Source organism: Euphorbia lathyris, chromosome 10, assembly GCF_963576675.1.
Source record: "Euphorbia lathyris chromosome 10, ddEupLath1.1, whole genome shotgun sequence".
NCBI lineage: Eukaryota > Viridiplantae > Streptophyta > Magnoliopsida > Malpighiales > Euphorbiaceae > Euphorbia > Euphorbia lathyris.
The window spans coordinates 35,750,943-35,823,031 of NC_088919.1; the positions used below are offsets into that span (position 1 = coordinate 35,750,943).

General features: G+C 36.3%; 1 protein-coding gene and 2 long non-coding RNA genes across 19 annotated transcripts in view; 2 read left to right on the plus strand and 1 right to left on the minus strand.

Annotated features, from left to right (window-relative positions):
• The window catches only part of LOC136209323 (uncharacterized), a 4,879-nt gene extending 1,971 nt beyond the window's left edge, over positions 1-2,908 (plus strand). For 7 of the 9 annotated variants that reach the window (XR_010677466.1, XR_010677472.1, XR_010677473.1 and 4 more), the window contains 4 exons: positions 29-582; positions 699-808; positions 2,216-2,298; positions 2,652-2,908. This is a non-coding gene — a long non-coding RNA (uncharacterized lncRNA). Of the gene's footprint in view, positions 1-28; positions 605-698; positions 809-2,215; positions 2,299-2,651 lie in introns of all 9 variants that reach the window. The other 2 variants (XR_010677470.1, XR_010677468.1) reach the window with 2 other exon arrangements.
• A 27,387-nt stretch (positions 2,909-30,295) lies between these two features.
• On the plus strand, positions 30,296-35,174 carry LOC136209330 (uncharacterized). Of its 9 annotated transcripts, none has more exons than XR_010677491.1 (7): positions 30,298-30,514; positions 30,714-30,912; positions 31,117-31,383; positions 32,295-32,848; positions 32,965-33,074; positions 34,482-34,564; positions 34,918-35,174. It is a non-coding gene; the product is annotated as an uncharacterized lncRNA (long non-coding RNA). The 9 variants fall into 9 exon arrangements; XR_010677492.1 differs by having other exon boundaries at positions 31,131-31,383; XR_010677489.1 differs by having other exon boundaries at positions 30,296-30,514; positions 30,714-31,383; positions 32,295-32,870.
• A 32,324-nt stretch (positions 35,175-67,498) lies between these two features.
• Positions 67,499-72,089, minus strand: part of LOC136208569 (serine/threonine-protein kinase Nek6-like) — a 5,605-nt gene continuing 1,014 nt past the window's right edge. The window contains exons 3-13 of the mRNA XM_065999564.1: positions 70,853-70,918; positions 70,698-70,744; positions 70,227-70,272; positions 70,046-70,126; positions 69,923-69,965; positions 69,786-69,835; positions 69,431-69,512; positions 69,299-69,348; positions 69,091-69,164; positions 68,915-68,966; positions 67,499-68,839 (exon numbers count right to left, since the gene is read on the minus strand). Of these exons, the coding sequence (XP_065855636.1) occupies positions 67,679-68,839; positions 68,915-68,966; positions 69,091-69,164; positions 69,299-69,348; positions 69,431-69,512; positions 69,786-69,835; positions 69,923-69,965; positions 70,046-70,126; positions 70,227-70,272; positions 70,698-70,744; positions 70,853-70,918 (1,752 nt within the window). The 3' untranslated portion in view covers positions 67,499-67,678. The remainder of the gene's footprint in view (positions 68,840-68,914; positions 68,967-69,090; positions 69,165-69,298; positions 69,349-69,430; positions 69,513-69,785; positions 69,836-69,922; positions 69,966-70,045; positions 70,127-70,226; positions 70,273-70,697; positions 70,745-70,852; positions 70,919-72,089) is intronic.

Sequence of the window (72,089 nt, forward strand, 5' to 3'; positions counted from 1 at the left end):
CTTAATCTAACCTCTAATATGATTGTAGCTCTCAGCTACAAATAGAATAGAGACATGGATGCGTTTTTGAGGATTGGACTGAAGGGACCATTTATTTCCCTCCCACATACAAGTACTCTAACAACTCAGACTGATATGCTGGGGATGACAGGCTCCCAAAGGGAAAGCGAAGAACACCAGCCTGGTAAATTACCTTTTCTTATTATTTTTAACTTCAAAAAGATAATGGCAATTTTCTTGCAGTGTATAAAGCCATTCGGTTGCTCTTGTTTGTGGTGCTATGTTATAGTAGAATGTGTAATTTTTTAACTGACAAAAGTAACCAGTCAAGACACATACATGCAAGTGCAATTGCATATTATGATATGGAAGAGGCCTCAACCAATTTATAATGTATTCATGGCTGAGAGGTTGAGTCCATTAATTGAAACCGTATTAGAAGAAGCATGAGTCATCCTAGAATTGAGGTGGCAGAGATTGTTCCTCGCACACTTGGATACACATGGCTAAATTTCTTCTAAGAAATGGAAGTTTTCGTCATGTGCCAGCCATTGTATGCTCTAGAGAATTGAAACATGATAGGTAATTTTGCACTATACCATAGGTAAAATCTATAACAAGTTGCATTGTGTTGACATAAAATCAACAACTTGTTAGTTTCTAACATATGTGATCCTGTTTTTATGTTCTGTGTGCAGAATCTACTCAAGTACATCCTTCACTACGTGGTACAGGGTGCAATTGCTCGAATTTCAATTCATGATTTGCGTTGTTTGAGTGTTTTCACTCCTCACTCTCCTAAAGCGGGGTAAGTTATATGGAATTTCTATAATCTTATCAATTTTCTGAAATTCATGTGGGTTTCGCTCGAACCTATTGATCTTATGGATTTCATGGTTTTATTTGTGTGTTTATTACAAACTGATGAGAATTAATGCTTTCATGTGGTTAGCAATCAGTATCAGGAGTGTTAGAAATTTGATTGATTTCCTAGAGTTCAAATTTTACTGTTAATTAGAAGTGTTAGACCATGTGTACATACAATGAATTTTACTATTGATTAGCAAATATGATGCACAATGAAGAAATTGAACAAGAGAATAAAGTTTATGTGTATTTATTATTAATTTTAAACATAACTTAGCTAACATTAGTAGGCATATTTATTGGTGATAACAAAAAAAATTATTTCTCTTGACATCTCCTAGAGAAAGATAATTGGATAAGGGAAAGCATTTATAGACAAATTTGTCATTTTGATTCATGTAATAATTTGATTATTAGACAAAACTACCTAAGTCATGGAAACTCCAATAATCCTGATGGATTATTCTAACATATTGATATATTGAAACTCTAATGAAACTAAGAAACTTTGGTTTCTCTTGCCATTGTCATGGTTTCTTGAGTGTTTTCGGTGAATCATTGAATCATTAATTTGTTATTTGTCTAATAATGTGCCTTGTGATTTTCTCGGCATTCAAATAGTGGTCAGATTGAGCCATATTCTTGTGATATTGTATCTCTTACTAGATCATTAATTACAGTTTTGGCTCTACCATTTTGAACGTGTAACATTTATTTTCTCAATATGCACATTGGATATATTGTTATCGAAATATGCCTTACGATTAACATTGCAGAATTTGAATTAAGTGTAAGCAACCATAAACTGAAATATTCTTAATTAATAATTCAAATGTAGCTTTTGCTTTCTTGCTTCCTGCTTAATTTTCTTTTCTTTTTTCTGCTTTTTTGCCATTATCTTCATCTTTGTCTCCGGTATTGTTAGTTGGCATGATTTGAGATGCAAGTGAGAATGAACATGCTTGAGAAAAATAAACCTCAATCTCTGTCTGATCTTTGTTTTTGGATATTTCAATTACGCCCGACCCATATAATTAAGTCAAATTTAGTACCGTGTCTTTTCCGGCAGCCCATGGGATTTGTATTTGCACGATACAAAAATGAATTAAATTGCTTGATAGACTCCTTTTACAAATACTTCATTTCACTTGCTTTTTGTTCAATAATTTCTATCTTGTTCTCCTTCTCTTTCTCATTTCCATTTTTTACATAGGACTTCACTTGATTACGTAACACAGGTTTTGGCCGTTCTTTCTCTTTTATTTTATTATGATTGCAGTAATATCAGCTACTTGTTTCTTTTCTTTTCCAGCATTTTAATTCCTTGTTTGGCTCCACATTTGTACAGTTGATATCCTCTCAATCATTGGTGATTCCACTTGCCTTGTTGTTGTTACTTTCTACCATTGGATGAGGCCCTATCCATTATAGGTATGTATGTAGTACATATTTGTTATTTTTTTTTTTTTCTTTCCAAAATGCATACATCTATTTATTTATTCTGCTCAAGTTGGAACATTTGCAATGCAATGTATGAATATATGATAACTAGTAGTTGTGGATAGGAAATTACAGATTTGAGTTCAGAATTTTAGAAATCACTGGATTAGTAAGATTTACTCCTATTTGTCAAAATTTTATGGATGTATGGCTCTTTATTGCCCATAGTTTTCCATTCATTTTTTATTTGTATTGATTATTATTTTTTTCCATTTTGTATTATGAGTCATGTCGAAATGTTGTTGGGTAAAATCTAATTAGTTATGTTGAATGGTAATATGCAGGTCGACGTTCATGTCCGTGAATATTTTAAGGGATGCATGGAGTTTTTTTATTGGTAAATAGCATCTCGGGCTTACTAATTATTTTAATTATGTTAAATTCTATAGTTTCTGCCGCTCTTATTCGTGTGCATGGTAAAATCAAGAAACATATATTTTTTTGTTGGATATTTTGCTTTGGATTTTTTTCACTAGGAATTTTTTGTTGGATGATAAAATGATTGATATTTATTTAATAATTATTTATTTTTGACTAAGAATGATTCAAATTTCGGATTTTATTTATTTTCTATTCTTTTGTTTATTGATTTTATTGTAGCTCTCTTCAATTCAAAAAGTTCATATAATAATAATAAAAGAGATTAAAAATTAATTAAAAAATTATTAATATTTAATCTAGTTTGCCATGATTATGTTCGTGGCTAATAAGGTTTCTAGTTACGAGTGTTCTATTTTTGTCACGTTATGCTCGTAGCTATGTAAGGTTTCTAGCCATGAGTGTTCTATTTTTGCCACAGTTATGCTCGTGGCAAAGTGGGGTTGATTGCCACGGGCTACTATGTCTTGCCACATGTATTTTACTCTTGCCACGATTTTACTCGTGGCAAAAGGATATGATTAGCCACGGTTTTTCTCGTGGCATAAAAACCAATTTATGCCACGACCATTATTTTTCCGTGGCAACTACCTAGCCACGATCACTTGTGCTACGGAAGAATTTTCGTGGCTAAATAGTGTAGCCATGGAAATACTATACTTGTGCCACGATTCTAACCGTGGCACAAGTGATGATTTGTTGTAGTGATCTCAAGAGTTGTTCTATCCTTACTTACCTCAGAAGAGAACAAACCCCCATTTTTTCCAACCTCTTCAGTCAATTGAACATCCTTCTGAACTATATGACTAACCTCATTCAACACACCCTCCCTTCGTCGTTTTTTCTGTTATATAATCTCCAACTCCTCTTCCTCATTCATATCTATGTTCACATCACATGTAGCCCCTCTAGAAAAAACCTTAGCCCCTATTAGAATTTGATTACTCAAATCCCCTGATCTTACAGTAAATGTTGGTCTATTCAGGATAGTTGTACCCTTCTCAACTGGCTGTTGTGGTTGTATTACAACATGTTGTTGACTCACAACCATACTTCTATCACTTTCAGATTGTGAGGATTCAATAATTCCACTTCCCCCAACATTCCACAGCCACTTCGATCCACCATAGTTACTTCCCCTTAAAGGTGCTCTCAACCAACCCCCCCCCCCCCCCCCCCCACTCCATTCTCCCACTACTCCCGAAAACTCACATAAACACCCTCCGTCTGAGATTTTTTTGATTCATTTACATCTTTTAAGAGGTTTTTGCACATCCAAAAGTACTCGAATACGCATATAGTTCCGTCGCCCTCCAAAATTATTATGCGGATCATATTCAATAAATGTTCCCATAAAATTTCCCAACATCTTCCCTGCTATCTCAGACATTAAACCAGGAGGAATATCCCATACCTGAATCCAAAAAGGAGCATGATGCAATTCGATCTCTGATGCCTCAAAACCATTCGGCCATTCATCCCAATACTAGTAAGTGATTATCAAACGACCAAGGGCCACTGGCAACCACCTTATCCCTATCCACAACATGAAAAAATTCGAAACAGAACAGATTGGTTTCAATTTCCGTAATCGATACCCCCCTTCCTGGACGCCATAGGTCAGCAAGTTTATTTCTCATTACAATAAAGTTGATCGACTTCGTTGTAGTGAATCTTCCAATCATACAGAGTTGGCTTCGCACAGCAACATTCGAAGAAATTTCATCCAAAAAATTGATCTCGTCTTTCTCATCATCCACGATAGCCAAATCCTTCAGTATTCGCTCTATCGTAACAGTACCACCTGAACGAAAAACACAACAATACCACAAAAAACAACCACAAAACACCCTAATCGGACAACCGCAGGGACAATCGGTGACCAACTCTTACCCCGAAGAGAACTCTAACCCCTTACAGCAGAGAGAGAAACCCCTAAAGTCTAGTAAGACTTCATCATCTTCAGTTAATCATAGGAAGACATACCTTGAGACAACGTCCATAGATCGGGGCAAGGAGGGCCTCTCAACGACGGCAAGACTCAGGCGGCGGCAACCCTCTACGGTGATCACACCTTAATTTTATGAAGTTTTTATTTGTTTAAACATCAATATTCATAACTATGTTACCATTACTAATGAATTTCAATAGACTCTTTATGATGTAGATTGAAGTCAGTGAAGGTTTTAATCGTAAACCAACAAAGATTACAAACTTCTCTAGCTTAACTAGAAAGTTGAGTAAACCCACAAGGATGAACCTTGGTGCTCCAATGGAAGCTTTCAATATCAATATTATCAAAGTTACAAATCCTTACAAAACGAGAGGCTTAAATACCCCCCCAAACATATGAAAAAGTACTAAAAGCCCTTGAGTAGGGTTTCCTAGTAAAGCATAACAATAGGGGTAAAATGGGGACTCTAGGGAATAATGGTAGTTCAGTAATAAAAGGACAATGGCAAAGTAGTAATTAACATAAGTGAAATGGTCCCCCTTTTCATGTTGAGAACTTGGAGGGGAAGCAATCTCCAGCGTGGTACGCCCCGTGTACCTGGGCTTACGCCCCACGTGTATGAGTCCCTGAGCTTGGGGACGCTCGTTGATGCTCCTTACGTGTGGCGTCTTTCGGACTGCGCCCCGCGCAGTTCGACTCCTGGGCTTGAGCCTCCGTAGGGTAAGGTATACGCGTGGCGCCTTTGGGGTCACGCTCCACGTAGTTAGGCTCTTGAACTTGATGGTCATATGGAGTGGGCTCTTCGCGTGGCGTCCGAGGCGTACGCCCCGCGTACTTGTCTTCCTGAGGTGACTCTCGCTCGAAACTGCTACCCGCGCCTCACATGCTTTTAGGCATGCCCCACGTATCTGTTTTAGCGTTGTTGCTCTTGTTGGCCTCCATTGGTTCCTCTCGTGCCTCATGTTTAATACCCGGGTTCGTCTTCATGTTTGAGGACAAGATGCCCTCATCATTCTTCCCTTCTTTGAAAGAGTCGGACTCGGTCTTGGATTCCGGGGTTGGTAGCGCCCCGTCCGGCTTCCACAAGCTCAAATCCTGCACATTAAAAGAAGGAGACATCTTCCCAAGCCAATTGGGGAGGGTTAGTTGGTAAGCATTTGCACTCTTTTTCTTCGTGATCCGGTAGGGGCAATACTTCCTCGGTCTCAACTTGCTACTTGGGGCGTGCATGAGCCGCTCTTTGCCTAGGTACACCATCACCTCATCTCCAACCTCAAACTGCGTATCTCTCCGATGCTCGTCCACCTTGGCCTTAACTTTGCTATTTTTCTTCTCAATGCTATGTCGGACTTCTTGGTGCATTCTATGATAGTCGTTGGCCAAGTTGTGGGCAGCTATACTCTTCATCTCCCCCTTTGGAATCTCTCCCAAATCAAGTAAGTGGGGTGCTTTGGTGTACACGATCTCAAAAGGTGACCTCCCGGTGGTAGAACTCATGACGGAGTTGTAAGCGAATTCGACTTGGGCGAGCACATAATCCCACATCTTGGGCTTGTCTCGGCATTTACTTCTTAATAGATTTCCCAAAGTCCGGTTCACCGCCTCAATTTGTCCATCTATTTGGGGATGAGCCGTGGTACTAAACTTCAAGGTATTCCCGAGGATGGCCCAAAGAGTCCACCAAAAATGGCTAACGAACTTGGTGTCCCTATCCGACACTGTACTCTTTGGAACCCCATGTAGTTTCACCACCTCTCGGAAGAACAGCTTGGCAATGGCGGTGGCGTCATTCATTTTTCTATACGGAATAAAATGAGCCATTTTTGAGAATCGGTCCACCACTACGAAAATAGAGTCCATCAATCGTTGTGTCCTCGGTAGCCCCAACACAAAGTCCATGGAGAGATCCTCCCAAATGGTTTCGGGTATCAGGAGATGCATGCATAGTCCGACATTAGTGGCATGCCCCTTGGATGTTTGACACGTCTCACATCGCTCCATGATGTATGCCACGTCTCTCCTCATCCTAGGCCAAAAATATAAGTAGCAGTGGGTGCCTAGGAACTATGGAAACACAGGAATGAAAAGGTATGGAGCCAAGACAGGGGCAGCGCTAGAGGCGTAATGCTGCAGATACGAAATGAGCTGAGGGAGTGGAAACTTGCGAAAGAAGCCCGGATCGTACAGCGGCAGCAGCTCGCAACAGCTGCTCCGATTAAGTGGCTTCATCCGGTTGAAGGCTCACTAGCCTGTAACGTTGATGCAGGTACATTTGAGGAGGCATGATATAGTTCTATTGGTTTTATCGTCCGCGATGCTACGGGGAGGTGTATCTATGCATTCCATGGAGCTCTAGCATGATATAGTTCTATTGGTTTTATCCTGTCATGGCCGAAGCATTAGCATTGAAGGAAGTGCTCTCATGGATCAAAGGAAGCCAACTCAGGAATATAGACATTCGCACAGATTGTCTTTCCATCGTTCAAGCACTTCAGAGTCAACAATTTCACAATTCTTACTTATCAGATATTCTTTCAGTTATTTTTTCTTTATTACAAGAGGTAGGTTCAATTACAATCTCTGTTGTTAAACGCTCAGCAAACATAGCGGCCCATAGTTTAGCTCGGGCGGTTGTGTCGGAGTCTGTGCGTGGGGAGTGGGGATATCCACCTCCCTTCCTTACCGATGTTCTTTTGACCGATTCGGCCCATTAATTTAATTGATTCATTCTTTCAAAAAAAAAAAAAAACGAACAATTATGTATATATATTATATACTAATTTGGAGTATATTAATATGTGAGGTATAATTCTTCAAAAAAAAAAAAACAGAGGTATAATCACGTGATTGAATGAGTCTTTTTTTTTAATAAAAACAATTAAATTCAATTGATTCAAAGTTTTAGCTGGCCTTCTATCAAAAAATAGTAATAATAAAAGTTTTAGTTGGCCTACAAGTTATGCATTTCCTCAATTAAGTTTATCCCACATCGGAAAGTAGGAGCCAAATAAATGGAAAGTACTCCTATAAATACAGTTTCAAGACAATCAGATACAATTACCTCAAAGCAAGCGGTGGGAAGCTGTTTGTACTGTGGGTATAAAAGTATATTTGTTGAACCGGGGTCACACCGGTTACCGGTTGAACTATCGGTTTTTGGTCTGATTCTGGTTTTATTTGGTTTGTTGCAAATGCAACAAATTAGTTGAACTCGTACTGGAGTTTTGGCCGGTATTCGATTGAATCGGTTGAACCGGCTGGTCCGGTCTGAATTTTATAACATCGTCTATAACTTAAATCTTCTTCCGCATTCCATCACTCCACATATCGTGATTTTTAATTCCCCTATATTAGCACGTTCCATTCCCCATATAACTTAATTTCTATTTCCCTGTGAATTAAATTAGTTAGAATTGGTGGGATTTGTAAAATTCAAATTTAACCCTCAATTCTTCTAATTCGTATAATTAAACCCCATTTATCGCATTTTTATCCCTATTTATTATTTATTATTGCAATCACTTCAGTATATATAACCAATCTTGGTTCTTATAAAAATATAAAAAGGTTGATTTAAAGATATTATCTCGGGTCTAATAAAATTAAATAATGATTTTAAAATGTTATACCGAAAAATACACAAATACGTAGATGTATAAAAAAAGCGTAATCCAAATTAACAAACATATGTAGTTAAAATTGTAAAACAAATAAAATGGAAGTTTGACAACAAAATAGTAATTAACTATATATTATCATTGTTATCTGGAACAATGGGGATTATTATCATTCTTATTAGTTTGATTATATTTTGTTATTATTATTTATAAAATATATTTAATAACTTTGTCCAATCATCGTAGAACTAAACAATATCAATGGAATTAAATTATGTTTTCAAATGGAACAAAAAAAAAAGAAATAAATAATCATTCTCATTCTGATTCCATCCCATTTCAATTCAGTTTCCAATTCTCAATCCGAAGTTTGTACCATACACTCCTTAAATATTAAATGTTCAATCGAAAAGAAAAATAATCTCCTTAAATATTAAATGTTCAATCGAAAAGAAAAATAATTAATAACAAGAAGTAAGGAAAACATGATACCTTTCCCTATTGAATTTTGCATCAAAAATTAAAGGTTTATAGAAACTTCTTTTTCCACATTTATCTATTATTTAGTCCTTGAAGCACTCTTTTTAATTTCAATGGTAACAAAGGCCCGCTATTAATTTAAAGCATCATTTATTGGTTTAAAATAGGGTTAAGGTGTAAAAATACTTCTAACATTTTGGATCAGGAGCAATTTTACCACAACGTTTAAAATGATGCAATTTTATCCCTAACGTAGGAAGTGAAGAGCAATTTTACCCCCAACGTTGATAAATTGGGTCAATTTGAGAAATAATTCATCAAACTGTTTTCTCGGTCATAAATCTTGTCATCTACACTTCACACGTGCGTCACTTTATCAGTAACAAATCACAAACATATATTGGCATGTGAAAAAAATAATAAATAAAAAATATACTGTCTTTTATACGAATTAGGCAAAAAAAATTCAAAAAATGCACCGATTTTTTTTTCGTAGGAAAGGGAAAGAAAAAACAACAAAAACCCAACAACTAACCCGGGATTAGCCTAGGAAAGCTAACCCCCACCCAATCATCAGACAGGATCGAACAAATATTAATCTCCAATTCTATTATTAAATTACAAAAAAAATGAAATCCTTTTTTAGAACGAATTGATATGCAATTGGTGTAAAATAAGAAACAAAAATATATGTATTTTATAATAGTGTCTGGAATTGACCCATATTATCAATGTTAGGGGTAAAATTGCTCTTGGCTATAAACGTTAGGGGTAAAATAGTACCATTTTAGACATTAGGGGTAAAATTGCTCATGACCAAAACGTTATATGTATTTTTGCACCTTAACTCTTTAAAATATATTGTTTCTATTATTCTAAATTTATGATAATGGATGTGAAATAAAATCATAGAAAAAAAAAGTAAATGGAAAAATAAATTGGTGATAGTGATGAAATAAAAGATATTAATTAATATCATTCCAGTCAACTCTTAGCAAAAAATACTTAAAACAAATACCACAGTACTAAGTTTTTTTTTATTAATGATATTATTTTAAGGTTGAACCTATTTTTTCTTCTTTCCTTTTAAATATTTTTGCAGTTCGGCAGCTTTTTGAGTGGCCTCCATTGCCTTCCTTTGAGCACCTTTTCTCTCTAGGTCTCTCTTTTTCTGCATAAATGAAATTCCAATGTAAATTTACTTTAGAATAAAACCAACACACAATAACTAAACACAAACACAACATAGAATTTAGGATGGTATAATATTAAATTAATTTATAGTATTTGAGTTTCAATCCAATCCAACCCACTATTATGGGTTGGTTATTAAAACCAACACAACCTAGTAAATACTCAATTAAAATAAGTAGAATTGGGTTGCTTTTCAATTCAAATATTTCTATGTTTTTTCCTTCTTTAGTTTTCAATTTGAAAATAATTTTATTATAAAATATTATTTTAATTGACGTAATAAATTAAGAAAAAATTAGAAAAAAAAATCTTGTAATTTAGGTCTCGTTTCTTATCTGACCAAACTAACCCATGTGATAAACATGTTGGGTACCGAGTTAGTCAGCCCATGTAATAAATAATAGACTTGTTTAATCAATTTAACAATTTGTGAAAAAAATTAAAAAGGGAAAAAAAAGAGAAGTACTGAAAATGAAAGAAAAACGTGAAAAATGGTAAATACATAAAAAAAAATGAAACAACAAGTGAAAAATGAAAAGAATGTGAAAAACAGATTAAAAGATAAAACAGAAAAAGGTGAAATATGTGAAAAAGTGAAAAAGTGAAAGAACGAGATAAATATGAAAATTGAGAAAACTTGAAAATGGAAAAGTGAAAAATGAAAAAAAAAATAAAAAATAAAAAATGTGAAAAAAGACGTGTTCCTATTTTTCTTGTAGTCCTATTTTTTTATTTTTGCAGTTCACGTTTTCCTTTTTTTATTTTTTAAATTTTCCTCATTTTTATATAATCTTAGAATTATAAGATTTCTTGATGTAATGTCCATAATCAAATCCGCTCACCTGGCAAATTTCTCGATGAAATGACCCTTGAGTCACAAATAGATTCATTGAATTATTGCAGATATTGCACTTATAAGAACCCTCTTCACTTTGTTTTTTTTTTACCATTATTTTTTGTCATTTTTGCTGAGTGATTTTGGAAGAATGACTTCTAGCTAGTTTTTTCTTAATATATAATGAATGACAACCTTATATTTATCCTAAAAATGAATTTTAATTACTTGTAACGGTTTGTGACAAAAGTCAAATATACACATGTAAGGAAATTGATTATAAGGTTTACCTATTAATATGAAATTCAAATTCAAATTTGAATTTGAATGTATTGCTTTTTAAGTCAAATTTGAAGCAGTAAGAAAAGTGATTATAAGATTTACCAATTAATATGAAATTCAAATTCAAATTTGAATGTATTGTTTTTCTTTTTGTTGGAGTTATTCTATGGTTACTTTGTTTAAAATAGTGTGACCGTTTTTTTTATCTTAAATAACCAATAGTAATATAATATGTATCAAATCAAAATAATGATAATAAATGTAACTCCTGCACCATAATTACAATTTCATTTATCTATAGTCACCATTCTATTCTTAAATCTCCAATTCTCGATGCCATAACATCAAACCTATATTGTTATCATTGATTTCATTCAACAGTACCAACGAAATCATCCAAAGTCTTAGCTAGTTTATTCTTTATTTATCTATAGTTACCATTCTATTCTTAAATCTCCAATTCTCGATGCCATAACATCAAACCTATGTTATTATCACCGATTTCATTCAACAATACCAACGAAATCATCTAAAGTCTTAGCTAGTTTATTCTTCATTTGAAAATAGCTACACTTGAATTTCTAGTAAAATAATAACATTTGCCTTTATCTATCTAATTTATTCTATCAATTTGGGTTGGACTTGATAGCGTATTATTATGGATGAGTTACATAAAAGTCAAGAGTGACTTAAATTATTACAAGTTTAGCATACATAGAATTTTTTTTCTAATTATGTCAAATTTATATATTTTCAAATGCAATTTATCAGTACGGACAATTTTTTAGAAAAAAAGAAAATGAACTGTTTTTAAATTATTTTTTTGAATTGGTAACCATTATTTTACAAAAGAAAAAGAGTTTTCATCTAATAGATAACATTAAAAAAGGAAATGAATTTATTGTAAATATTTGTTGAATTATGTAATTCTATGTAAATTTCTCCATTTGATTTGCATGAGTTTGGTCCAATTGATCACAGTTCCGATAAAATTGAACCGGTGAAAAATTTGGGCCTGAAGACCCAGTCAACCAATAATTTAGCAACGGAGCTGGCTCTTCAACGCGTGGAGACAAACCACGGCGCCGTCCACCGACCAACCTTTTTACAACCACTTGTTTTCCTTTAAGACGCTAAGGACAAATCATTGTTGTTGTTAGTTACCGTTAGGGTGAGTAAAACCAAAACCAAAAAACGAAAACCGAAAAAACCGAACCAAAAAACTGGAACCGAACCAAATCAGATTGCAATTTGGTTCGGTTTGGTTCTCATTTTTATGCAGTTTTGGTTTTTCGTTCGGTTCGGGTATAAACTGAAAAAACCTAAAAACCAAATTAGAGTATTATTTAGATATTAAAATAAACCTAGCAGTAGCTATATAAAAATTGAATTAAAGTATTATTAGAATTACCCATTAGAGTATTATTAGACGGTCTGTAATTAATGTACTAACGATACAATTCCTATTAATATACACTAATAGTATAATAAACAGGAAACATTATCCTACTAACAGCAATACGGTTCCTATTAATACACTAATATAGAGATATATAATTACTAATTTAGACCATAGCTCATCACCCTCTGACTCTATTATTTAGAGTATGATTTAAGATGTAGGAGTATAATTTATAAAGAAAAAAAAGAAAAGTTTCAGCAACAAACATCATAAAAGAGAAGTTTTATAAATATTAATATCTGATATTTTATATAACTTATAAACCTAAAAAAAATCCAGCAACAAAACATTATAAAAAAAAAGTTTCATAAATATTAATATTTGATTATAAACAAAGTAAACGGATAATAATATAAAACATTATAGAATTAAGAATAAAATTCCAAGGGACATTATTAATTATCTATAATTTGGTTTGGAATAGAACCAAACCGAAATAGTTTGGTTCGGTTTGAACCAAACCAAATTATAATTTGGTTCGGTTTAGTTTACAAAAATTACTCTTGTTTGATTCGGTTTTATTTGATTCGGTTTGGTTTTTGAACCGAACCGGACCATGCTCACCCGTAATTACCGTTAAACGAACGAACATTACCAGCGCATTTTCACTTGAACCTTCTCTTTTTAAAATATTGATATGACTCTATAAATACGACTCTTGTCCTCTTCCAAAACATTTCATCCTCTGTTTTCTTGTGCCAATCAAAGAAAACAGAGCCATGCCCTTTATTTTCTTAACTGAAATTCAATTTGAAGCCATGGCCCAAATTACCATCTCCAAGGCATTCTCACTTCTTCTTATCGTCGCTGCTTTGGCGGCTGTTTCTGCCTAGGAAGCTCCCGCACCGGCACTTGGATTGCACGCCGGAGCTGGGTCTTCTTGCCCATTTCTGGTGCTGTTCTTGGGGTTTCTATGGTGGTTTTTCTTTTGGGTCTGTTGAAGCATTAGAATTTATTTTATTGATTTTTTAATTATTATATTGGGTTGTCTGATAAATTTTGGGATGTGAAATTCATTCATTATTTGTTCTTGGGGTTATCCCCATTATATTTATATATACATTCTCAATAAAAATTATTCTTGTTATTTACTAGTATAGTATTGAGTTTAATCTTGTTAATTATATTCTGATGATTTTAATTAGTGATATGATAACTTGCTGGATCCGATTAGATGATCTCCACCGTAGTTACCTGCAAAACAGAACCGGAGACAGGATCTCCGGGAAAACTCTCCGACGATCAAGTCAGTTTTTGTAGGAGGGTTGGTAAATTGATAATAGTATTGCCGGAAAAATATGAACGTACCTCCCCCTCTGGCCTTATGGCTTTTTATAAGTGTTCTGAAGTAACCGCCGAGGGCGGTTAGTCCTTCTAGGCCACGTCCCTTACGTGGCAACAAACGTGTTTGAGTGGGAGTTTTAATGCTCCGTTTAGGATGTCGGGGTGGTTATTCGCTTTATCCGCTTCCTTTATTCGGAGCCCGTTTGATCTTGGACCATGGGTCTAAGTGTAGATTGGGCCCGTGTTTATGATTCGGCCCGTTTTGGCTTCGCGGATCATCACATGCCTCCCCTTTAGTTTGGCAAGAGCCCTTTAGGGTCTTTTCACATGTTATAGGGGACTCTTCGTCTTTGTCTGGATATTCGAAAGTTGTTCTTTCAAAATTCGAAAGTTGTTCTTTCCTTCCCCTGTCATTTCTTCTCCGGCGTCAACCCCTTAGTGTTCGTTCTTCTCTGTATTCTTTCCCACATGTAAGTTTTCCTTTCCGTTACTTGTAATTCGTTCGGCTCTTTACTTCTGTTCATTTTTCTTCATCAATATGTCGAACCTTGACCTCGATTTCGCACCGTTCAACGAAAATTACGTCCGCGAGGTGTCTCATGAGGTCGATGAGATGGTTGATGAAGCTTCAACCAGCTCTCTTGGGTCTGATTCCCATCCAGCCGACTTCCTCCACCTAGCGAATACAACCGATGAGGGTCTAGGTTTTGACCCTAAGAAGTTGATTCCGCCACCTGTCCCAACCCCCCGTTTATTACCGAAGAAGGACCGGTCAGGAAGCCTAGTTTGTCGCGAGACAATTGATGATTTGCGGGAGCAGTATCCTTGGCTTCAAGGTCTCGAGACCATCATTCCCGGGGAGGATAGAGGACCGGGCGACTACCCAAAGGGGTATTTCACCATTTTCGTCGCCCAGATTATCTGCGGTTTCACGTATCCGCTGGCGGATGAGATTGCTGCCGTCCTGGGCGGTTACGGAATCGCACCCGGTCAATTGCATCCCAATGGGTGGGCCGACTTAACTCTGGATAAATTTCTGGCGAATTGTTTGGAGGTTCCCTTCTCGCTCAAAATTTTCTCCAAGCTTCATCATTTCAAGAGTTCGGCGGGGTATTTCACTTTCATCCGTCAGAGAGGTTACTATGGTTTCGACGAGAAGCTGAACAAGATCCGTGAGTGGGACCGATCTTACTTCTTTATCAAGTTTAATGAAGGGAATCCAAACTTTCTTCGCTGCTGGGGCCGGCCCAATGTAAAGAGTTTGAACTTCGGTTACCCCAGTGAGGAAGAATCCGCTGTTATAAAGTTCTTGAAGAGTACGCCTCCTTTTGTATGGACGTATGATCAGGCCTTCCACATGCTAAGAAGTCGAGTGGTGATTGCCTACCGCGAGGGAGATCGCGTTGTCTATATCCCTTATCGCGTTTTTGTTCAAGGTACTTTTCTTTTTTTTTTTCATTTCCAAGTTGATGATTTCTTTTAACCCTTTGCAGGGGTGATCCTTTATCTCAACTCGCTGCAGATCGGGAGGCGAAAGCTCTAGCAAGAAAGAAGAAGCGGATGGAGGGAACAACTTCTGTTGTAGGGGCGAATTCTCCTGTGGGGACGGCTCCTTCTGTTGAGGCGGCTTCCCTTCCAATCGCTTTCGTTTCACAAGGTCCCACTTCTGTTTCTGAGGACCTTCCTTTAACTAGGAAGCGAAAGAATAATGCAGATACGGAGTCTTCTCGTCCCAGGAAGAAAAACACATCTGTATCTCCTACTGTTGGCGGTACACCCATATCTGCTTCATCAAAAGGAAAGAGCAGTACACCAATTCACGAGGTATCTTGATTTATTGTAATGTTTATTGTTCTTTATAAGCTATCTGCTGTTCTTCTGATCTCTTTCCTTATGCGTTCGCAGCCTATTCCCGATATTAGCGGATGGTGGACTAGGACCTTTGGCATGGCCGTGAGTTTCTCCTGTAAGGACATTGTTTCTTCCATATGCAATGTCCTCGGGCGACTCCCCTCGGCTTCCCGCGTGCGAGAACAAGTACCACTTCCTACTGCTATGGAGGGGATCGAGAAGCGCACCATAGAGGTATATTGTTGTTTTGGGGCTAGGAGCTTGTCATTCCTTTTCAAGGATTTTGTGTCCATAGTAATCGTATGTTTTTATTCGCCCTTTTTATTCGCGAGCCGTCTTATATGCAGATTATCAATTTCGCGGAGGGCGCTCTCCGAAGGGATGCTGAACGAGCCAAAGAGTTGGAGAACTTTGGTACTGAATTGGCGACTCAGAAGTCGCTTTATGATGATGTCCAAGGGAAGGTAAAGGCTCTTGAAGGCGCTTGTCAGAAGGCTATGAGCGAGAAGGAGGAAGCTCTCAAATCCCTCCAGGCTAAGTCCGACGAGCTGCAAAAGGTCCTTGATGATCTAAATTCATCCAAGGAGGCTCTGGAGATGAAAAAGAAGAGGGCTGAGGAGATTCTAGCTGAAGATAGTGCTCGCATCTATTGGTATGGGGAGCGAATTCATGCCGCTTATGAGCATGGACATCCAGATCGAATACTTAACCGCCCCAAGGTTCCCATCCCTGAAAAGGATTTAACTGAGAAATGGGATAAGCTGGAAGCTGAGGATGCTGATATGGATGAGGTACTCCTCTTAGATTGGCAGAGTTTTCAGGCCTCTCCAATTAGCTGCGAGATCCCTAATCAGAACGCGGAAGAAGAGGTACCACAAGGCGTTTCTCAGTCTGAGCAAGAGGTACCTCTCTCTGAAGCGGTTACTGATTCGAGGGTTGAGGATTCGCTTGAAGCAAATCCGCCCACTGGAGGAGATGAGGGAGCCACTGAAGGCGAGGAGGGCAATAGGGGTGAAGGAGAGGAAGCTGTAGCGTAGTTTGATTTATATTTTGAACTGTTGTATGTAACAAACTGCCCGTATATATTAATTTTCTTTTACTTGCCGCTTTACCTACATGTGCGATTGTCGTTTTATTCCTTGTTGCCCTTTATTTTCATATGTTACCCTTGTCTTTTGCCGACTTCATCCTTGTAATTCTTTGTAGTTAGTTTCGTTTTCGCTAGGGTGGCCAGACCCTTTTTGCAATTTTTTGAGTACTCGTTTATTCGCTTAATTTTATGCCTTATCTTATGATTTTTCTTTCGAAAATAATCATAAGGTTAATCATAAGGTTTTGCGAGTGATGCGTAATTATGCATCCGCCTTTCTTTAATAGGCAACACATTTATGTGTTTTTGTGATCATGTTGAAAAGGATCCGCCTTCGGACGTAGTATATTGAATAAATGTAATAATTGAATACCTTTATTGATAAAGAAAAAAGGCTTCTTATTACATGGGTACATAAACTGCGTGGGATCAAAGCCTCATTAAAACCTTTTATCAGAAAACCCAGTGGGAAAAACTCATAAAAGGAAAAAGAGTACTCGTCATTTCCTTGAACTACTCGGCCTGTTTATATAGGCGTAGATTCTCTAGATTCCAGGTGCGCGGGAGCTTTTTGCCGCTCATTTCTTCTATTTCAAAAGTTGATGGTCCTAGCTTCTTGGATACTTTGTATGGTCCGATCCAGTTGACACCTAATTTGCCTTTGCCTTCTCTGGATTGTATTTTATCCGCTTTTTTCAAGACCAAGTCGTTCTCGTTGATTATCACTTTTCGTACCCTTCTGTCATGATATTTCTTGATTCTATTGCGGTACACTGCCATTTGCATGTAAGCTTTTTCCCTTCGTTCTTCAACAGAATCCAATGCATCCCTAATATTGATAGGATTTTGTGTGTCGCAATAATAAATTATCCGATCTGTAGGCGACTTGATTTCAACAGGCAGGACCGCTTCGGCTCCATAAACCAGCGAGAAAGGTGTTTCGCCCGTTGCTGCTTTTACAGAAGTTCTGTATGCCCATAGCATATGGGGTATCTCATCCGCCCAACCTGTTTTTTTATCACCTAGCCGCTTCTTGATTTCCTGAATCATGGCCCTGTTGGTAACCTCTGTCATACCATTCGATTGAGGATGATTTACAGAAGAAAAAGGATTCTTGATTCCCATGCTTTCGCAGTATGTTTTGAATTTGACACAGTTGAACTGGGTGCCATTGTCGGTTATAAGCTTTTGTGGGATTCCAAATCGCATGATAATGTTCTCTCGTAAGAACTCGATCATTCGCTCAGGTGTTTGAGCGGTTACTGCCTCTGCTTCTACCCATTTGCTGAAGTGGTCAACTGCGACTATCAAGTACTTCCTTTTCTTTGTTGTTTCTGGGAATGGGCCCACTATATCGATTCCCCATGTTGCGAATGGCCATGCCGTCATTATAGTGATTTGTTCGGCTCCGGGAACATGCTTTTCATTCGCATGGATTTGACAGCTGCGACATTCCGCAACCATCTTCCGGGAATCATCCACCACCTTGGGCCAGTAATATCCCATCAACTTAACCTTTCTTGCCAACGCCGCCGAGGCTTCATGTGCGTCACAAATTCCTTCATGTAGTTCTCGCAGCACGTAGTCTCCTTCATTGCGGCTAATGCATTTCAACCATGGACATGTATACGATTTCCGATACAAAGTTCCATCTCGAATTGAGTATCTCGCTGACTGCCCAATTAGCTTTCTGGCTAAGCTTTTATCAACCGGCAAATCTCCCTGTTCCAAATATTGGCGAATGGGCATCCGCCAATCTTCATCATCTACCAGTTCTTCGATGACCATAATCTGATCGACTTCGAACGCTGGTGCCGATCTTATCTCCAAATCGCATGCTTTTTGACTCCATGGTTCTCTACTCGCCGCTGCTTTTGCCAATTCGTCAGCCTTTGTGTTTTGGCCCCGCGGAACATGCACCATTTCCCAAACGACTCCCTTGCGTGTTAACTCCTGCGTCAATCTGCCGACCTCTTTATGGTATTTTACTAGATCCTCCTGTTTCACCAGATAATTTTTTGTGATCTGATTTATCATGAGTTTAGAATCGCTGTAGATTACCACTCTTTCTGGCGTAAGTTCATTAAGCAACTTCAATCCGCATATCATTGCCTCATACTCTGCGGCGTTATTGGTAGTTTCGAAAGTTAACTTTGCCGCATAGTACAGGCGAATAACCTCCGGGCCTTTGATGACGACTCCCAGTCCAGCTCCATCTGTGGATAATGCCCCATCTGTGAACATGCTCCACTCTTCTTTTTGTGCCTTTGGACATTCGTCATCATCCCACGTGAACTTATTCACGAAATCGGCGAGTACTTGAATCTTTAGTGCTGGTCTTCCTTCATAGCGAATATCGAATTCTCCTAAGCGAATTGACCATTCCATCAATCGGTCGGATGCGTCAGGTTTCTGCAGTACCTTTCACATTGGAATACCAGTTCTCACAATGATAGTATGCGCCTGAAAATATGGTTTTAATCTAGCCGCCGTGGTTATCACCGCGAGGGCCATTTTGTCTAACTTCGAATACCGGAGTTCTGCATCCTTCAAGACTTTGCTCACATAGTACACTGGATATTGTTGTCCTTCTTCTTCTCGCACCATCACAGTGCATATCGCCATACTGGTGACGGATACATAAAGAAATAAATCTTCTCCATCCTCCGGCCTGCTCATTAAGGGCGGATAACATAGTAATCATTTTATATCCTCAAATGCCTCTTGACAATCCGGCGTCCATTCAAAGGACTTAGATTTTTTGATGGCATTGTAGAAAGGTAGACATCTCCTAGCTGAGCATGATATGAATCGCCCTAATGCCACCAACCGCCCATTCAGTCTCTGTACTTCTCTTACGTTCCTCGGTGTTTTCATCTCCATCACCGCTTTTACTTTCTCCGGATTCGCCTCAACTCCCTTGCCGCTAACAATGAAACCCAGGAATTTTCCTGCTCTTGCTCCAAACGTGCATTTTTCTGGGTTCAATTTGAGGCCATATTTGATTAGCACTTCCAGGATTTCTTTAATATCCTGCGGGTGGTCTTGCATCTTCTTGCTTTTAATGATCATATCATCTACGTAGATCGAGAAGTTCTCGCCTGACTTGTCTGAAAATATCTTGTTCATCATCCGCTAATATGTTGCTCTCGCGTTTTTCAGTCCAAAGGGCATCACCTTGAAGCAATAAGTTGCCTGATGAGTTATAAATGATGTCTTGATTTCATCCGCCTTCTCCATGGGTATCTGATGGTAACTGGATTTCACGTCGGTGAACGATAAAGCTTCAAATCCTGCCATCCCATCTACCAATATATCAATGTTAGGTAGTGGAAACATATCCTTCGGACAAGCTTTATTCAGATCTTTGAAGTCGACGCACATTCGGTATGTTCCATTTGGCTTTTTGACTAGCACCACATTGGCTAGCCACTCCGGATAGGTGACTTCTCGAATTGCATCTGATTTTAGCAAATCCGCCACAGCTTTTTCAATCGCCTTCTGCCTCTCTGGAGCGTGTCCTCTCTTTTTTTGTCGCACTGGGGTTGCACCTTTGTCCACATTCAAACGATGGGTTGTTATGTCTGGACTTATTCCTTTCAGCACTTCATTTGGAGCTGCGAATGCCGACTCGCATTGGATCAACACCTCGGTAATGGCTTTCTTCGTTGCTTCTGGGAGTCCTGCCGCTATTCATACGTTCTTGTCATTTGAGATGGCGAATAGTTCCGTTTCTCCCAACGCTTCCGCCGACAACTTCTCATCAACTTTATCCTCTTCATCTGGTCTTGGTTCAAGTGACAATGTATAGGCTTGTTGAGATACAAGTTGATCACCTTCCACTATGACTCGCCCTTGGTGTGTTGGCAAATGTAACGTCAAATGCTTCATTAAGATGAGCGATTCCGTTTCCGATAGGAACGGACGCCCCAGCACCACCTGTCCACTTGTTTGAGATGATTGACCTCCAAAACCAGTTACATCCATGAACGTATGTTCCACTCGTTCGTCATTAATTCCCAGCTTGTTGAATGCAGTCCGAGTAATAACATTATAAGAACTACCTGTATCAATAAGGACCCGCTTAACGTCCCATCCTTCTACGGCCATTGTAATCACCAAAGCATCCGCATGTGGCTCCATGATTCGCGCAAATAAGTAATTGAGGGCATCCCCCCTATGTGTGTTGCTTTTTCGCTGTTCACGGCGAGCCCTTTTTGTTGGAGGCTCATAGATCCCGCCTCCTATCACGTTTATCACCCATTTTTTCTGCTTTTTTTCTGGCCTTGCATCCACTTCATGCGGGAGCGTTGTTTTCTCGTCACTCGCCTCTTTTCTTACGAATTGACTCAATTTGCCTCTCTCGATCAGCTTTTCAATCTCCTTCTTCAATTCATAGCAATCGTTTGTGTCGTGACCATTCAATCTGTGGAACCTGCAATATTTGTTAGGATATCTCCCCAAATTGGTTCGTCCCTTGGTCTCAGGAAACTGCACATCCTTTTTCAGGGGGCTTTTCTCAATCCAAAGTAGCACCTCATGACGAGTCGTGTTCAATGGTGTTTGGTATCCCCCCCCCCTTGAAAGGAACGATTGCCCTTTCGAACAAAATTATCCTTGTAATGTGTTTGGTTTTGATGCCGTCGACCATCTGAAGTGTATCTAGTCGCCTCCCGTTCTCGCCTTGTTTGAGCTCTATGCTCCCTGTTAACGTCGTCCACTTCCATGAATTCTTTTGCTATCTTCATGAGTTCAGCCACGGTGCGTGGCTTGTTCCGGATGATTTCCTCCCGCATGCTCCAATCCGTGGTTCCATCCGCCATGATATTGCGAATGCTCACTATATCCGGGTTCTGTAACCGCACCAGAATATCATTAAATGCGACAATAAATTCCCTTAGGGAATTATAATTTCTCTGTTTGATCTCCTTCAGCTGCCTATCCGTCACATCCGCTGCTTTACAGCCCACGAACTTTGCACAGAAATCACGACTGTATTGATTCCAGTTGTGAATGGATTCAGTAGGTAAAGACCGAAACCAATCAGATGCCGCTCCGCCCAAAGTGGTCGAGAATAATCTGCAAATTATGCTTTCACTCGCTCCTGCAACATCCATTAATTCTCTATAGTTCCTTACATGTGCTTCAAGATCAGAATTTGGGTCCCCATAGTATTTAGGTATCGCCGGCGCTTTTATCCTGTGATCTGGAATAAATTCCCGCAACGATGGAGCGAAGGGCGAATCGCTCTGCACCTCTGCTCTCGCCCTAGGTGTGTACCCCATTCGCTCCATCATACTCCGCAGTTGATCTTCCAATTCAATATGGGGTATTCGCCGATCCTCTTCCATCCGCTGCTGGTGAACTCTAGGTGGCATCCACCCGCCAATTGGTGTTGAAAGTTGTTCCCGCCGTGGTTCTAGCCGCCGTCCAGTTATAGGATCAAAGTTCCAAGTGTGCTCCTGTCCAGACGTATTCGCCCCAGACGTCATCAACTCTGAATATCCATGAACAAAGGGCTCCGTTTGTCGTAGCGGAAGGATTCCTGGCCTTCCCGACATCGGTTGGGATGTTTGCCAGGTCGGATGGATCGTCATACTAGGATTGTGATACGAGTAGTTGCCTGGGTGGCTGTGTGGGTTCATGCGACTACTCTGACCTATCTGATTTGGCTCTCGAGATGGCTGCGGAAGCGCAGATATGGTGGCAGTTGTCGATGGTTGTGTGGAGATGACAACAGGTTGTTGAGGAGCAGCCGCCACGGCGGTATTGTGATCAGCGATTGCAGTTAGCAAACTAATCATTCGATCCCCCGCCGCTTGGCTCATATTTGAAGCCAAGACTTGTCCTGCCATTTGGACGAAATCGCTATTGGACATCTCCATCTCAGTTTGCACTTGGACTTCCAATAATGGACTCAATTGTCCCGAAGGGTTCGTCGAGCTAGGCACCATAGGTTGTGTACTCGCAGGCTGCGAATTCGCAATCCATGGACCCCTTGAGTTCATACTAGTTGATCTGGTTGTAACGCCGGTCGTTCGTGATGGTTCTGACATGTTCTTTGTGTACCTTTAACCAAATGTTGGTAAAAAAGGTCCACCTTCACCGCACCAATGATAACTTGCTGGATCCGATTAGATGATCTCCACCGTAGTTACCTGCAAAACAGAACCGGAGACAGGATCTCCGAGAAAACTCTCCGACGATCAAGTCAGTTTTTGTAGGAGGGTTGGTAAATTGATAATAGTATTGCCGGATTGTGATGATCCGCGAAGCCAAAACGGGCCGAATCATAAACACAGGCCCAATCTACACTTAGACCCATGGTCCAAGATCAAACGGGCTCCGAATAAAGGAAGCGGATAAAGCGAATAACCACCCCGACATCCTAAACGGAGCATTAAAACTCCCACTCAAACACGTTTGTTGCCACGTAAGGGACGTGGCCTAGAAGGAGTAACCGCCCTCGGCGGTTACTTCAGAACACTTATAAAAAGCCATAAGGCCAGAGGGGGAGGTACGTTCATATTTTTCCGGCAATACTATTATCAATTTACCAACCCTCCTACAAAAACTGACTTGATCGTCGGAGAGTTTTCCCGGAGACCCTGTCTCCGGTTCTGTTTTGCAGGTAACTACGGTGGAGATCATCTAATCGGATCCAGCAAGTTATCATGATAAGTACCTAATCTTGAAAATACTATCAAGGCTAAGCCTAATAATAACAAGTCGATTTTGAAATACCTAAACGTATTAGAGAACAGAAGATGAAGATCCAATAAATTGAGATATCTTATTCATAAAAGAAAATGATGGAATGAACATAAAAAAAAATACTTATGATACTAATCTCTAGCTCTACATACTTGTAAAATAAAAATAAAAAACAGAATTACATTCTTCACCATTGAATTGTTTGGTTAGAAGAAGGTGTGAGAAGGAATGGCATGGTCTTGATCCATGTACAGTTGGACCTTTCCTTTACATGCTGGTTGCAAGGATTAGGACTCGAATAATCAGCAAGAAAAGAGATGTACTTTCTTGTAGCAAGACGATAAGGAAGTAAACAATTGTCATTCAGAATTTTGGGAAAATAAACCTTATTACTTGCTGCCTTTACAGGTGCTATTTTGAGAAAAGATGATGTTTTACTAACAAATAGCATTTTGTTGGCTAAATTAGTAGAGATATCGATCCATACTCGCCTTGATTCATTCCTTCTAGCAATGCTTATCTTTCGCTCTTCCTGTGAAACTATTACACTAAACAATTGCAATCCATCAGTCGCCAAGAACTTTGCATTTTTAGTATCAACCAACAAAGGAAAATGTGTAGGAAGAAACTCCATCTTCTTATTCTTGACATTAAATACTGCTACTTTGTTTTGATATCCAATAGCATAACAACGATCCCTACAAAGCACCAGATGAGAAAACGCGCTATAACATTTTGTTGGAAGGGGACCATACAAGTTCCATTGTTGTTCACCGCGTTTAATAAGCCTGAAACTTAGGAACTCAATCCCAATCACATAACAATCTGAACTAGTTGGAGGGGATGAGAAACACATTGTGTCGAAACCATATTCATAAGGGGGAAGCTCTATCTTTTCTCTACTGAATGGATTGAAGAAAAAAAATGTATAAAAACCATCCTTATTGGTAGACACCCGACGTAATAGTAACCAACCAAATTTTGAGAATTCAATTAGTGAATCAGCTAACTCTGGGAAATCTATGGTGAAAGTATGATTAGGATGGTAAAATGTACATGTACTCCCGTGTATCCCTTGTAATGTAATTAAGCATGGATATTCTGGAGGAAGTGCATTTATTGGAGGATCACGTAGAGATTTTCTAATAAGACTAGCTGTATGATTAACATCCATTAATTTATTCCAAGATTTGCACACACTTCGAACGATAGAAACAGCACCAACATCTCTACTGAACAGATGTAAACTTATCTCACTTAACAATTCCGGCAGAAGTTCAGACCCTGGAGACGGTGTCTCCTCCTCCTCCTCTTCTTTTTTTGCTTGCTTTGGATTTCTTCGGCCATCTTAATTACAATCTGTAAAAAAACGGATTCTCTATTCTGCTCCTCCAAATCTTACCGCACCTTCTCTTGCTCTCTATTCAATCCGCCGCTACAAACTGATTCTTTCCTCTTCTCCGTTTTCTCTATATATATAAGTACGAATGGAAGTAATCCTAATACTAATAGTGTTGGAGAGAAAAGAAGAACATAAGAAGTGAAAGAAAAATAAGAGTAAGCTTTTCTTAATTTTATTTCTTTTTAATTTATACTTCTTCACTTTTAGGTTATACAAGATAACTATTTATAGTACGTGAAATGTAACTATTACAAATCTAATAAATAAACTTAATGACTATTAATGACTAATTAAAAATTTAACTTAACATCACATAACTTCTTATAAGTTATTCTAAAACAACTTAAGTAACTCTAATAGTTACAAGTTAATTTATTTTGCTAACAATTAAAATAAAATAAAGACTATTAATTATAAATTTATTATTTCAACAAATAGGACTCATTTAACCTTCCTAATAAGAAAAGGAATAAGTATATGTGTATTTAAATAATCTTTTCAGTAGGGTTAATCCTCACATACTCAATTGCCTTGTCTGCTTCTATTTGCTCCTCTCTTCGGGTAATAATCTCCTCTCTTTCGTTCTTTCGGTTGTCTCTGAGATTTCCTTATTATCTAAATGAAAACATTAAAAGATGGAAGTGGTGAATTATATCCTTGTATTGTAATTCAAGATGCTATAGACAGACGAAAATTAGCATATTACGACGTAGCATCTAAAAAATATTCTAAAAAAATGATTTGGGAGATTGAAAATAAGGAATTATGTTGTTGTTGTTATGGGTGGTTTATTGTACAAGATGGTACATGGAGGAATTATTATCTATTTAATCCAATAAGTTTAGAAATGATAGAGCTTCCAGATGGATTACCAAAAGATGATAGATTAAAGAGCTATATAGTTTTACCCCCAACAGATCCGAATTGCCATATCTTATTTTTCGATGAGAAAAGCAAAACTCTATTCTCTTGCAAACTAAAAGGCATGGAATTCATAAAGCAAGAGATAGAGAATGTTATATCATTGACTGTTGTTGATGGAAAGGGGTATGCTAGTTTGGTGGATGACAATCACCAAGGTTATCATGCTGACTTTACCTTTGAATCGGAGGAGAGATTTGAAATTGAGTTTGAACGGTTAATAGTAGACAAGTCATTACATGATCATTTGATGGATCACAGTCATATTTGCTGCGGTGTCCGTTATAAAGAATATCTAGTTGAATTAGATGGTGAGTTGTTATCAGTAAATGTATTGGATTCATGGGCTGAAGAAACATATAATATTATGATAGTCAAGTTTGATTTTGAAAAGAGGGAATGGATTAAAGTAAATGAGATTGGTGATTGGACAATATTTATCTCCTCAAATATAGCTATTGCTTACAATGCAAAACAAGATTCAGAGATCCAGAAAAATTCAATTTACTTCTTCAAGCAAAACGAAAGGATATGTCATGTCTTCGATATAATAGACTTTAGTTTTTCCAAGTTTATACCGTGTCAAACTGCATCTCAAAATTCAACATTTCATTGGATCTTAACGGACATCAACAATCCAATTTAAGTTAATAATAGGCTTTTGGAGGATTCCATGTGTGTGTGTTTTTTTTTAATTTCTTTTTTTCTTTCTTTGAGTCAATAATAAGATTTATTTTCTTAATTTTCTTTCTTCAATATAATAGATTGCTGTTTCACTTTTCTCTCATTTTTCTTAATTTAAATATTTCCAACCTATGTAATTCAATATTATTAAATTCAAAGTATATAGAACTGCACATAGAATTTCTATACCATATAATAATAGATATATAATATTTCAAAATTAACCTATATTATTTATTTATATGTGCAATTTATATTAAACAAAGGAAGATTACATTATTAAACTGAAAGAAAAACCTATATTATTTAATTTTAATAACATGAAATTTCATGAAAAGTTTTTTTTCTAAGATTTTCATGAACAATGATTGGCATTTATTGATAATATAATAAATCGTAATTTTTTTTAATGATTCTACCATATTAAATTATACAGTTTCAAAATTCAACATTCAATGTATTATGTAATCTATTTAATATATATTTAAACGCTTTTAAAGGGTTACATTTGTGTTTTTTTTCTAATTTCTTTCATTTTCTTTCTTTAGTCAAAATAAGATTTATTTTCAATTGTGTTGTTTCACTTTTCTTTCATTTTTCTTAATAAATTTCATAAAACAAGTAAAATAACTAATTTTTTTAAAATAAAAATAAAAAAACCCATCAATTTCATATCTAATCAAAATAAGGTTTAAAGCGTATTCAGAAAAAGAGCAGCACATTAACATTAAGTACATTCTCTAAAAAACATTGGAAATACTAAAGCTAACAAATGCATTAGGAGTAAAAAAATTTATCCTAATTTATATTTTACTACCTAAATTTCATTTTGTCATAAGACTATATATGAAGTAATAATGATTAGACAATTTAGTACACTTTACCGGTCAATACCGATGAGCCCGCCTGTCCGGCCCGAGCCCAGGCCCATTTAGCCGGGCCTGGACACATAAAATTAGTGTCAAGTCCGGCCCGGTCCGGTCCAAGCTCGATTAAGTCCGCCTAGTAAATGGGCGGGCCTGGGCTATGTAAATACCCGACGGGCTTGGCCCGGCTCGGCCTGTTTTATATATATATAATCCATAAAAACCCTACATATATAAATTTATAGATAATTAAGGTTGTTTTTTTTATAGGATTTGATTATAAGATAAGGTTGAAATTTAGTGGTTTAGGCTTAAGTGGAGGTAGTCATTGTCATTTATTGAATTGTAACTTGTAAGTAGAAATAGAAACTAAGGTCATATATGATTGTTAGTTTTTCAGCTAAATAAGTAGTATTGAAGGAGAAATAATTATGCAGATTTGTTTTCTTTTATTGTTGGTACTATTCACTCGTGCATTCAGAGAAGTAAAAGTAAATTGTGAAATTTTTGTAATTAGGTTCATATTGGAATAAAGATACATTTTGACACAAAAAAAATAATCAGTATTTTTCTAAGACTTATTAACTATTATGTTTATTATTATTTATTAAAAAAAGTTAGTATTTTATTTTAATTGATTTTTTTAATATAGATATGGGCTTGGGCGGGCGGGCTTGGGATTCATTTTTTAGGCCTGAGCCCGTCCGAGCCCGACTATATTAGTGAGGGCTTGGGCTGGGCTTGGACTTATCAGATTTGATCACAAGCCCGACATGTCCGGCCCATACCGAGGTTTACACTCAACTAATATAAACATACAATACTATCATTTAATTAAAAGCAAAATACTACCTTTAAATATTTTTATGTTCCAAATTTTAATTCTCTCTCCAAACCTAACCTAACATTCTGAAGCTGAAGATAATTTGCCCTAATAGAGAGCACTTGATTGAGTGTTTGGTGAGATGACAATGACTTTGATAATTTTAAAGAGTTGAAGTGATTGCTTAAAAATTTTAGGCCTAATATTCCCTCAACCCTTTTAACTTGTCCAAATTGGTCATGTTACCCTCCAACTCATCGAATGTCCTATTTACCCCATTAGCTCCATAAAAGTGGTATTTCTCATCCCTCCATTTTCATTCTTCAGGATTAAAAATGACCGGTGTAATTGACGCGCTTGAAGTCTGACTCCTCAAATTTCACATTTCAAATTCGGTCAAAATAACCCTATTATTGATTATGGGCACGAATTAGCTCGCCCAAAGCCCGAACTGCCCGGGGGTTCCCCAAACCCCGACAATTCCAACTCAAGAAACTCATAACGCCCAACGGACCTGTATATCAGGTCTCGCCGATTCCTTCATCCACTACAACAAATGATTACTTGTGCCACAAATTATGCCACGAGAATTTCAAATTTGTGGCATAGTTTATTTTAGCCACGGGAAAAATATGTTCCACCACAAACTTATGATCACTTGATATATTTATGCCACATATGATTTTTTCTGTGGCAAATCTACACTTGTGTCACGAAATTTGCCACGGTAATTTATTTCTCGTGGCAAATCTATTTATGCCACGAGAAAAATTTGTTCATGGCATGAAATTACTTTAGCCACGAGTAATTTATTCGTAGCAAAATATTTACTCATTTTAAAGTTAATTTCTAACATTATTAATTTGTTGTTTTATTTAATATATTGGCGGGGAGACAAAAAAATCATTTGCCTTTATATATTAATGGCTTAAAGTGTTATTTAGTCCTATCTTATTTAAATTTTTTATCATTTGGTTCTTAAACTATCATAATTTCTGAAATTTTACCCAATTTGGATGGAGATTTGACAAACTTATCATCCCCTTTATATGTGGTGATGTTTCACTACAAGAATATTAAGTATTAACGAAAAAAATAAAGAGAATAATAAAATATTCTTATTAAAAGTATAATCTCAATATACAATTTATTTATTAAATTTTATTTTATTTTATTCTCCCTCATACTTTTTTTACCACACTACTAAATTCTACTCTTCGTGCTACCAAAAATTCTACTCTTCCTTATTCTTATTATATTTTATTCAGTTTAACAATAATAGTAATACCATTTATCCTCACTAATCTGTTTTGAAACTTTTCCCCAAATCTTTTAGTTTACCGCCACTCTTTCCCCTTAATTTTACTGCTCCATTCCTTTACACTTTGTTTGGATGGGGGTTAATCAAGGTAAGGTAAAGTAAGTGGAGAGGGATTACCTTATTTGTTTTGAGGGTAAATTGGAGGGTAAGGTAAGTGAGGGTAGGTGAGGAAAAAATATTCCTTCATTTTCTTTACACCCCAATTTGGAGGGGAAGCATGGTTAAGTATTTTCTGTTGATATAATTACTCTCATTCTTTTTGTCTCTAATGTTTTCCGCATGGTTAAGCATAATACTAATGTTTGAATAATAACTCTTTCAAACTATTGACTTGAACCAAGGATCGAACCAGATGAAAATCTCTACCACCCCCATTTTTGTTTTTATTATTTAAACTACTAGTATGTTGAATATTTTTTCTGTGTTTCCTATGCAAACATCCATAATTTAATTCAGTGATATGGTTTATTCAATTTGGTAGAGTGGGGACATCAAAACTTCTGTGGAATGCAAGACTGCAAAACTTGTAAATAGAAAAAGACAGTACCGAATCAAGTGGTGAGAGAAATGAATAATTTATTTAAAAGAGTAAAGATATAAGAGTAATTTTATATATAACCTTATCTTACTTTATCTTCAAACCAAATACAATTATATCATTTAACCATCACTTACCTTACCTTCCATCCAAACACAACAAGTTATTTTATAAACCTCACTTACTTTACCTTACTCTACCTTACTTTAATTAATCCTCATCCAAACAAGCCGGTAGGCTTCCCTCCATTATTTCTCCCAAAACTTCTTACAAATTCCCTATTCCGAAAATTCAATTGAATCACGACTTCATATGCTGAAACCTAAACCTGAACATCATTATTCAGCGAATGACCGACTTTTGTACTTGCCTCAGAGAAAACGGCCCCTTCCCTTTTCCCGTCTTCTGTTCTCCTGACTTCCGTTCCACCTTGGTGTTCGGCTGGCTTCAGGTTATCTTCTTCCCTTACCTGAGTGTTTAATTTCAAGTCCCTTTTAATTTCTGGGTGTCTTTAATAAGATTGTTGGGTTTATTTTCTACTCGGACTTTTGTTTTTTTTTTTACTTCGATTGGGGTTAAGATATGGTCATGTTGCATCTATTTTTACGATTTTCAATGTGATACCTCTTTGTGTAAATTGCATTATGTAGGCATACTCCGTCAGTTCTATCCTGAGCAAGCCGTGGGTTTTTTATTTTAAGAGATTGAGAAATGGTTTCTCCCCGAATAGCTATACTTTTGTTTCACTCTTTCGTTGTTGTGTAAAGATGGGGTGTGCCCAATCAAAACTTGACCAATTTCAATAATCATTTGGCTCCTTGTGATTTTTCATGGTCTTATTGTGTTTAGGTAATTCTATTTTCACTAAAGGGGTAGTTTTCCGTAAGTTAATTGTTTATTTGCATTGGTCATGTTTATAGAGATATACTTAATCTATTATATTTTCTTGTTTTAACTTGCAATTTCTGGACATTCTTTTTGGCCAAGTTAATTTTCTAACCACTTTAAACTATGAAGATGGAATTGTGCCCACTTTATTTTGCTATTCCTCAGAGATTCAAATCCAGCCTTTACGAAGGCATTGCTTTCAGGAATAGGGCCCTCTAGCTGGTTGTAGGAGATATCAACAGATGTCAAGTTTGACATGCCATCAAATGTTGACGGGATAAGACCAGAGAGCTGATTAGGGGAGAGATTCAACTTGTCGTGGTTAGTATTTTCGAAGTCTAAACCTCTCATCTCCGCTGGTCTCTTCGATTCCCTTATTATTGTATGCTTCATCAAACACCTTTTGTTGCTCTCACTCTCAAGCCACTTGAGGTAAATGCTTTTGGTACATCTTTTCCTTGTTTGATTTTAAAATTTTATGATGTAAATGAATGGTAAAATCAGCTTTTCATCACTTATAAAGCCTTTTGCGATATAATTCTCTGTTTCGCCTAGGAGAAATTGGGTATTCTTTTGATGTTTGCATCCATTTTGTATTCCACAGCATTGAAGCTAACTTTAGTTCCAAATTAACAATTTACATATTGTTGAATAAAATTGAATGAATACAAGAAGATTAAGAATTTTTTACTTATTTTGTAAAACAAAAAACCAAAATATGATTAGCCGATTTAGACTTGATTAAGTCATCAGTCCCTTTTGTTGTTCAGAATTTGGTACAAGGCATTGAAATAGTCAAATTTATTGTTATATGATAAGAATTGGTTAGGATTGATTTGGGATGCATAGTTATGTATATATGATATACCTTTTAAATGGGTATTTATAGTGCTGACGTGACATAACAATTAACATAAGCCACATTGTCTCCTAATGTTGTATTTAAAAGACAAATTAACTCTTTCTTACCAATTTGTGCCAAAATGTGATTTTGGACATTTAGACTCTAATCATTTAAACCATCCCACTCCTTCACATTCATTCAACCAATCAGATGCTGCATAATAGACAAACTAACTTGTTTTATAGAGGATGTCACTCTATATATAACTACATTCTCTGCATGTGCTTTTGGATTAAATTGTCTTTCAAACACAAATTTGAATGGCAAACTGTGCTTTTGTTGATTGATAGCAAAATTCACACCCTTCTAACCCTTCCTGTCATTAGCAGTTACATCTTATCTAAATTATCGACAAACTGTGAAGTGTTTAGAAAATGAACAATGAACTTGGTCCGATCCAACTAAGAAATGCTTAATCTAACCTCTAATATGATTGTAGCTCTCAGCTACAAATAGAATAGAGACATGGATGCGTTTTTGAGGATTGGACTGAAGGGACCATTTATTTCCCTCCCACATACAAGTACTCTAACAACTCAGACTGATATGCTGGGGATGACAGGCTCCCAAAGGGAAAGCGAAGAACACCAGCCTGGTAAATTACCTTTTCTTATTATTTTTAACTTCAAAAAGATAATGGCAATTTTCTTGCAGTGTATAAAGCCATTCGGTTGCTCTTGTTTGTGGTGCTATGTTATAGTAGAATGTGTAATTTTTTAACTGACAAAAGTAACCAGTCAAGACACATACATGCAAGTGCAATTGCATATTATGATATGGAAGAGGCCTCAACCAATTTATAATGTATTCATGGCTGAGAGGTTGAGTCCATTAATTGAAACCGTATTAGAAGAAGCATGAGTCATCCTAGAATTGAGGTGGCAGAGATTGTTCCTCGCACACTTGGATACACATGGCTAAATTTCTTCTAAGAAATGGAAGTTTTCGTCATGTGCCAGCCATTGTATGCTCTAGAGAATTGAAACATGATAGGTAATTTTGCACTATACCATAGGTAAAATCTATAACAAGTTGCATTGTGTTGACATAAAATCAACAACTTGTTAGTTTCTAACATATGTGATCCTGTTTTTATGTTCTGTGTGCAGAATCTACTCAAGTACATCCTTCACTACGTGGTACAGGGTGCAATTGCTCGAATTTCAATTCATGATTTGCGTTGTTTGAGTGTTTTCACTCCTCACTCTCCTAAAGCGGGGTAAGTTATATGGAATTTCTATAATCTTATCAATTTTCTGAAATTCATGTGGGTTTCGCTCGAACCTATTGATCTTATGGATTTCATGGTTTTATTTGTGTGTTTATTACAAACTGATGAGAATTAATGCTTTCATGTGGTTAGCAATCAGTATCAGGAGTGTTAGAAATTTGATTGATTTCCTAGAGTTCAAATTTTACTGTTAATTAGAAGTGTTAGACCATGTGTACATACAATGAATTTTACTATTGATTAGCAAATATGATGCACAATGAAGAAATTGAACAAGAGAATAAAGTTTATGTGTATTTATTATTAATTTTAAACATAACTTAGCTAACATTAGTAGGCATATTTATTGGTGATAACAAAAAAAATTATTTCTCTTGACATCTCCTAGAGAAAGATAATTGGATAAGGGAAAGCATTTATAGACAAATTTGTCATTTTGATTCATGTAATAATTTGATTATTAGACAAAACTACCTAAGTCATGGAAACTCCAATAATCCTGATGGATTATTCTAACATATTGATATATTGAAACTCTAATGAAACTAAGAAACTTTGGTTTCTCTTGCCATTGTCATGGTTTCTTGAGTGTTTTCGGTGAATCATTGAATCATTAATTTGTTATTTGTCTAATAATGTGCCTTGTGATTTTCTCGGCATTCAAATAGTGGTCAGATTGAGCCATATTCTTGTGATATTGTATCTCTTACTAGATCATTAATTACAGTTTTGGCTCTACCATTTTGAACGTGTAACATTTATTTTCTCAATATGCACATTGGATATATTGTTATCGAAATATGCCTTACGATTAACATTGCAGAATTTGAATTAAGTGTAAGCAACCATAAACTGAAATATTCTTAATTAATAATTCAAATGTAGCTTTTGCTTTCTTGCTTCCTGCTTAATTTTCTTTTCTTTTTTCTGCTTTTTTGCCATTATCTTCATCTTTGTCTCCGGTATTGTTAGTTGGCATGATTTGAGATGCAAGTGAGAATGAACATGCTTGAGAAAAATAAACCTCAATCTCTGTCTGATCTTTGTTTTTGGATATTTCAATTACGCCCGACCCATATAATTAAGTCAAATTTAGTACCGTGTCTTTTCCGGCAGCCCATGGGATTTGTATTTGCACGATACAAAAATGAATTAAATTGCTTGATAGACTCCTTTTACAAATACTTCATTTCACTTGCTTTTTGTTCAATAATTTCTATCTTGTTCTCCTTCTCTTTCTCATTTCCATTTTTTACATAGGACTTCACTTGATTACGTAACACAGGTTTTGGCCGTTCTTTCTCTTTTATTTTATTATGATTGCAGTAATATCAGCTACTTGTTTCTTTTCTTTTCCAGCATTTTAATTCCTTGTTTGGCTCCACATTTGTACAGTTGATATCCTCTCAATCATTGGTGATTCCACTTGCCTTGTTGTTGTTACTTTCTACCATTGGATGAGGCCCTATCCATTATAGGTATGTATGTAGTACATATTTGTTATTTTTTTTTTTTTCTTTCCAAAATGCATACATCTATTTATTTATTCTGCTCAAGTTGGAACATTTGCAATGCAATGTATGAATATATGATAACTAGTAGTTGTGGATAGGAAATTACAGATTTGAGTTCAGAATTTTAGAAATCACTGGATTAGTAAGATTTACTCCTATTTGTCAAAATTTTATGGATGTATGGCTCTTTATTGCCCATAGTTTTCCATTCATTTTTTATTTGTATTGATTATTATTTTTTTCCATTTTGTATTATGAGTCATGTCGAAATGTTGTTGGGTAAAATCTAATTAGTTATGTTGAATGGTAATATGCAGGTCGACGTTCATGTCCGTGAATATTTTAAGGGATGCATGGAGTTTTTTTATTGGTAAATAGCATCTCGGGCTTACTAATTATTTTAATTATGTTAAATTCTATAGTTTCTGCCGCTCTTATTCGTGTGCATGGTAAAATCAAGAAACATATATTTTTTTGTTGGATATTTTGCTTTGGATTTTTTTCACTAGGAATTTTTTGTTGGATGATAAAATGATTGATATTTATTTAATAATTATTTATTTTTGACTAAGAATGATTCAAATTTCGGATTTTATTTATTTTCTATTCTTTTGTTTATTGATTTTATTGTAGCTCTCTTCAATTCAAAAAGTTCATATAATAATAATAAAAGAGATTAAAAATTAATTAAAAAATTATTAATATTTAATCTAGTTTGCCATGATTATGTTCGTGGCTAATAAGGTTTCTAGTTACGAGTGTTCTATTTTTGTCACGTTATGCTCGTAGCTATGTAAGGTTTCTAGCCATGAGTGTTCTATTTTTGCCACAGTTATGCTCGTGGCAAAGTGGGGTTGATTGCCACGGGCTACTATGTCTTGCCACATGTATTTTACTCTTGCCACGATTTTACTCGTGGCAAAAGGATATGATTAGCCACGGTTTTTCTCGTGGCATAAAAACCAATTTATGCCACGACCATTATTTTTCCGTGGCAACTACCTAGCCACGATCACTTGTGCTACGGAAGAATTTTCGTGGCTAAATAGTGTAGCCATGGAAATACTATACTTGTGCCACGATTCTAACCGTGGCACAAGTGATGATTTGTTGTAGTGATCTCAAGAGTTGTTCTATCCTTACTTACCTCAGAAGAGAACAAACCCCCATTTTTTCCAACCTCTTCAGTCAATTGAACATCCTTCTGAACTATATGACTAACCTCATTCAACACACCCTCCCTTCGTCGTTTTTTCTGTTATATAATCTCCAACTCCTCTTCCTCATTCATATCTATGTTCACATCACATGTAGCCCCTCTAGAAAAAACCTTAGCCCCTATTAGAATTTGATTACTCAAATCCCCTGATCTTACAGTAAATGTTGGTCTATTCAGGATAGTTGTACCCTTCTCAACTGGCTGTTGTGGTTGTATTACAACATGTTGTTGACTCACAACCATACTTCTATCACTTTCAGATTGTGAGGATTCAATAATTCCACTTCCCCCAACATTCCACAGCCACTTCGATCCACCATAGTTACTTCCCCTTAAAGGTGCTCTCAACCAACCCCCCCCCCCCCCCCCCACTCCATTCTCCCACTACTCCCGAAAACTCACATAAACACCCTCCGTCTGAGATTTTTTTGATTCATTTACATCTTTTAAGAGGTTTTTGCACATCCAAAAGTACTCGAATACGCATATAGTTCCGTCGCCCTCCAAAATTATTATGCGGATCATATTCAATAAATGTTCCCATAAAATTTCCCAACATCTTCCCTGCTATCTCAGACATTAAACCAGGAGGAATATCCCATACCTGAATCCAAAAAGGAGCATGATGCAATTCGATCTCTGATGCCTCAAAACCATTCGGCCATTCATCCCAATACTAGTAAGTGATTATCAAACGACCAAGGGCCACTGGCAACCACCTTATCCCTATCCACAACATGAAAAAATTCGAAACAGAACAGATTGGTTTCAATTTCCATAATCGATACCCCCCTTCCTGGACGCCATAGGTCAGCAAGTTTATTTCTCATTACAATAAAGTTGATCGACTTCGTTGTAGTGAATCTTCCAATCATACAGAGTTGGCTTCGCACAGCAACATTCGAAGAAATTTCATCCAAAAAATTGATCTCGTCTTTCTCATCATCCACGATAGCCAAATCCTTCAGTATTCGCTCTATCGTAACAGTACCACCTGAACGAAAAACACAACAATACCACAAAAAACAACCACAAAACACCCTAATCGGACAACCGCAGGGACAATCGGTGACCAACTCTTACCCCGAAGAGAACTCTAACCCCTTACAGCAGAGAGAGAAACCCCTAAAGTCTAGTAAGACTTCATCATCTTCAGTTAATCATAGGAAGACATACCTTGAGACAACGTCCATAGATCGGGGCAAGGAGGGCCTCTCAACGGCGGCAAGACTCAGGCGGCGGCAACCCTCGACGGTGATCACACCTTAATTTTATGAAGTTTTTATTTGTTTAAACATCAATATTCATAACTATGTTACCATTACTAATGAATTTCAATAGACTCTTTATGATGTAGATTGAAGTCAGTGAAGGTTTTAATCGTAAACCAACAAAGATTACAAACTTCTCTAGCTTAACTAGAAAGTTGAGTAAACCCACAAGGATGAACCTTGGTGCTCCAATGGAAGCTTTCAATATCAATATTATCAAAGTTACAAATCCTTACAAAACGAGAGGCTTAAATACCCCCTCCAAACATATGAAAAAGTACTAAAAGCCCTTGAGTAGGGTTTCCTAGTAAAGCATAACAATAGGGGTAAAATGGGGACTCTAGGGAATAATGGTAGTTCAGTAATAAAAGGACAATGGCAAAGTAGTAATTAACATAAGTGAAATGGTCCCCCTTTTCATGTTGAGAACTTGGAGGGGAAGCAATCTCCAGCGTGGTACGCCCCGTGTACCTGGGCTTACGCCCCACGTGTATGAGTCCCTGAGCTTGGGGACGCTCGTTGATGCTCCTTACGTGTGGCGTCTTTCGGACTGCGCCCCGCGCAGTTCGACTCCTGGGCTTGAGCCTCCGTAGGGTAAGGTATACGCGTGGCGCCTTTGGGGTCACGCTCCACGTAGTTAGGCTCTTGAACTTGATGGTCATATGGAGTGGGCTCTTCGCGTGGCGTCCGAGGCGTACGCCCCGCGTACTTGTCTTCCTGAGGTGACTCTCGCTCGAAACTGCTACCCGCGCCTCACATGCTTTTAGGCATGCCCCACGTATCTGTTTTAGCGTTGTTGCTCTTGTTGGCCTCCATTGGTTCCTCTCGTGCCTCATGTTTAATACCCGGGTTCGTCTTCATGTTTGAGGACAAGATGCCCTCATCATTCTTCCCTTCTTTGAAAGAGTCGGACTCGGTCTTGGATTCCGAGGTTGGTAGCGCCCCGTCCGGCTTCCACAAGCTCAAATCCTGCACATTAAAAGAAGGAGACATCTTCCCAAGCCAATTGGGGAGGGTTAGTTGGTAAGCATTTGCACTCTTTTTCTTCGTGATCCGGTAGGGGCAATACTTCCTCGGTCTCAACTTGCTACTTGGGGCGTGCATGAGCCGCTCTTTGCCTAGGTACACCATCACCTCATCTCCAACCTCAAACTGCGTATCTCTCCGATGCTCGTCCACCTTGGCCTTAACTTTGCTATTTTTCTTCTCAATGCTATGTCGGACTTCTTGGTGCATTCTATGATAGTCGTTGGCCAAGTTGTGGGCAGCTATACTCTTCATCTCCCCCTTTGGAATCTCTCCCAAATCAAGTAAGTGGGGTGCTTTGGTGTACACGATCTCAAAAGGTGACCTCCCGGTGGTAGAACTCACGACGGAGTTGTAAGCGAATTCGACTTGGGCGAGCACATAATCCCACATCTTGGGCTTGTCTCGGCATTTACTTCTTAATAGATTTCCCAAAGTCCGGTTCACCGCCTCAATTTGTCCATCTATTTGGGGATGAGCCGTGGTACTAAACTTCAAGGTATTCCCGAGGATGGCCCAAAGAGTCCACCAAAAATGGCTAACGAACTTGGTGTCCCTATCCGACACTGTACTCTTTGGAACCCCATGTAGTTTCACCACCTCTCGGAAGAACAGCTTGGCAATGGCGGTGGCGTCATTCATTTTTCTATACGGAATAAAATGAGCCATTTTTGAGAATCGGTCCACCACTACGAAAATAGAGTCCATCAATCGTTGTGTCCTCGGTAGCCCCAACACAAAGTCCATGGAGAGATCCTCCCAAATGGTTTCGGGTATCAGGAGATGCATGCATAGTCCGGCATTAGTGGCATGCCCCTTGGATGTTTGACACGTCTCACATCGCTCCACGATGTATGCCACGTCTCTCCTCATCCTAGGCCAAAAATATAAGTAGCAGTGGGTGCCTAGGAACTATGGAAACACAGGAATGAAAAGGTATGGAGCCAAGACAGGGGCAGCGCTAGAGGCGTAATGCTGCAGATACGAAATGAGCTGAGGGAGTGGAAACTTGCGAAAGAAGCCCGGATCGTACAGCGGCAGCAGCTCGCAACAGCTGCTCCGATTAAGTGGCTTCATCCGGTTGAAGGCTCACTAGCCTGTAACGTTGATGCAGGTACATTTGAGGAGGCATGATATAGTTCTATTGGTTTTATCGTCCGCGATGCTACGGGGAGGTGTATCTATGCATTCCATGGAGCTCTAGCATGATATAGTTCTATTGGTTTTATCCTGTCATGGCCGAAGCATTAGCATTGAAGGAAGTGCTCTCATGGATCAAAGGAAGCCAACTCAGGAATATAGACATTCGCACAGATTGTCTTTCCATCGTTCAAGCACTTCAGAGTCAACAATTTCACAATTCTTACTTATCAGATATTCTTTCAGTTATTTTTTCTTTATTACAAGAGGTAGGTTCAATTACAATCTCTGTTGTTAAACGCTCAGCAAACATAGCGGCCCATAGTTTAGCTCGGGCGGTTGTGTCGGAGTCTGTGCGTGGGGAGTGGGGATATCCACCTCCCTTCCTTACCGATGTTCTTTTGACCGATTCGGCCCATTAATTTAATTGATTCATTCTTTCAAAAAAAAAAAAACGAACAATTATGTATATATATTATATACTAATTTGGAGTATATTAATATGTGAGGTATAATTCTTCAAAAAAAAAAAACAGAGGTATAATCACGTGATTGAATGAGTCTTTTTTTTAATAAAAACAATTAAATTCAATTGATTCAAAGTTTTAGCTGGCCTTCTATCAAAAAATAGTAATAATAAAAGTTTTAGTTGGCCTACAAGTTATGCATTTCCTCAATTAAGTTTATCCCACATCGGAAAGTAGGAGCCAAATAAATGGAAAGTACTCCTATAAATACAGTTTCAAGACAATCAGATACAATTACCTCAAAGCAAGCGGTGGGAAGCTGTTTGTACTGTGGGCATAAAAGTATATTTGTTGAACCGGGGTCACACCGGTTACCGGTTGAACTATCGGTTTTTGGTCTGATTCTGGTTTTATTTGGTTTGTTGCAAATGCAACAAATTAGTTGAACTCGTACTGGAGTTTTGGCCGGTATTCGATTGAATCGGTTGAACCGGCTGGTCCGGTCTGAATTTTATAACATCGTCTATAACTTAAATCTTCTTCCGCATTCCATCACTCCACATATCGTGATTTTTAATTCCCCTATATTAGCACGTTCCATTCCCCATATAACTTAATTTCTATTTCCCTGTGAATTAAATTAGTTAGAATTGGTGGGATTTGTAAAATTCAAATTTAACCCTCAATTCTTCTAATTCGTATAATTAAACCCCATTTATCGCATTTTTATCCCTATTTATTATTTATTATTGCAATCACTTCAGTATATATAACCAATCTTGGTTCTTATAAAAATATAAAAAGGTTGATTTAAAGATATTATCTCGGGTCTAATAAAATTAAATAATGATTTTAAAATGTTATACCGAAAAATACACAAATACGTAGATGTATAAAAAAAGCGTAATCCAAATTAACAAACATATGTAGTTAAAATTGTAAAACAAATAAAATGGAAGTTTGACAACAAAATAGTAATTAACTATATATTATCATTGTTATCTGGAACAATGGGGATTATTATCATTCTTATTAGTTTGATTATATTTTGTTATTATTATTTATAAAATATATTTAATAACTTTGTCCAATCATCGTAGAACTAAACAATATCAATGGAATTAAATTATGTTTTCAAATGGAACAAAAAAAAAAGAAATAAATAATCATTCTCATTCTGATTCCATCCCATTTCAATTCAGTTTCCAATTCTCAATCCGAAGTTTGTACCATACACTCCTTAAATATTAAATGTTCAATCGAAAAGAAAAATAATTAATAACAAGAAGTAAGGAAAACATGATACCTTTCCCTATTGAATTTTGCATCAAAAATTAAAGGTTTATAGAAACTTCTTTTTCCACATTTATCTATTATTTAGTCCTTGAAGCACTCTTTTTAATTTCAATGGTAACAAAGGCCCGCTATTAATTTAAAGCATCATTTATTGGTTTAAAATAGGGTTAAGGTGTAAAAATACTTCTAACATTTTGGATCAGGAGCAATTTTACCACAACGTTTAAAATGATGCAATTTTATCCCTAACGTAGGAAGTGAAGAGCAATTTTACCCCCAACGTTGATAAATTGGGTCAATTTGAGAAATAATTCATCAAACTGTTTTCTCGGTCATAAATCTTGTCATCTACACTTCACACGTGCGTCACTTTATCAGTAACAAATCACAAACATATATTGGCATGTGAAAAAAATAATAAATAAAAAATATACTGTCTTTTATACGAATTAGGCAAAAAAAATTCAAAAAATGCACCGATTTTTTTTTCGTAGGAAAGGGAAAGAAAAAACAACAAAAACCCAACAACTAACCCGGGATTAGCCTAGGAAAGCTAACCCCCACCCAATCATCAGACAGGATCGAACAAATATTAATCTCCAATTCTATTATTAAATTACAAAAAAAATGAAATCCTTTTTTAGAACGAATTGATATGCAATTGGTGTAAAATAAGAAACAAAAATATATGTATTTTATAATAGTGTCTGGAATTGACCCATATTATCAATGTTAGGGGTAAAATTGCTCTTGGCTATAAACGTTAGGGGTAAAATAGTACCATTTTAGACATTAGGGGTAAAATTGCTCATGACCAAAACGTTATATGTATTTTTGCACCTTAACTCTTTAAAATATATTGTTTCTATTATTCTAAATTTATGATAATGGATGTGAAATAAAATCATAGAAAAAAAAAAGTAAATGGAAAAATAAATTGGTGATAGTGATGAAATAAAAGATATTAATTAATATCATTCCAGTCAACTCTTAGCAAAAAATACTTAAAACAAATACCACAGTACTAAGTTTTTTTTTATTAATGATATTATTTTAAGGTTGAACCTATTTTTTCTTCTTTCCTTTTAAATATTTTTGCAGTTCGGCAGCTTTTTGAGTGGCCTCCATTGCCTTCCTTTGAGCACCTTTTCTCTCTAGGTCTCTCTTTTTCTGCATAAATGAAATTCCAATGTAAATTTACTTTAGAATAAAACCAACACACAATAACTAAACACAAACACAACATAGAATTTAGGATGGTATAATATTAAATTAATTTATAGTATTTGAGTTTCAATCCAATCCAACCCACTATTATGGGTTGGTTATTAAAACCAACACAACCTAGTAAATACTCAATTAAAATAAGTAGAATTGGGTTGCTTTTCAATTCAAATATTTCTATGTTTTTTCCTTCTTTAGTTTTCAATTTGAAAATAATTTTATTATAAAATATTATTTTAATTGACGTAATAAATTAAGAAAAAATAGAAAAAAAAATCTTGTAATTTAGGTCTCGTTTCTTATCTGACCAAACTAACCCATGTGATAAACATGTTGGGTACCGAGTTAGTCAGCCCATGTAATAAATAATAGACTTGTTTAATCAATTTAACAATTTGTGAAAAAAATTAAAAAGGGAAAAAAAAAGAGAAGTACTGAAAATGAAAGAAAAACGTGAAAAATGGTAAATACATAAAAAAAAATGAAACAACAAGTGAAAAATGAAAAGAATGTGAAAAACAGATTAAAAGATAAAACAGAAAAAGGTGAAATATGTGAAAAAGTGAAAAAGTGAAAGAACGAGATAAATATGAAAATTGAGAAAACTTGAAAATGGAAAAGTGAAAAATGAAAAAAAAAATAAAAAATAAAAAATGTGAAAAAAGACGTGTTCCTATTTTTCTTGTAGTCCTATTTTTTTATTTTTGCAGTTCACGTTTTCCTTTTTTTATTTTTTAAATTTTCCTCATTTTTATATAATCTTAGAATTATAAGATTTCTTGATGTAATGTCCATAATCAAATCCGCTCACCTGGCAAATTTCTCGATGAAATGACCCTTGAGTCACAAATAGATTCATTGAATTATTGCAGATATTGCACTTATAAGAACCCTCTTCACTTTGTTTTTTTTTTACCATTATTTTTTGTCATTTTTGCTGAGTGATTTTGGAAGAATGACTTCTAGCTAGTTTTTTCTTAATATATAATGAATGACAACCTTATATTTATCCTAAAAATGAATTTTAATTACTTGTAACGGTTTGTGACAAAAGTCAAATATACACATGTAAGGAAATTGATTATAAGGTTTACCTATTAATATGAAATTCAAATTCAAATTTGAATTTGAATGTATTGCTTTTTAAGTCAAATTTGAAGCAGTAAGAAAAGTGATTATAAGATTTACCAATTAATATGAAATTCAAATTCAAATTTGAATGTATTGTTTTTCTTTTTGTTGGAGTTATTCTATGGTTACTTTGTTTAAAATAGTGTGACCGTTTTTTTTATCTTAAATAACCAATAGTAATATAATATGTATCAAATCAAAATAATGATAATAAATGTAACTCCTGCACCATAATTACAATTTCATTTATCTATAGTCACCATTCTATTCTTAAATCTCCAATTCTCGATGCCATAACATCAAACCTATATTGTTATCATTGATTTCATTCAACAGTACCAACGAAATCATCCAAAGTCTTAGCTAGTTTATTCTTTATTTATCTATAGTTACCATTCTATTCTTAAATCTCCAATTCTCGATGCCATAACATCAAACCTATGTTATTATCACTGATTTCATTCAACAATACCAACGAAATCATCTAAAGTCTTAGCTAGTTTATTCTTCATTTGAAAATAGCTACACTTGAATTTCTAGTAAAATAATAACATTTGCCTTTATCTATCTAATTTATTCTATCAATTTGGGTTGGACTTGATAGCGTATTATTATGGATGAGTTACATAAAAGTCAAGAGTGACTTAAATTATTACAAGTTTAGCATACATAGAATTTTTTTTCTAATTATGTCAAATTTATATATTTTCAAATGCAATTTATCAGTACGGACAATTTTTTAGAAAAAAAGAAAATGAACTGTTTTTAAATTATTTTTTTGAATTGGTAACCATTATTTTACAAAAGAAAAAGAGTTTTCATCTAATAGATAACATTAAAAAAGGAAATGAATTTATTGTAAATATTTGTTGAATTATGTAATTCTATGTAAATTTCTCCATTTGATTTGCATGAGTTTGGTCCAATTGATCACAGTTCCGATAAAATTGAACCGGTGAAAAATTTGGGCCTGAAGACCCAGTCAACCAATAATTTAGCAACGGAGCTGGCTCTTCAACGCGTGGAGACAAACCACGGCGCCGTCCACCGACCAACCTTTTTACAACCACTTGTTTTCCTTTAAGACGCTAAGGACAAATCATTGTTGTTGTTAGTTACCGTTAGGGTGAGTAAAACCAAAACCAAAAAACGAAAACCGAAAAAACCGAACCAAAAAACTGGAACCGAACCAAATCAGATTGCAATTTGGTTCGGTTTGGTTCTCATTTTTATGCAGTTTTGGTTTTTCGTTCGGTTCGGGTATAAACTGAAAAAACCTAAAAACCAAATTAGAGTATTATTTAGATATTAAAATAAACCTAGCAGTAGCTATATAAAAATTGAATTAAAGTATTATTAGAATTACCCATTAGAGTATTATTAGACGGTCTGTAATTAATGTACTAACGATACAATTCCTATTAATATACACTAATAGTATAATAAACAGGAAACATTATCCTACTAACAGCAATACGGTTCCTATTAATACACTAATATAGAGATATATAATTACTAATTTAGACCATAGCTCATCACCCTCTGACTCTATTATTTAGAGTATGATTTAAGATGTAGGAGTATAATTTATAAAGAAAAAAAAGAAAAGTTTCAGCAACAAACATCATAAAAGAGAAGTTTTATAAATATTAATATCTGATATTTTATATAACTTATAAACCTAAAAAAAATCCAGCAACAAAACATTATAAAAAAAAAGTTTCATAAATATTAATATTTGATTATAAACAAAGTAAACGGATAATAATATAAAACATTATAGAATTAAGAATAAAATTCCAAGGGACATTATTAATTATCTATAATTTGGTTTGGAATAGAACCAAACCGAAATAGTTTGGTTCGGTTTGAACCAAACCAAATTATAATTTGGTTCGGTTTAGTTTACAAAAATTACTCTTGTTTGATTCGGTTTTATTTGATTCGGTTTGGTTTTTGAACCGAACCGGACCATGCTCACCCGTAATTACCGTTAAACGAACGAACATTACCAGCGCATTTCCACTTGAACCTTCTCTTTTTAAAATATTGATATGACTCTATAAATACGACTCTTGTCCTCTTCCAAAACATTTCATCCTCTGTTTTCTTGTGCCAATCAAAGAAAACAGAGCCATGCCCTTTATTTTCTTAACTGAAATTCAATTTGAAGCCATGGCCCAAATTACCATCTCCAAGGCATTCTCACTTCTTCTTATCGTCGCTGCTTTGGCGGCTGTTTCTGCCTAGGAAGCTCCCGCACCGGCACTTGGATTGCACGCCGGAGCTGGGTCTTCTTGCCCATTTCTGGTGCTGTTCTTGGGGTTTCTATGGTGGTTTTTCTTTTGGGTCTGTTGAAGCATTAGAATTTATTTTATTGATTTTTTAATTATTATATTGGGTTGTCTGATAAATTTTGGGATGTGAAATTCATTCATTATTTGTTCTTGGGGTTATCCCCATTATATTTATATATACATTCTCAATAAAAATTATTCTTGTTATTTACTAGTATAGTATTGAGTTTAATCTTGTTAATTATATTCTGATGATTTTAATTAGTGATATGATTACTTGCTGGATCCGATTAGATGATCTCCACCGTAGTTACCTGCAAAACAGAACCGGAGACAGGATCTCCGGGAAAACTCTCTGACGATCAAGTCAGTTTTTGTAGGAGGGTTGGTAAATTGATAATAGTATTGCCGGAAAAATATGAACGTACCTCCCCCTCTGGCCTTATGGCTTTTTATAAGTGTTCTGAAGTAACCGCCGAGGGCGGTTACTCCTTCTAGGCCACGTCCCTTACGTGGCAATAAACGTGTTTGAGTGGGAGTTTTAATGCTCCGTTTAGGATGTCGGGGTGGTTATTCGCTTTATCCGCTTCCTTTATTCGGAGCCCGTTTGATCTTGGACCATGGGTCTAAGTGTAGATTGGGCCCGTGTTTATGATTCGGCCCGTTTTGGCTTCACGGATCATCCTAACACCCCTCCGTGTAGCTCTCGAATCACCCTTTCTCTTATGGACGTACTTGGAAGACACAGTTGGCTACCCCTCATGAGGAACCCGTCCACTAGCTGATAATCACCTTCGTCGATGTTGTTCTTACACTTCTTCCACTTACTGCTAAAGTCCGAATCCTCAACATACTCCTCTTTGACATGCTCAAAATCCCCTAACTCCAAGGTTACAGTTTTCAAGAGGGCTACCCTTCGGCTTAAGGCATCGGCCATCTTGTTTTTTTGACCCGCTTTGTGGAGAAGCTTATAAGGGAACTTATCCACAAAGGCGGACCACCTAGCATGCATGGCACTCCGGATTTGCTTCTGACTTCCCAAGTACTTGAGGGCTTGGTGGTCGGTGTACAACATAAATTCTTTTCCAATAAGGTATTGTTCCCACCAGGGACGAATCTAGGATTTTTAGACAGTGGGGGCAAACTATATTTACGGTGTAAAATTACTAAATAACTTAAGTTTACAGATTGAAGTTAGTTAACCTTAACTTAAGCATATCAAATATCAATTTAATGTTAAATTGGTTCAAATCAAAACCCTTTCTTAAATTGCTCAATTGGTTCAAACTCTTGCTAATTGGTTCAAACCCTTGGTAAATTCCTAATTGAGTCTACAATAATGTAGATTTGTTAATTTATATCAAATGTTAATTTAATGTACATTTTTAAATGCTCCATGATCACTGGGCACATTACACCCGGAAACAGTTTTAATGTACAATTTAATTATCAAATGTTAATTTAATGTCAAACACTCCTCATCAAAAGTGAAAGCCAATTCAAAAGTAAAAACCAGCAATAGCAGGGTAGGATTCAAGCAAACAAACAGGTTTTATACCCATTCAATAAATAAACATTTGACATTAAAACAACCTAACCCAATTGACAGTAAAAGAACTCAATATAGAACTCAGGTTTTATACACATTCAATAAAGCTGCTACATAAAATTTATTAAATCAATTTCAGTAAAAAAAACCCCAATGGACATTAATCAAAGATAATAACTTAACGATTGCATTAATTGAAGATAACTTAACAATTGAATCAATCAGCAGCAGCAGAGATGGGAAAGAGAAAAGGGGACGAGACGATGACAGCGGCCGGACGGGAAAGAGAAGAACTGTAACAACAGAGAATTAGGGATTAGGAATTCAGTTTGAGGAAGGAGACATCGAAAGAGTTAGGGATTCTTTTTTGGGGAAGAAGCCAACTCATTTCGTTTGGGATTTTCATTTGACTCGACAGAATGAGAGGGTAAGTTTGAGGGATATAAAGGTAATTTTCTTGTTTTTCTTTTTTGACAGAAAACGATGTCGTTCCACTTAAGTGGAACGACATCGTTTTGTCTTACGGAAAGACAAAAGGAAAATAGGTTTTGAACCCTTCTCCTTCGTCCCCAAGTTCAGCAGCTTCTCAACCTCAAACATTCATCAATGGCGGCTTAGAGGGGGCAAATTTGCAAAAATCACAAAAGATTAGCTGTGATTTTATTGCTTCTTAGATCTCAGTAGGGGCAAGTGCCCCTATTGCCCCCACTGTAGATTCGTCCCTGGTTCCCACGTCTTGAGAGCCCGCACTACCGCATAGAACTCCTTGTCATAGGTGACCCATTTTTGCCTCGAGTCACACAACTTCTCACTAAAATACGCAATGGGCCTCCTCTCTTGCATCAGCACTCCCCCAACTCCTACTCCACTCGCATCACACTCAACCTCGAAGAGCTTGTCAAAATCTGGAAATGCCAACACCAGAGCAGTGTTTAGCTTTTCTTTCATCAAGGCAAAACTGCTCTTTTGTGCTTCTTCCCACTTGAAGCCTCTACCCTTCTTCAAACACTCGGTCATAGGAGCCACAATAGCGCTAAAGTTCCGGATGAAACGCCTGTAGAAGGTAGCCAACCCATGAAAACTTCTAATATCCCCAACGGTCTTCGGAGTCGGCCACTCCCGAATAACTCTAACTTTCTCTTCATCCACCCGGATACCACTACCACTGACCACATACCCGAGAAACACTAAGCTCTCCATCACAAAGTCACACTTCTTAGTGTTGGCGAAAAGTTGGTTCTCTCAAAGCAAAGCTAGCATGGTCCTTAAATGCCCCACATGCTCTTCCAACGTCTTACTATGGATGAGAATATCATCAAAGTAGACCACCACGAACTTCCCAATCACCGGATGCAACACTTGGTTCATCAATCTCATGAAAGTGCTCGGTGCATTGGTCATCCCGAATTGCATCACTAGCCACTCATACAACCCATCACGCATCTTAAATGCCTTCTTCCATTCATCTCCCGCCTTGATACGGATTTGGTGGTACCCACTCCTCAAATCAATCTTGGAAAAGACTTTGGACCCACTCAATTGATCAAGCATGTCATCAAGTCGGGGAATCGGAAATTTGTACCGAATGGTGATCTTGTTGATGGCTCGACTATCTACACACATCCGCAATGATCCGTCTTTCTTTGGTGTCAACAGCACCGACACCGCATATGGACTCATACTTTCTCTAACATAGCCCATCCGTAGCAACTCTTCCACCTTCTCTTTCATCACTTCATCTCCTTGGGACTCATCCGATAGTGAGGAAGGCTAGGCAAAGTAGCTCCCGGCATAAGATCGATATGGTGTTGGATGTCCTGTAGGGGTGGTAGTCCATATGGTAACTCCTCCGGGAACACATCATGGAACTCATTCAACAAATTTCCCACTTCTTCCGGGACTTCCTCCTCTTCGCTCCCTACTCTTTCTGACGGTGTGCTGGATTTGACCATTACTACGTAGACCGTTTGAATTTCCTCACACTCGTTAATAAACGCCTTGTGAGTTAGGCAAACGATCAAAGTAGATTTTTCCTTGCCTTTGGCTTTTCCTACAAGCGGTGTAAGCACATAACGAACCCCATCCTTTATAAACCGATACGTGTTCTTTCTTCCGGAATGGGTAGCATCCCTATCAAATTGCCATAGACGTCCCAACAATAGGTGGCAAGCGTCCATCTCCATAATGTCACAATAAACCTCATCCCGGTACTCCCCTATCTAAAGAGGAACCCTACACCTTTGGGTGACCTTCACCTCTCCCACATCTGTGATCCACCCCACACTATACGGACTAGGATGTGCCTCAATCACTAACCCAAACCTCTTAGCCGCGGTGTCGCTAATGATGTTCTCTTAGCTACCGCTGTCAATGATCACATTACATCTCACCCCTTGCACAAGACATCGAGTTCGGAATAATTGATGTCTTTGGTCCATCTCCACTCTACTCGAGATCAGGAGTCTTCTCACAACACGTATGGCTTGCCCCCCCTTCATACTCTCCCTCATACTCATCATCAACGGGGTCACAACAAACATCCCCTTCCTCTTCGTACTCATCATCATCTTCATACCGCTCAACCATATTGACACTTCTCCTCTTGGGGCACTCATTAGAATGGTGACTCGGCTCATTGCATCGGAAACATTTGAATGGGGCTGGTCTCACATAGGGGTTATTGCCCCTAGGGGGTTGTGTCGCCTTAAAAGGCCTCACATCTCCACTAGGCACCTTCCCCGCACTTGGCGCCTTGGAATCACTTGAACTTGCAATTCCCTTTCCCTTCTCAATCGCCTTGGGAGCTCCTCTCCCTCCATAAGTACCTTCAGTCCCGGCTCTCATATAGCCTTCACGTCCTCTCACACTCAACTGTGATTCGGCCTTCAATGCTAAATTACGGGTGTCTTGCACCCGAATCACCATTTGCGTTCCGATACGGTCTTGGATGTTGTACCTCAATCCTTCAAGATACCTTGAAGTCATTTGGATTTCGGTTTCCGACAAGTTAGCCCTTGCCGAAAGCCGCAAGAACTCTGAGGTGTACTCGTGCACACTCCTTGCACCTTGAGAACAATTCCGATAGGAACTGTAGATGTATTGCTCGTAATCGGGTGGAAGAAATCTCTCCCTTAACATCGACTTCATTCTAAGCCAAGATCTAATCGGCTCCCTTCCTCCTCTTCTTCTACCTTCCTTCACGTTACCCTACCAAACTGACACTCCTCCTTTTAACCGATAAGCCACTAGACGGACCCTCCGGTCCTCCGGTATTCCTGCATAATCAAAGAAACTCTCCACTTCTAGCAACCAATCAAGGAAACCTTCAATGTCGAGTTCTCCCCCAAACGTTGGCAAATCCACCTTTAGTTTGAAGGCATCATCCCTCTCATAATTTCCCCCATAAGCCATTCTCAAATTCGGTTCTCCTCTATATCCGCCTCTATCATTACCTCGACCCCCATACGGGTCATTCAAACCAACATTCTCCCTTTCATAACCACCTACAACATTATCATGCACAATATTCATATTCCCGACACGCACATGCGCGGGACCAACAACATCATTCATAGTCATATGATTCCTAGGTCTATCATTCACAACATCATCATCCATTCTAATTCCCATATTCCTAGCAATCCTAGGCATCTCAAAATCATCAAAATAGTCTCCATCGCTATCACTATCAACATTTCTAATGTTCACGGGATTAGCTCGTCTTACCTCCTGAACTCGAAGGTCCATTGGTTGTGGTGCATGATTCCTTCTAGGGGGTGGTGTTGGTTGCCGTTCAAGTTGGGGACGGACTTGCTCCTCATGTCACCGGTGAGGTTCTCTGATGAGGAGCGCTTGATTGTTTCGACCATCAAGCTTTAGCCCTTCAATGGCGAGAAGGATATCTCAGGTACTCGTGGCATATCTCTCATCCAACGTCCTTAGAGATTCCGTTAGATGCTCCACCTTGACATCTAATGCGTCTACTCGTTGCTCCATGGATTCGGTGGCTTCGTTTGTGATACGTGGTTGAACTGATATCTCCCATTTATATAGTGTTTTTAGGATTAATTTAGATTGTTTTTATTAGCTTCGAGTTAAGTTTTTGTATTAATTTGTTAGTTTTTAGTTAAATTTAGTATTTTCCTTTATTTATGGCATTTTTAGTGTTTTCAGGGATTTTCAGGGACCTTTCGTGCATTTTCGAACCAGACCCAAGCCTATTGGAGCATTTCTGGATCATTCAGGGACCATCAGAGCACTTTTAGGATTCGTCAGGGACCATTAGAGCACTTTTCGAAAGCCCATGGACCTAAACAGATAAAAGCCGGAGCCACAGTTCCTCAAATAGGACCTGTCTCGGCGAGACATCACTTGTCTCGTCGAGACAGGCCCTCGTCTCATCGAGACAGGTCTTGTCTCGACGAGACGAGGCGGGGGAAGGCGCGCCTGCGCCTTCCCCTTTGCTGAAATTCGTGGATCAGGACCTTAAAAGCCCATTTAACACTTTGTAAATGCCATTTTTACCCCTGAGGCATTAGGGTTTCCTTCCTAACTCTATAAATAGGGAGCTAATCCTAATCTTTCAGGGGGGGATTAGCCAACAAATAAATTAGAGAGTCGTTAGGGCTTTCTCTCCTCCACAATGTAGATTTTTATTTTTAGTTTAGCTTTTCCTGCTTTCTAGATTAGGTTTAATTCATGTTTTTATTTCTTTCAAGAACGATTGATGGGAGAAGCTCCTCATCTTCTATTTTTATAATCGAATCAGACAAAGCGGGTTTTAGATTTCTATCTCTCTCTTTTTATCTTTTGCTTTTATAATTTATTGTAGATGTTTTCCGTTATTCACGATTTCCTCCTATTATGATTAGTTTGTCTATGAACTGATCTCCATCCAATTTGGGATGGGTATGAAATTGATTGTATGAATATGTGTGATTAGGGATCTAGGACCTTTGATTGATCAGTTTATGCATGCTTAATTCCTAGAAATTGTTAGGAACAAGATTTATGCTAGAATGAACATTGATAATGATCAACTAGCATGTTTATGTATATAATGTGCCTAATGCCTGCGACCCTGACATTAAATAGGATTATAGATAGATGAGAACCTGACCATGGAATCGTCTATACCGAATTTGTATTAACCTGACTTCGCTAGAGACCACTAGGAATGAGGCTTTGTGGCTGGGCTACGGCTTTAGCCTTAGTTGTCAATAAACATAATGCTTTGCATGACCTAGGGTATATGCCTAATCAAGCCGTCACCCGAATGCATGTGATTAGGAAGGACAATTCTGATCAAATTAGTCTTTCACTTAGGACAATTACCTTCAATCATTGGTAAAACACAAATCTGAACTCCCTAAACCCATACCTAGGATTTAATCAAAGGAATCCTCAACCTATATTGTGTCATCCGTCAATTCACCTTCTACCATGTCAATTGTTCACTTTATTTTGTTATGTTTATTTCCTTTAATTAGATTAATTAGTTATCAAAAACCCAAACATTTATCCAACCCTCTAAACAATTAGATCATTCTAGGCAGATTTGCTAGTTATAACGAATAGTCTTTGTGGTTCGATCTCGTGCTTAGCACAATATTATTTGTTTCGATAGGATACACTTGTCCTATTAAATGCTATATACTTTACGAGCATCAAGTTTTTGACGCCATTGTCGGGGACTATTTTGTTTATAATTAGATTAAATTTGCCTAGACCAATGTGTTTATAATTAGATTATATTTCAAAATACCCGACAACAACACCATCAAGTTTTTGGCGCCGTTGCCGGGGACTATTTTGTTTATAATTAGATTAAATTTGCTTGGAACTATTTTATTTATAATTAGATTATATTTCGAAATACCCGATAACAACACCATCAAGTTTTTGATTAAAATGTTGTCAGGACTATTTCGTTTATAATCTGTGTAAATTGGATAGGTTGAAACAATTGTTTAGATTTGTATATAAAAAAAAATCCGTCTTGTCTCGGCGAGACACTGTTCATCTCGTCGAGACGGACACGAAAAAAAAAATTAAACGTTTTTTTTTCTTTTCTTTTTCTTTTCTCTTGCTTTCTCTATTTTTATGTTTGTTTTCTTTTTTTCTATTGGCAGAACCGTGTAATCGGAATACTCACCGACGCCGGATTGATTTTCAAGACTGCAACTTGGAATTGAAAATTTAGCATCGGAAAGTCGGGGTTGGATTGACAAGCCACCCCTGAGGGAGTTTTTCTATCCTATTTCTTTTCTGCACTTTATGTTTTACTTTTATGTAATGATGGAAGTAAATGCATGTTGTAAGTGTGAGGAGGAGATACTAGGATATGATGATTTTTTATTCTCTCATTTGCATGTTTTTAATTTCTTTTTGTTTTTCTATATTAGGTTGCATGTTTTGGTTTTAATTTTAGGATTTCATGCTTTTTGTCTTTGTTTGCTTTTTAATTCTAGGAATAAAAAGAATCCTAGGCAGTTGAATTTGATACATTTAGCTATCCCGCAATACAGTTGACAATGCGCTTAAAAAATTGCACATTCTAAATAAAATTTATGCATGCGAAAAATCTTGAACAACGTTTGAGTCTCCAAAGAGTATTATTTGCCTAAAATTGACATGGAATGGAACGTTAGTTGAGGCTAGGATTGATACCAATAGCCCTTCATTTGTGAGTTAGAGCCATAAAGATCAATATTTTAGACTCATAATTAGGAACAATTGATCTCTTAGGTGTGGGATTACATTTATTGTATTTGTGCTCATAGGAATTGCATCCAATACTGGTTGAATTTTGTGTTTTTATTAAACTTGAAATGATTAGGCAACCTAGGTATAGCCCTTTGTGAAATTTAGCCTATTTTTTTGTTTAGCCAAAATCCCTTAACAATTCCACTAGATAAGCCCCTTTGAGCCTTTTACCCCTTTTCTTTGATCAACCATGTTACAAACCTTAGCCTTCTTAAATATCCTTTCTCACCCAAGTTAATTGACTCAATTTAGTTTTGATAAATCTTTAGACACACTTATCCTTTAAATTCTCGCTAGCAATCATTAAAAGGTTGTAATTTTAATAGAAGAAGCCTACGCAGTTGAATTTGATACATTTAGCTATCCCGCAATACAGTTGACAATGCGCTTAAAAATTTGCACATTCTAAATGAAAATTGATGCATGCGAAAAATCTTGAACAACGTTTGAGTCTCTAAAGAGTATTATTTGCCTAAAATTGACATGGAACGGAACGTTAGTTGAGGCTATGATTGATACAAATAACCCTTCAATTGTGAGTTAGAGCCATAAAGATCAATATTTTAGACTCATGATTAGGAACAATTGATCTCTTAGGTGTGGGATTACATTTATTGTCTTTGTGCTCATAGGAATTGCATCCAATACTGGTTGAATTTTATGTTTTTATTAAATTTGAAATGATTAGGCAACCTAGGTATAGCCCTTTGTGAAATTTAGCCTATTTTTTTGTTTAGCCAAAATCCCTTAACAATTCCACTAGATAAGCCCCTTTTGAGCCTTTTACCCATTTCTTTGATCAACCCTGTTACAAACCTTAGCCTTCTTAAATATCCTTTCTCACCCAAGTTAATTGACTCAATTTAGTTTTGATAAATCCTTAGACACACATATCTTTCAATTTCCCGCTAACAATCATTAAAAGGTTGTAATTTTAATAGAAGAAGCAACATTTACCCAATTGAATTTCACTCTTTTTCCCCTCTATTCAAAGAAAAAAATAAATGGTTAAAAACCAAATTAAAAAAAAAAGAAAAAAGAAAAAAAAATAATAGAGGAAAGGATAAAAGATGTGTTTATATTTTAGTTGCTTCCCGAATTCACAAACACAACCTTGAGCTTAAACATTCTTATAGCGGATAACGTGTCCCTTTTGGATTCTGACTTGCTTGAGGACAAGCAAGATTTTAAGTGTGGGGAGGTGGTTTATAGCTCCCTAAATGCGAAAAATGTGTCCTTTTTGCAAAATTTTTAACTATTTGAGTCATTAACTTTTTGCCTATAAATTCTTTTTTTCCTACCCTAAACCTTTAGCCAATGTTACAAACCTTTAAAGACCTATGATTTTGTTTAATTTTAATGCATTAATTTTGACTGGATGGATGATGCAATCCCAATGTGACCACTTTGTGCAATTAAATGTAGAGCGTTTACAAAAAAAAAAATTCACCCAAACACTTGAGCGTTAGAGTGACCACTTGTGAGCTATCAATTTTAGTCATTTTCTTTCGTTTTCATGAAGTGTTGATTGATAAAACCAATTAATCAGTTTTGGAGACTCGTCTGAGGTTCATTATGTTTCTAATTGCAAAATGAGTAGTCTGAACTGTTGTGGATAATAAAGTGCAGTAGCTTCTTGTTTTTGTAAGGGAGCTATTTGTTGATTTTTCTCTGTTTTGAATTCTATCTTGCTTGGGGACAAGCAAGATTCAAGTGTGGGGAGGTTGATAGCTCCCATTTATATAGTGTTTTTAGGATTAATTTAGATTGTTTTTATTAGCTTCGAGTTAAGTTTTTGTATTAATTTGTTAGTTTTTAGTTAAATTTAGTATTTTCCTTTATTTATGGCATTTTCGGTGTTTTTAGGGATTTTCAGGGACCTTTCGTGCATTTCCGAACCAGACACAAGCCTATTGGAGCATTTCCGGATCATTCAGGGACCATCAGAGCACTTTTGGGATTCATCAGGGACCATTAGAGCACTTTTCGGAAGCCCATGGACCTAAACAGATAAAAGCTGAAGCCACAGTTCCTCAAATAGGACCTGTCTCGGCGAGACATCACCTGTCTCGTCGAGACAGGCCCTCGTCTCGTCGAGACAGGCCTTGTCTCGACGAGACGAGGCGGGGGAAGGCGCGCCTGTGCCTTCCCCTTTGCTGAAATTCGCGGATCAGGACCTTAAAAGCTCATTTAACACTTTGTAAATGCCATTTTTACCCTTGAGGCATTAGGGTTTCCTTCCTAACTCTATAAATAGGGAGCTAATCCTAATCTTTCAAGGGGGGATTAGCCAACAAATAAATTAGAGAGCCGCTAGGGCTTTCTCTCCTCCACAATGTAGATTTTTATTTTTAGTTTAGCTTTTCGTGCTTTCTAGATTAGGTTTAATTCCTGTTTTTATTTCTTTCAAGAACGATTGATGGGAGAAGCTCCTCATCTTCTATTTTTATAATCGAATCAGACAAAGCGGGTTTTAGATTTCTATCTCTCTCTTTTTATCTTTTGCTTTTATAATTTATTGTGGATGTTTTCCGTTATTCACGATTTCCTCCTATTATGATTAGTTTGTCTATGAACTGATCTCCATCCAATTTGGGATGGGGATGAAATTGATTGTATGAATATGTGTGATTAGGGATCTAGGACCTTTGATTGATCAGTTTATGCATGCTTAATGCCTAGAAATTGTTAGGAACAGGATTTATGCTAGAATGAACATTGATAATGATCAACTAGCCTGTTTATGTATATAATGTGCCTAATGCCTGCGACCCTGACATTAAATAGGATTATAGATAGATGAGAACCTGACCACGGAATCGTTTATACCAAATTTGTATTAACCTGACTTCGCTAGAGACCACTAGGAATGAGGCTTTATGGCTGGGCTACGGCTTTAGCCTTAGTTGTCAATAAACATAATGCTTTGCATGACCTAGGGTATATACCTAATCAAGCCGTCACCCGAATGCATGTGATTAGGAAGGACAATTCTGATCAAATTAGTCTTTCACTTAGGACAATTACCTTCAATCATTGGTAAAACACAAATCTGAACTCCCTAAACCCATACCTAGGATTTAATCAAAGGAATCCTCAACCTATATTGTGTCATCCGTCAATTCACCTTCTACCCTGTCAATTGTTCACTTTATTTTGTTATGTTTGTTTCCTTTAATTAGATTAATTAGTTATCAAAAACTCAAACATTTATCCAACCCTCTAAACAATTAGATCATTCTAGGCAGATTTGCTAGTTATAACGAATAGTCTTTGTGGTTCGATCTCGTGCTTAGCACAATATTACTTGTTGCGATAGGATACACTTGTCCTATTAAATGCTATATACTTTACGAGCATCATGAACCATTTCCGATAAGAAGTCTCCGGGAAGGAAAACGACTTGGCTCTGGTACCAACTGATGTAGATTGAAGTCGGTGAAGGTTTTAATCGTAAACCAACAAAGATTACAAACTTCTCTAGCTTAACTAGAAGGTTGAGTAAACCCACAAGGATGAACCTTGGTGCTCCAATGGAGGCTTTCAATATCAATATTATCAAAGTTACCAATCCTTACAAAAAGAGAGGCTTAAATACCCTCCAAACATATGAAAAAGTACTAAAAGCCCTTGAGTAGGGTTTCCTAGTAAAGCATAACAATAGGGGTAAAATGGGGACTCTAGGGAATAATGGTAGTTCAGTAATAAAAGGACAATGGAAAAGTAGTAATTAACATAAGTGAAATGGTCCCCCTTTTCATGTTGAGAACTTGGAGGGGAAGCAATCTCCAGCGCGGTACGCCCCGCCTACCTGGGCTTACGCCCAGCGTGTGTGAGTCCTTGAGCTTGGGGACGCTCGTTGATGCTCCTTACGCGTGGCATCTTCCGGACTGCGCCCCGCGTAGTTCGACTCCTGGGCTTGAGGCTCCGTAGGGTAAGGTATACGTGTGGCGCCTTCGGGGTCACGCTCCACGTAGTTAGGCTCCTGAACTTGATGGTCATGTGGAGTGGGCTCTACGCGTGGCGTCCGAGGCGTACACCCCGCGTACTTGTCTTCCTGAGGTGACTCTCGCTCGAAACTGCTACCCGCGCCACGCGTGCTTTTAGGCACGCCCCGCGTATCTGTTTTAGCTTTGTTGCTCTTGTTGGCCTCCGTTGGTTCCTCTCATGCCTCATGTTTAATACCCGGGTTCGTCTTCATGTTTGAGGACAAGATGCCCTCATCACTTTATTTTCATAATACTTTTGAATTCATTTTTATTATATCTATTTTATATTAAAAAATAAAAAATATCACTTAACAGGAATCCGGCCAAATATTAATCTTATTTATAAGAACCCGTCAACATACCAAAACACATGTCATGTTGAAAGAATTGTAACCTAACTTTTTTTTTTCTTTTGGTTACTTGTAACCTAACATTAAGCATGCATGGATTTATCTTCGAAATAAACATTATTCTAATTTTTTGAAGTAAAGAAAATAAATATATTTATGGTCTTATTCATGAGTAAAAATGTCTTCAATTTTTAATGACATTAGGATCAATTACATAGGTCGTTCTATGAATAAAATTGGCAATCAATTAACAGATGTTTTTTATTTCTTACCTGAGTTTTCAGTTTGATTCTAAAAGCTTTATGATTTTTTACTTTAATGCTTTATATTGATTCATTGTAATGATAGTTCTTTACGTAAAAAAAAAAAGTAATCAGATGGATTTTGCAAAGGACTCTAAATGATGTCGTTTCTTATTTTGAGGATTTTGTGGGAGCTCGTACTACCACGCTCTAGCCCTAATGTGAAGTAGTTGTTCCTAGAAACTTGCAGGTCTTCACCTGCGCATGTCACGTCAGATGTCAATCGGACATTTCTATCTCTGATTGGTCAAGGCTCTTCAGGTACTATTCCTCATCATTGCCTTCATTAAATGTCGGTCTTCAAATCGCCACCATCGTTTCGAGTGTTCAAAGACGTCTACAAATATCCATGGTTAGCCATTTACTTTCTTTTTACTTGCACTTTCTCTCTCAAACCCCTGCTCTGATTTTACCATAATCTGCTTCTTTTCCTGTGACTTTGCTCTTTTGTGTCCAAGTAAGCATGTTAACGCTTCCTTTTTTTCAGTTTATCCTCTTTTGATATGGCTCCGAGAAAGACCTCATCTTTCGACAAACCCATCACTAGCAAATCTAAAAATCCTATTGTCTCGAAACCTAAAAATTCCAAGCAAATCTCTTTCATGATGAATTCTCTTTACCTGAACTCACGTTTCAATAGCTAGAATTTGGCCAGCTGACTGTATTTTTTATTTTATTTTTATTAATTTATAATTAAAATCAATTTCATAATTTAGTTGATTTACACATTGATGAAATTTTAGAAATAATGTAGAAGTTGTTTTTAGTGAATATTTCGATAATCTTCAAATAATCTTAAAAGCTGACATCTCCTTTTCAGAATCATATCTATCAAACAATTTGATTATTTGTTTTCTTCTATCATAAGAAATTAAAATTTACACGCTTCTCTTCTCTGACTTTTACCAAACATCCAAATTCTTCACCAACAAAATTTAAACAATACATTCAAGTATATAAATAATATTTCTCATATATATATATTATTTTTTACTTCCAATATATAAAGAAGAGTACAGAGATATAAATTAAAATTCAAAATAGGAAAAAAAAAAAAGAATGTAATTACCTAATCAATAACTCAATTCCTAATGTTCCAAATACGCACAACAAACTCAATAGAAGTTCTTCCACCCAAAATTCAACTTATTCAAATTATGATCAGTTTATTCACAGAATGAATGCCACAGAGAAATTTCAGAATTCAAATATCTTCATAAAAACATAAGTAGCCCTCAAACAAATGGAGTAATGGTGTATGGACATAAATGAATTGATTCGTTTAACGCAGTTAACTAAATATAATAAAATAAAATAAAATGTAAAAGCATAAAAACATTAAAAAAAACGAGAAAATGTGAACAAAGACTTAATGAATGATACATGGGATGGTTTTCGATGGTCGGGTGTGTTGGCACCTCGGGACTTCTGCCACAATCTCTAGACTCAAGTTCTTAAAGTTTTAGATGATTTCTTTTCTGTAAAAACCTTTCCAGTGATTTCTTCATTGAAAGACCATTTGAATTGCAAATCGGAGATGACAAACTGCTCGGCTTTAATGGCAATTCTGACTGTTCTGAATCTGAAGATAAAGATGATCATGTTGGACTTGTGATTAGGTTTCCTCCTCTTCTCTTCTAGCTCGTTATCTGTTGCACCGTCTGGTCTTGTTTTTGGTCGAGATGGGATGTGGGGAAAAGGTTCAGTCCCAGGAGGGGAAAAGATTTTGGAATTACAAAAAAAAAATATTGAAATTCCTAAAATCTAAAATTCTAGAAAAGATTCGCATTCCATATTTCTGGAATTTCAGTATTTTTTAGAATTATTTCGCTTTTGACATATATTCAGATTATATATATATATATATATATATATATATATATATATAATGGTTAATGGATCGACTTAACTAACTCGCGATCCAACCATTTATTACATGGGTTAAATGGATCGGCTCGTTTATAACTCAACTTATAAATGGGTCAACCAACCCATTTATTCCATGGGTTAAATGGGTCATCACCCATTTTGACACCCCTATCCGTGAGGTTAGTGGCTGTAGGGTGGGTAATATGAAAAAACGTGTCAATGAGGTTCGCTGGCACCAACTTGATATTACTCCTAGACCTTTGAGAGCTCCTTTAATTACTGGTGTTCAATGGCAATGCCCACCATTGGGTTGGATAAAGGTGGACATGGACGGGTTTGCATTGGGTTCCCGAGTGAGGCGTTAGGGAAGGCACTTTTAGAACTTCAAAGGGCCTTCCACATGGCTCTTTTTTGCGTTTCATGTATCCTTGTATTCTTTGCGTATATGGTGGAGCTAAAAGCAAAATTTGGTGTGATTTAGATAGTTTGGGAAAATGGCTAGTTAAAGCTCTAGGTTCGCTGTGATTCTACCTATATGATTAATCTTTTTAAACATCGTTCTTCATAGAGGTCCATTGAGAATTAAGGCAAGACGGGTTGGTTTGTTTACATTATGTATGTTTTACAAGGAAAAAAAAATCCAAATCCACTAAAAATATGTAATAAACATTGCTGAAAACAATAAAAACAAAAACTTATTGTTGGTATAATACAAGAGAAAGCCTCTCATTTATTTATTGATAGGAATCATACTATTCGTATTACAATACAAATTACTACTAAAATAACAAAGTCCATCAAAAAAACAAAATTAAGATGCTACAAACACAATATGCATACCTCTCTCTCTCTCATTTATTCTTCCCCCAATAAAGGAGATGAAAAAATTGTATAATATATACAGAATTCTACAATTTAGTGCAAGAAATAAAAGGCAAATAGAGATAAGATGGTAACAGCCATAGAAATCGGAGAAGCAGACGCGGCTCCGGTGACCATTGCCGGATTTGGAGCAATATCCTGAGCTGTAACTCCACAACTACACAATATAGCTACCAACAGAATGTGAACAAAGAGTGCCATTACCTTCATTTTTTTATTTTTGGAGAGAAGATGATAGCTTTGCTTGAAATAATAAATCTGTGGTATGTAGATTTTAATTTATAGGAGAAGTAAAGGTTTTCAATTCTAATTAATTAATGTTTGAAATTCCATATGCATGGTCAAGCATCAAATTTAAGTTGAAATGTCTTTTCAACAACCAAATAAAGAAATCTAACCATGAAAATTGGTCCATATATCCATCCTTGGACTAAAATACTAGGATCAAAACAAAATTCATATCACCAATTGATTTTGTAATACATTTCAATTTAACTTACATTTCAATTCACTTCTTCTTTACTTTCTAAACCTCAATTTACTTCTTTATTTTGTTCCATCAATGTAGAAAGGTTGTACTACTATCTCGTTTATTATGGGTAGGCTCTTGAAACTAGAGATGATGATGATGGGTAGCGCATCCGTGGGTAATGCTATAATATTCGTATCTTTATCCTTTTATATTTGAAAATGCTCGTCTCGTCTCATTACTTAAACAATACATAATCCTAATCATATTCCCGTCCCACATAACCGTTTAAATATATAAATTTAATAAAAAAAATCAGATTTTTAATGATTTAATTCAATAATAAATATAAATCATCAAATATTTAATATTAAAATTCTTCATTTCTTCCATTATTTTTATTTTGGAACTACATTTATAAAATCGGTAGCTATTTTGATTGAAATTGTAGTTTTTTTTTTAGTTTTTCATGAAAAGAGTTTTTGTATTTATATGTTTTGATAAAATCAAGCTATTTCATATTTTCATCAAGCACGTTTCTTCTTTAAGGTTATTTCGGTCTGTATAATACGATTACTGGAATAAAAAATTCTTTTACTTTTATAATTCACATTTATTAAGTAATTAAAAATATCACATATTAGACATTTTTATATGTCTTTTTTGTTACATAAACATTTTATATGTTCACTGTAATAGTTTATCATAAGGTTATCAAAAAATAATTATTAATCATCTAATAATCACTTAAATTATAAATATTAATAATCATCCAACAAAATTTTAATTTGAAAATAAAAGTAAATAGTAATAAAAAAAAATCATCATTATTAATTATTTATGATGATTATAATTCAATAATAATTAAGGTGATATGTCAAAAGGGTAAGGTGGGAGGTCTACTCTAATGATGCTAGTAATGAGAAACAAGGTATAAATTGTTTGCTATTATAACATAAAAAAAAATTGAAAAAATTGGTCTAAAGTTACTGGCTTATAATTTAGGGATAATCTACAAATGTTTGCTTTATAGTTATTAGGGGAATCAGATTTGATATTTATTGTTTTATAATTTTAAATCTAATGTTTAGAAGACAATGAAATTTCAAGTCTCGTTAATAAAAGATGAGTTTTCTTTCATTGTTTTGGCCATTATCCAACCTCCAACGTTCTGACCTTCTAATAAGGTTTGAAATTGCACATGTTTTGTTAATGAAAAAAAAATTCATTCAAATGAGGCTTGAAATTGTATCATCTATCTGGTAATTAGACTTAAGATTGCGCTATACACGTATATGTTAAAGGCGCTCTCTCTCTTAATAACCATATGGCCAAATGTGTACCTTATCATTATAATTTAGGCTTAAAGTGTTATTTAGTCTCTGACCTATTCAGAATTCTATCATTTGATTCTGGTCTATTATTTGGTCACATTTGGCCCCTGAACTAACGCAATTGGTGACATTTCACTCAATTTGGATGGAGACTTGATAAAACCGTTATTCATTGATATGTGATGATGACACATGGACTTGACACATCACACGTCTTAAAACACCATCCGAAAGCATCGGTTAAGAAGTTCTCATCATCTAACCTTATTTCTCTTACTTACTTTTGGCAATAAGGACAAATAGGCCTGAGTTATACCTTAACTTTCCCTTTCATATCTTCATGTGTGATCTCTTTATATACTGACGTGTATATAGAAATCTTGCACTTTAATGAATTATGTTCATTGTATCTTATAAGACGGGTTTTGTTATTGAACAAGATATCGATTGATAAAAAAAACTTCGTTCTTATCTTTCATATCTTCATGAGATCTCTTTATATACTGACTTGTATATAGAAATCTTGCACTTTAATGAATTATGTTCATTATATCTTACAAGACGGGTTTTGTTATTGAACAAACCCTCGATTGATAAAAAAAAAACCTCGTTCTTATCTCTCATATTTCCTGTGATCTCTTTATATACTAACATGTATATAGAAATCTTGCACTTTAATGAATTATGTCCATTGCATCTTACAATACGGGTTTTGTTATTGTACAAGCCGTCGATTGATAAAAAAAAAACAACATTGTTCTTATCTTTGTCATTCTTAAAGCAAAATAAGAGTAAACACTAATGTGAGTGAGCTACTTCTTTATCCTACATGCATCACTATATAACAGTAAACATACAAAATATTTACACACTTGTGTATTATATAAAGATTTGTATTCCAAAAGACTTTTATTGAATACTCATGTTTCTCAAAATACATAGATAGAAGTATTTCTAGATCCTATATAAACCTTATAGGATCTCATATATTTCTCACGAACATCTTTAGTGACATGTTTCTTGAGAGGATTAACTACCATGTTATATATGTAGAAATACTTCAAACTAACTTCCTTATATATAATTAGATCTCTTACAAAGTGATACTTAATCTCTGTACGTTTAATCTTGTTATGAAATCTCTAGTCTTTAGAAAAGGCTATATCAAATTAATTATCACTATTTATTACTACTAGGCTTTTAAAGGTCGTAACTTTTAGGTGTTCCAAGAATCTATTTAACCCTCTTGTACTGATGATGAGTATGATATGTATTCTGCTTCCACGGTGGATAGAGATATACATGTTTGTTTCTTTCTTCTCTAGAATATTGTGCTATTTCCTAGCAAGAACATGTACTTAGATGTAGATTTTCTTTCATCCGTGTCTCTAGCCCAATCTGCATCCGTATATCCTCTAAGTTTCAAATCATCGTTTATGTAACACAAAGAATAATCGATTGTTCCTTTGTGATATTTCATTATTCTCTTAACAGGCATGACAAATATTCGGTTTTGTACACATCATTGCATACATTAGAATTCTAACCGCACTTGAATTGGGTACATTTTCATTTGATCAATTTATTATACTCCATCAAAAAGTTATTATATAAAAATATTGTACTTATAACATATTTTTCAGATGTGGGCCAATTAAAAAATTACTAAAGGTATAAACAAAAAAAGTTACAGATTGATCCGTAGTTGAACCAATAACCAATTATTTAAAATAAATTATAAAATGTAAGATATATTAATTATATTTTCTTTTCTTCTTTTATTTAAAAAAAAAAAACTACAAAATTGTTATAGATGAGGATTTTGTCAACTTGAGAAACCATGAAAAGTGGAATATAGAGGGGAATTGCTTAATTCAAGGAAATCTAACGGTAAATTCCTAAAATAAATCATCAATCTTTCTTATAAATACTCATCACTTGCCAACCTATTCTTCAGACCTGCAAATAAAGATCATATTTCATCAGATCCCAAAACAACAAAAAAAAAATAAAATAAAAAATAAATAAAAGCCTTTCTTCATCTGCAAGGCAGGTCTATATCTTTCTATCTATTCTATTTTCATCATGGATTCCAAGAAGATAATCATTGCTCTCTTTGTTATCGTCGCTGTCTCCATGACCCACGCCTTCGCGGCCACTCCTGCTGGCACCTTAGCCGGTGCTACTGCCGCTGAGGCTAAGGCTCCTGCTGATGACCCTACTACTGCTGCCACTACTGCTACTGCTACTGCTGAGGCTCCAGACGCTGCTGCCCCATCTCCCGGGGCAGCTGTTCCCGGTGGAGCCGCCCCCACTTCCCCTTTCGTCGGCCTCGTTCTTCTCTCATTCTTTGCATATTATTTGCACTAAGTTGAGTATGATGGAAGGTAGATCAAATAATATGAAGTAGAAAAAAAAATATAAAAAGGAAAACTATTTCTCTTCAGCAGGAGGACCTACAACAGCCGATGACTATTTTATCTCTGATTTCTTTGGATTTTTTTTTCTGTTTCTTTTTTTTCCATTTAAGGAAAAGTAATCATGTTGTTATTTATTAGCTTATTTCAATTTAAATGTACCCTGAATTTCGAGATATATATCTAACCGGGAGGTACTCCTTTCAATATATTAATTGATTACTATAATCTATTTAAGAAGTTATTTTTATATCCGCATTCATTTTTTTCATGTACTAACTAAGCCGCTTAAATTAGATTTCAATTTCAATTACTAGTAGCTGTAATTAGAACAAGGTCACCCAGAAAGTAACTGATCTCAAATTGATTGATGATACCAAAAAAGAACGAATTAATTATATTGTAGTTCAATTTTTTTGTCTTATGGCTCCTAAGCTTTAAGGTATAAACTAAAAAAGATTTACTAACATAAAATAAAAATGTCTTGTGAAAATAAATGTAAAGTTGTTTAGAAAAACATTTCTTATGGAATCATGTTTTCGATTTTTCGAATCATTCTCTAAACAATTAATTTCTCTCTCTTAACTAAATAAAATCTAAATAATCTCAAAACCAAAAGTTTAAAAATTAAAATTGATTAGAATATCTTTTCATCCCCTTAAAACAGCCCAAGTTTGTTTTAGGAACTTTTATGTCCTTTAAAAGTTCAATTGCCATAAAGAAATAAGACCAAAGCTTAGGGGGCATGGGTATAATTTGCCTAAAACAATTCATTTTTCTTAGAATAATGTTCAGCAGCAGAAAATGAAAATCATGCTTAAAGAATCTGAATAATTACTTAGCAACACCTAGAAACAATAATAGTATGATTAAGAACATAATGAACGCACTTCTTCATTACCGACGGAGCGTGCGCGGCTTGCGGACACCCAGCAGAAACAGCAATGCACGCACTTCTTCATTGCCGCGGCGCTATCGAAGTCTGGAAGGGAGCGCAATTACCACACCGACCGGACAAATTTTTGGTAACTGATATGGCGGAATGGCTCGAACTGTGCTATTCTTCCTTCACCCGTACTGAGGCAGAACAGGTACTTGTAACCACGTGGTGGCTGTGGTATCGAAGGAATAAGTGGATACATGACCAAATTTGGCTTGAACCGGAGGTAATTCTTGGTAAGGCGCAGCAGTACCTTACTGAATATAAGCTTGCTGCTGTTTCTAATTTAGCACTTGTACTAACGGCCTCTCCTCTCGACGACTCAGATCCTGACCCTAAAAAAAGTTGGTATCCTCCCCCTACTGGCGTTGTTAAAATTAACTGCGATGCCGCATGGGGGGATAACGGCCTTCTTTGCAGGGTTGGTCTGATCGCACGGGATGAGCGGGGGTTGGTACTTGCTTCAGCGGGTATTCCTCTCGATCCGTGTATGTCTGTGGAAGCAGCGGAAGCTCAAGCTATTCTACAGGGGGCTTTGTTTGGTGTTGATTGTGCATTTCCATCCGTCGTCATTGAATCGGATGCTAAAGTGGTAATTGATACAATCAAATCAGGCAATTTTCCGAAAAACTCACTCTATGATATTTATGTTGATATAGCTGATCTCAGTTTGAGATTTTCTTCCTGCGCTTTTAATTTCGTTCATAGGGAATGTAATTCGGTAGCCCATAGAATAGCAAGCTGGGCTAGGGACCTTGTTTCCCCGATTTTTTTGGTAGAGGATGCCCATAGAATAGCAAGCTGGGCTAGGGACCTTGTTTCCCCGATTTTTTTGGTAGAGGATTGCCCGGATTGTGCGTGGCATCTAGTATGTTCTGACAATGCTACTCTTTCAGTTTAATGGAATCACTCGTTATCAAAAAAAAAAAAAAAAAAAGAACATAATGAAAGCAATTAGGAGTTCATTTGACAACAGAGCTACAAGTTAAAGTATATGAAACAATCTGTAAAATATGTTTACAAGTTATAATCTTTCAATCAAACAACACTCAGGATGGAAAAATATTTTATCTCAACACTAGATACATACATAATATATATTCTCACAGTAAAAATAAATTAGCAGCAAATCACCTGAAAATTAGGTCCCTTCATTAAATTTGTGATGAGACATGAGACTTTTTGTCAACCAAATTGCTGTTTCTCTAGATGAGACCATTTCTTCACCAAATGGCTTTAGAACACCAGCAAGCTCATCAACTTTGTCCTGTTTAAGTAATCGTGCGCAAAGCTCGAGCAACGATTCCAAAGCATCAGCCCTTTGCTGGCCTGGATTCTCCCACTCATTCTTCGTCTCTTCAGCATGCATTGCAGCAATAGTATCAAGTATTGACATGTTAATTGCTGCCCGATTTGTTCCATAGGCATTGTCCTTCTCTGCTGGGATTGACGAGTTATTCTTATCTACCTTTGCCTCAATTTCTTCTTTAAATGGAGGCACATCATTACTTCCAGAAGATAAGCAGTCAATATGAGTGCCTTCTGTGTACACATCAGGGCTTTGAGGTTTCTTTACACAGCATTCCGGCTCAACAAAAGGTTCCTTTATGGCTGATGGTGAGTTCGTCTCATTGTTTGAAGCATCTATGTCTGTACAATTTTTTGCAGGCACGGCTAATTTCACGATTTCCCTTGCTGTGGCATCCCCTGCCATTATTTCAGCTTCTTCAACAACTTTCTGGCTGCTTAAGGCTGGTCCAGATTCATCCTTCCCAATAACAATTTCGACATCAACCTCACGCAATTGTTGACAATGCTCAGACGTTGGTACTGTTTCACTTATATTCTCCGAGGTAAACTTAATTTCAGCGCTGTCCTTTAGAAGAAGACTGCTAGCATCAGCTTGCTTATCTCCATTGCAAACGCTAGTTTCCGAGTCAGTGGAACTGTCTTTTGGACCAGTCAAAGAATCTGATGTTTCCACAGTATAGACAGTACGATCGATCCTTTTGGTCTCGCTGTTTTCTGTACTAGAAGCTGATGTTGGTATGCCATTGTGAGGTACAGTGCTTTGTTCTGCAATGCTGTTTCTCGCAGATGGATGATCAATTTCTGGATGGTTTTGAGGTGTAATTTCCCCATCCCTATTATCTTTGAAACCTGTAGATTTTCCAGGCAATGACTTTCTCCTAGATTTGTCCTTCGAATTGTTAATGGGCTTTATTGGAAGAAACACAGAAGATGCATTTTGACATCGAAGCAGATATGGTTTCAAATGGCTATGCCTTAGTAATTCTGCAGCCTAAAGATCAATGCTTGAAGGTATGAGAACAAGTATTAACGAATTAGATTGTAACTTAGGGTCAGTAGAACTCACTGTTGGTCTATGTTCGGGGCTCTTCCTTAGCATGCTCTTAATAATTTGTTTCCTACAACATGGAATTCAATGCACAAACAATTTAAGCGAATAAGATACCAACAGTTAAAAGGCACGCTATGCTACTCTGACATGTAAAATGATAAGCATCAAGAACGTGCAGGAAATTAACTTACAGTGAAGAGGAATAGATAATTGGGAGAGGAGAAATGGTGGATCTGTTTATTTTATTGATTAATCCAGCCATATCCTGTTTGAGTTATTTATTTAGATATGGTGCTTGAATTTCAAATAAAGATTCTCAAATTTCATTAACACAGTAAATTAAAAATAGCTTCTTCCTCGGTAGCTAAAGAATTTAATGTAAACCAGGCTTTTACTCACAGGAGCTCTAAATGCTGGTTGCTGTGCAGCAATTTCAAACATACAGCACCCTGAAACAGCAGATGGATCTCATTACTCCTAAATTTCTAATGAAGAAGAACAAATTAAAAGCAACCCTTCCAGATTTCTTACCAAGTGACCATATGTCAGATTTGTAGCCATATGGTATATCTGCTAGGAGTTCGGGACACATGTAATTAGGAGTCCCGACAACCTGATGACAGAGGGCATGCAAATACAGAAAGATGTCAATATCTACATTTAGATCACTTGCAAATACAGAAAGATGTCAATAACTACTACATATTAGAGAGAGAGAGGAAATTAAAAGTCAGTTCGAATAGAGCTCAAGTCATTTATTCAATGGTATAACGAACCACAGTTTTATGCAGCAAAGTGCTGAGGCAGTTGCCATCAACGATAAGACTTGAAAATATATGAAAACAAAAAACAAGGGTAGCAAGGAGAAACAAAGGAAATTCCATACCGAAGAAGTGAGGTCTTCTGTGTTGAGCAGCTTGGCAAGTCCAAAGTCTCCTGTTCAATCCATACAAGATAAAACATTCTTATAAGACATAAACCTGGTGAAAATCTAGCTAGTTTACAGTTTGTTTGCTTTCATACCTAGGCGAACATCATTGTCCTTCGTAAGAAATATGTTGGATAACTGGAATTCAAAAAGGTTATATCAGAAACAGAAAAATTGATGAGCTTCCCCTGATTACATAAATGAACATATAAAGGTACCTTAAGATCTCTGTGAAGGACGCGGTTAGAATGTAGGTAATCCACAGCGAGCAACAACTGAGTCAACCATTTGCAGAGCCTCTGAGAAGCAAAACACAGTAACCACGTTGGTAATGAGCATAAATGCTATTCAAAGCATCTAGAGAAAGATTTTTTAAACTAGAAGGTTTAAACAGGTCACCTCCTCTGGGATAAATATGCCTCTAGCCTTCTTTATAATCCCAGCCCTGACAAAGGAAAACAAGTAAAGAAAAAGAAAATTCAATTCATTTTTTCATTAGAAGTGTTATCTGATTCTATTTTTACCCGTTACTTTATGTTGACAAATTGTTTAACTGAAGAATTCTGTATACTTTTGATAGATGAAACATATAAAACTTTCAAATTGTCTTGATTAAACTATGGCTACAAAAGTCAGAAATAATTCTGTTTGGCTCCACCAAAACACCTATAGTAATTTCAGTCGAGGGTCGTGCATATTCGGCTCTAGCCCTTCAACACTATCTTCGAAATACAGATAATAAATGTTCTCCACATGAATTACTAATTTTAAAATGTAACCTGTGTCACTTTAAAAATGACCGTCTAGAAATTCAGACAAAAATAGCTAAATATATCTAATTTAAGAATAACACAATTCACATTTACTTACATGTCTCCACCTTCACAGTAACCTGTTACTATGCAAACACAATTTCCCTGCACCGCAAACAAATACATACTATTATGGCTTCAAGCAAATAAAATCTCAAAGGCATCAATTATTACCATATTATGCATCTGAACACAAATAAACGATGAGATTACCTTGTCCACCCAAGAATCCTTGTACTCGACAATATATGGGTTATTCAGTTTTGCAATCAACTCCATCTGCAATACAGACACAACCATTTCTTTAAAGCAAAGCAAGATCACATTTTTAACGAAATATATCCATACATAGAAACATGCAAACGAATTATCGCTTTTCAAGAGGGACGAACACCATCATCAGTTGTATTTCCCCTCTTAAGTGGACATCACTAAAAGTTAACTTGAAGGATACTCGATCTTGAAACTAGAAATCAGAACAGAATTTTCACAATGTAGACATCAAGCCAAGCCTAAGGGATATTGTGCACAGAGCAATTACGTTGATCCATAGTTATTAAAGGCACCAGGCCCAGGCACACGCCTGAACGACACAAGACGCACTAAAGAAAATATATAAAAAAAAAACATAAATAACAATAATTAAAATTTTTAAAATGCAACAAACAGTCAAATACTAAATCATATCCACCATAATCTTAATCATAAAATGCATGAAATGAATTCCAAATTAACTACTAACTCTTTCATAATCATAATGCAAAATAAAAACTCTAAATCTAAAGACTAAAGTTCAACCATATTCTAAGTTAACTAACTAATAGCCTAATAACTACTTTTCATCAAGACTAAAGTCTCCATTTGCGATATTTCAAAATGGAGCAGCGTTTCTTTGCATTGTTCTTTGGATATTTCTGCCATCCAAATCTTCTTTCCTTTTATATTTATTTCTTTTTGCTCTAATTTAATTTCAGCAATAAATCGTATAGATAGTGAGATTAAAACATCCAATTTTTAACTTGGAATCCTAAAAAACAGTGTAGTTTCTAAATTTGTGCCTAGGCTTCGCACACAGGCGCGTGCCTGTTGAACACAGCTCGACTTTTAGCTTCTCAGGCAACATGCATGGAACCTAGTGCCTTCTGAGCCGGAGGTGTGCCTTTGATAACTATGGTTGAACTATTGTACATGATCAATAATTCTATTATAAATTTTTCTATCTTGAAAAATCAGCATGCGTTGTCATGGTTTGAAAAACTTATTTTAAATTATTGAGGAAGATAAGATGATGCATATGAAAACAAAAAAATTTGAAATCATATAAAATTACACAAACAAGCATCCCATGGACGGAAGCATCTATATCCAATTCCTTCTTTAATCCCACATAAATAAAATCTCTCTTTCAGAATATTTTGTTGTTATAAAAAAAAAAAGGCTCTATATTGAT